The sequence below is a fragment of the Myotis nattereri genome (genome assembly GCF_964212035.1).
Source record: "Myotis nattereri genome assembly, chromosome: 4".
NCBI classification, from domain to species: domain Eukaryota; kingdom Metazoa; phylum Chordata; class Mammalia; order Chiroptera; family Vespertilionidae; genus Myotis; species Myotis nattereri.
This window is the reverse complement of record NC_138079.1, coordinates 106608893-106675550: the sequence shown is the minus strand read 5'-3', so window position 1 is coordinate 106675550 and position 66658 is coordinate 106608893. Positions and strand designations below refer to the sequence as shown.

The window sequence follows — 66658 nt, the reverse complement described above, 5'->3', positions numbered from 1 at the left end:
GCCCTGCACGGGAGAGGCTGCCCCCCGTGCTGTTACAGATTCTTCAATGCCGCGGTCTTCCCTTTCACCGGCCTTCGGGGACGAGCTGAGTCCTGGGACCGAGGGGTGTGGTGTGGTGAGGGGCTGTGGCAGCAGGGAAGGCTGTCCTAGCCCACTCTGGCCGCTCTGCTTCCCAGTCCCCTGACCTGGTCCTTGAGGCAGGTGACCGGGAACTGAAAGAGCATGTGGTTCCTTAAGGCACGTACGGGGGACACCCATACGTGCACGACCAGCCTAACACAGCCCGTGTCCGCAGAAACCACACGTGTGTCCCTGTGAATGGAGAGAGCGCCGTGTGCCGGTGCGACATGCTGGTGGACATCATAGTCAGCGGGGACACCTACCAGCTGGACCTGTGGGCTGGGGAGCAATGGCTGTGGAGTGGCTCCTTCAGGCCCAGCGAGCATGGTGAGTGGGGCGGGGCGGGCAGGTGCTCTAAGCCCCGGCCCTGGGTGGGCCAGGCAGGCTCCAACTGGGGGAGGGGCCCAAGCAGCCTTTCCTTAAACTCAGTGGGGTTCTTGCCCTGTCTGGGCCTTAGCCCTCCCCTCTTTGAAATGGGTTGGGCTCAGCAGCACCAGGCCCCTGCAGCTCAGACATCTCAACCCCCCGAATGTGAGTGCCCTGACTGGGTGTTGAGCAGGCTGCTTGGTGGAAGGCGTGCTTGCTGCGGACCAGAAACTGAGCTGGGAACCGTCCTCCACCCTCCCTTGACTGCTCAGCTGCCCCTGCTTCACACAGTCCGGACCAAGCATGTCAAACTCGCAGCCACGGGCTGCATGCCTCGTTTATTTGGCCCGTGTTAGCCTTTGAGTTTGACATGCTTGGTCTACATGGAAGGCTGATTTTATACTGCTGATTTTATACTGGTGCCTTACAAATGTGTGCGGAGGTGGTGTTGACTGAGAACCTCAATGGCCCGGGTTCCGAGGGCCCACAAGCCCTCACCAGGCCCTGCTTCTCCCCAGTGAAACCCAGGGCCCCCGGAAACCTCACGGTTAACGCCACCGACTCCCACACGTGGCAGCTGACCTGGAGCGACCCGTACCCACCTGAGAGTCTCCTGCACTCTGAACTCTTCTACCTGGTCAACATTTCAAATGAAGACGACCCCACGGAGGTGAGTGGGCACTGTGGGGGTTCTGCACCAGCTCCTGGGACTCGGGGAGCGGAGACCCCGCCCCAGGGTGGGGGACAGAGAGGAGCCTGGCTGGCAGCAGCCCCGGGACCTAGAGTCCCGGCTCTGCCCCTCCACCCCTTCCTGGTGCCCAGCGCGCAGAGAAGGGACGTGATTTGTGGGCCCTGCTCCTCCCGGTAAAGGAGGCTCTGGGCACAGCTGGCTGTCCCAGCGGCCGGGAGGGACACTCTCAGATAACCGAGTCCCACCGCGAGACCCTCACTCAGCATCGTCTCCCTCCCGACGCTGACTGGTCAAGGCAGGCGTGGCCAGGGCTGCGGTCTCGCCTGAGGCTCACAGGGAGGGATGGCTCCCAGGCTCCTGTGATGTTGGCAGCATCCGTGTGCTGTGGGCTGTTGGGCCGAGGGCCTCAGGTCCTTGCTGGCCCTTGGCAGGAGGCCACCCTCCGTTCTTCCCTCATGGCCTTCTCCCAGCCAGCCAGGGGGAGAGAGGGCATCCCAGGGAGTCGGAATGACAGTCTCATAGGATGTAATCACACACGTGCGGTCCCACACACCCATCACCTTTGTACGTCCTGTCGGTGACAAACAAGTCACAGTCCTGCCCACACTCAAGAGGAGGGACCGCCCAGGGCAAGCTACAAGGGGGCGATCCTGGGGCCCTCAGTCTGTCCAACACCATTTTTTTTAACACAACAAGCAGCAGACAACACCTACTAATCTCATCTTACCTTGTCCACTTAGCTACAGATCCTGGAAGTCTTCCCAGTTGGGGCTGGGTGGGCGGGGCTGAGGTTCAGGGCCATGTGACTGGGCTGACAGGTGGGGCTGAGATTCGGGACCATGTGACTGGCCTGGTAGGCGGGGCTGAGATTGGAGCCATGTGACTGGGCTGGACTGCCAGGCTCTAGAGAGCCCATGAGGGAGCGAGGGGCTCCCTGACTCTGTCTGTGCTTCGGAAAGATCATCACGCTCCCTGAGTGCTAGGCCCTGTCCTAAGCGCGTCCCTGCATCAACCCATTTACTCCTCACAGCCACCCTGGGAGGCAGGCACGTTTATTGTCCTCATTGCAGAAGAGGACATCAAGGACCAGAGAGGTTCTGTCACTAACCTAAGGTCACACAGCCCAGAAGTGACAGTAGAGACCCTTGCCCTCAACTTACAGATGAGGAAACTAAAGCTCAGAAAGGTTCATCGACTCGCCCCAGTCATGTCAGAGGGCTAGTCAGTGAGGGTATTGGGGGCCGGCTTCCTGACCCCTCTCCCTTGAGTCCGGTCACAGCTATGGAGGTGCCAAACAATGCCTGGACTGGAGGAATGACCAAACACCAGGCTGCTGGCTCTTACTCACGGTGGGGTCAGCCATGGACAGCAGCCCGAGTGCGAGTGGCCCCGCCGCCCCCAGCTGTGCAGTAATGTCTTCCTTCCCCCCCCCCCCAGTTCCTCATCAGCAATGTGACCTACATGGAGCGCACCCTCCGCGTCCCAGCCAGCACCCTGAGGCCCGGGGCCCTCTACAGTGCGCGGGTGCGGGCCTGGGCTCCGGACTACAACAGCCTGTGGAGCGAGTGGAGCCCCCGCGTCCAGTGGCTTCACGGTGAGTATCCGTGGTGAGTGCTGAGCAGTTAGAATCCCCCCCACTTCACGCTGTGCCCAGACACTGGCCCTGGCCGAGCATCTGGGTCTCCGTCCGAGGACGCCGCCACGGAAGGTAACAGAGGAAGGACGGGCATGGCGCCCTGGCCTGGGCGGGCGAGGCTGCAGTAGCAGGTGCCCACGCGGTCCGAGCTTTCACACGTGGAAACGTGCTTCTTGCTGAGTAACAGTCCAACGTGAGCTGTGCCGGTCTGTGGGCGGTCTTCCTCCCGCGGCTCCATCCCTCTCAGGCTCCATGACACAAAAGATGATTGACCTTTTGTGTCATGGACCCTTTGGCAGTCAGGGAGGCCTGAGGACCCATTCAGAATAATGTTCTTAAAGGTATAAATAAAGTAACAGGATTATAGGGGAACTAATTTTATGCAATTATAAAAAATATCTTAAATATACTTGTGATCTGGGAATATATGCTCCTCTATTAACACATTAGAAACAGGAGCGAGGGCAGTTCTATAAATGCTGTCACTGGAAAGCGGATGAGATAGGTGACATTTTGTGATCTGGCAGCCGCAATGTGTAGGAGAACAGCTGTGGTTTCTGTTGGCAGCTGAGTGACTGGTGATGCTCTCACCGTGGTTTGCTCCCTCCATTCCTAATGGGAGGAAATGCGAGGTGTCAGAAGTGAGTGAAAATAAAGATGTCGTTTCTTTCCCATCCAAGTCCCAGAGCTCCGAATTCTGTCTGCAACCTTGGTGGAGGTCTGGGGACCCCAAGTTAAGGATCTCTGAGGGCCCTGCCATTGTCTGCATCCAACCAAAGGGGAAGGAGAGCAGGGAGACCACACCTGCTTCTTAAAAGCCTTAGCCTGGAAGTGACACATGACTCCCTCTCAAGTTCTATTGGTGAAACTGGCCACTTGGCCACAGATAGCTGCAAGGGATCCTGGGAAATGTAGTCCTTCGCTTGTCGCTGCATCCCCAAAACAACTCTTTGCAACTTTATCACATGGCTTTTGTAATAGAAATGTTGAATTAGCTCACATTCCCAGGTTCATACAGCAGCTCAGTGATGTCGCCCCAGAGCCTTGCCTTCCTTTCCTCTGTCATCCTTAGCATGGCAATATTTTATCCTTAAATTTGCCACCTCATGGCCCCAAGTTGGCTGCTGCACACATCCTCAGGCCCCCAGGACAAAGGGAATGAAAGGCTGCCACGAGCGAATGCACTCCCACATCTCTCTTTTATCAGGAAGCAAAAAATCCTCCCAGGAGCTTCCCTAGCAGACTTCCCCTTGCATCTCATTGGCCAGGACTGTCACATGGCCTCTCTCAACTGCAGTGAGTGCTGGGAACTCAAATGTCTGGAAAGGGGACTAGGATGATCGTGATTGGCCCGAACCTCAGGGTGGGCACATTGCCACTAGGCAAGGAAGAGCGGGAGGTAGGGGAGGGGAGGCTGCCTCAGGCATTGTCTGCACTGGGAGGAGGGGAGGGAGGTGAACACTCACTGAAAGAAGGGTTCTTCCAAGTGCTGGGGACAGTGGGGCTTGGCAGGTACTCCTGCCCCACCCACCACACGTCCCTCTCCATCGCTCACCTGTTCTGTGTGTGTCTCTTCACCCACCTGTCTCCACCTGGGCTCTGAGCTCTGTGGGTAGTATCTACCCTGTGCCTGTGTCTCCAGTGCCCAGAATGGGGCCAGGCACACAGGAAGTCCTTGGGAAAGTTTTGTTGAATTGATTTGATTCTCTCATTGGCCTGGGGAAGGAAAGGGAAGGGAAGGAAAAGGGAGAGAAACGGCTTGCATGGAACATGTACAGTGTGCTGGACACGTTCATTATGGCCACATCTATTTACTGAGCTCCTACTATGCGTGGCCCCATGCTAGACACTGGGAAATCAGTGGTGAACAAAGCAGACCAAAATCCCTGCCTTCTGGAACTGGCACTTGGGGGCGAGGGGACAGAAAATAAACATACAGAAAAGAGGAAATCAGATCGATCTAGACCCAGAGGGCTGTCGGTCTCTGGGAAAGGGGACGGAGTGATGAGAGGGGCAACGGTAGAGAGCGCGTGGGGGTGTTTTTGGAGCTGGCGAGGGTGAAGGGATGAGGAGGGTGAAGGGATGAGGAGAAGGAGCCCGCTGTGCGAAGGTGATAACAGCTGTGGGCCTGCAGGCACTGCTCTGAGTGCGGTGGGTAGTGAGTCGCGTGGCCCTCACATCTCCCCGTGAGGTGAGCACTGTTGTTAACCCCGTTGTGCCGGTGAGGAAACCGAGGCACTGAGAGTGTGGGGGACGTGTCCCGGGCCACCAGTGAGGATACGCCAGAGCCAGGCTTTGAACCCAGGTCATCCAGGGCCAGAGTCACTGCCCTTGACCTCTGTGCTTCAGGAAGAGCAGCAAGTGCAAGATCCTGAGCTGGCACTGAGTGTGGAGGAGCAGGGGGCAGCGAGGGGGCCCGTGTGGCGAGGGCTCAGGGTGCAAGGGGAGGGCAGCAGGGGCTGAGGCGGGAGGGCTTGGGGGTGGCCCGATCATGCGGGGTCTGGGACACACTGTCCTGCGGCTCCGGTCTCCAGCCCTGGGAAATGGGGACCAGGCTGTACTTAGCGCAATGCGGGCTCACGGCGTCCCTCCCACCTCCAGACTACGAGTTGCCCTGGGAGCAGCACCTCCCACTTGCCGTCGGCATCTCCTGCATCGTCATCATGGTCGTCTGCCTGTCCTGCTACTTCAGCATCCTCAAGTGAGTCCTGGGCCGGCCCCCTGGGTGGGAGTGGGCAGGAGTCCCTCCGCTCATCTGTCAGCTTGCAGTCCTCCTTTAACCATAAATGTTTATTGAGCAGCTACTGCGTGCGAGGCACTGAGGCAACAGCTGAAACAAAACCCACAGGGCTCTGTGCTCCTTGTGGGAGACAGCTGTCAGGTCTGCAACAGCCACGGCGCTTTCCACAGCAGCCCAAGCGCTGAGGGAGACACCGGGCGCAGGGCACAGGTGTCCCGGGCGGGCGCTGTGTCCGGTGGGAGGAGGGGATATTTGAGCTGAGGCCTGCCTGGGGAAGGAGCTGGCCAGTGTGGGGCTGGGAAGGGCCTTCCCTTGGGAAAGGGAGGCGGATCCTGCCGGGGTATGGTCCAGACAGTTGGGGGCAGGTGACCATAGACGGCGGAATTCTAGCCGATTCCCCTGACAGAGTCGGGAGACCGGGGCTCGGGTTCTGGCCCTGGCGCTGGTAGCTGTGTGGCTGGCTCCTCCTTTGCAGGCTGAGAGATAGATAGCGAGAATGTATTTTGTCAGTCCCAAGAGTCCTGAGAAAGTCTTGGATCACAGTGGGGTGGAGGTAGAAGGAGCCTGGTTCCCAGGAAACAGGGTGTCTCAGAGCCTCAGTCCTCCCATCTCTGAAATGGGACTAATGAGTCTTACCTCACTATGGGAGGATTAGTGATGGCCGAGGATTGACTGAGCGAGTGTCCCGCACTCTGCTGGGCACACAGTAAGTGTGCAGGGATTGTAAGCTTTCCTCTCCGTGTCTTGTCACCAACACCTCCTAGTCACTGTGGGCTGGTCTTTCCCCCTTTCTGCGCCTCAGTTTCCCCATCGCCTGTCCTCCCAGCCCCACTCACTGTGTCCAGCACTCCAGCCTTCTTGCTGTTCTTTGAACGCACCAAGCAAGTTCCTTCCGAGCCTTTGCACTCGCTGTGCCCCTACCTGGAAAGCCCTTTCCCCTGGCATCGCCATGACTCGCTCCTCTTCCACCTTCAGTCGCCACTCAGAGGCCACCTCCTCAGGGAGGCCTTCCTGGATCACTCCCTCCATTCCTCCCTATTCCTTTATCTTCTTTATTTTCTCTCATGGCACTTGATGCCATAATTAATGTCCTCTAGTTATTTCTGTCTGTCTCCTCTTCTAGAAGGTCAGCTACGTGAGGGCTGGGCTGTTGTCTGTCTTGCTCACTGTTGTGTCCCCGAGGCCTGGCACAGTGAGTGGTGCATAGTAGGTGCTCAGTGCGGACATGCTGACTGGCTGAGTGGAGTCAGCGGAGGCCGATCCAGGGGCAATCTGAGGGCCTTCCGTCAGAGCTGGCACTCCATGGCTCCAGGCCGACCAGGGGAGGGAAGGAGCCTATTTCCCCCAGGGTCTCCTCGGCTTCTCAGGCCTCCCAGGCCTCCCCTGGCCGGACTCTGAGCTGCTCGGTGGGGGACTGCTGATGGGCACACCCCGGATTCTCTGCAGCTTGAGTCCCTCCTTCTTCCCTGGGCTTGTTCCCACTGAGGACAGAGGCGGCGAGTCGGGAGCTCCGTTCTGGGGAGCAGAACGCTGGGGCAGGAACCGGCTCTTCCGCTGCCAGCTGTCCCTTCAGCCCTGTGAGCCTCAGTGTGCTCATCTGTGAATGGGGTTGGCAGTAGGACCTGTTCCATGGGCTTCGGGTGAGACATCCAAAACCAATCAACCTGGTCCTGAGCCCTAGGAAGTACTGGCCATATGATCATTTTTATGGGAAGAGAGACCAAGGCGTTTTCCTTTCCTTTTTCAGGATTAAGAAAGAATGGTGGGACCACATCCCCAGCCCGGCCCACAGCTCTCTCGTGGCTGTCGTCATCCAGGAGCCTCAGGTAGGAGAGGGCTGGTCCGGATGCTGTGGATGCTCCTATCGGGAGCTGGGATTCAGGCGTCTGGGATGTTAAAGATACGCACTGGCTTTTGGATTGGCACCTGAGCCGTCAGGAAGGTCTCAGCGCTGGTCGGTTCTGCAGCCCAGTGTGGTCATCGGGGGCCCAGAGGCTGCCCCCTCCCCTCGGCTTTCAGAGCCACCTTTCAGCCTTGGGTGGGTTCCCCCCCTTGGGAGGAGATGGCCCCTGAGGTCATCTGCATGTCACCTCCTGGGGAGGTACCTGTACCAGGGCAGGAGGCCAAGAGGCCAGGCAGAGGGGGGATACGGCTCCTGTGTGTTCCTCTTACGAGCAGGAAACTGCGCCAAAGCGCCAGCAAATCTCCTCCTTTCTCGTTGGCCTGAGTGGCATCACGTGCTCTTTCCTGAACCTTCACCTGCAAGGAGTGGGGATACCGTGGGCCGGCCAGGTGGCCAGCCCTGAGCGATGGCCACGTGTGGGTTGCCTGAGCTCATCGGGGTTCTCCAGGAAGGAGGCAGGGGGTGCAGGGCCTTCAGGTCTCCAGCGACCCTCAGGCAGGCTCTGGAGTCGGTGGTGCTGACTTTGAACCCCGGCTCTGCCACTCGCCTGCAGAGTGGACTGGGTGTGAGCGAGTGGCTCAACTTCTCCGAGCCTCGGTTTCCTCGTGTGGGTTGTCGTAGTGTTTATATAACAGGCCGCCTTTGGAATTCACCGGGACAGCACATGTAAGGTGTGTGTCACAGGGCCCTGCACAGAGTCAGCGTCGTCCCTGTATCAGTCAGCTTTTGCTGTGTAGCGAATTATCCCGAAGCTTATCTGGCCTGGGCAGGGCAGCTCTCCGGGCTGGCTCGCCCCCAGCGGCTTCACGCACAGGTGCGGAGTGACTCGGCCGTGCGTCCCATCCTCCCGCGGCTGGGCCGTTGGCGCGGTGCCACTTCTACCACCTTCTGTTGCCCAGAGCAAGTGCCAGGGCCAGGCCAGGTCCAAGGGGTGGAGGAGCTGCAGGTGACAGTGGCCATTTTTGCCTTCAGCCACAGCAACTTAATATTAGGGCGGCCTCCCTCATTCCCAGGGGCTGAGGCTCCGGGAGCGGCAGTGGCCTGGTCTGACCTCCGACCCGGGTGACATCAGGGCCTACAGTCCTCCCACGGCGAAACGGAGCTCGCTGTGGCCAGGCTGGCGGGAGGCCTCTCCGCCCTGTTCATTGGCTGTCTCTCTGTTTCAGGTGCCACCGTGGGGGAAGAGGTCTGGGGGCCAGGAACCAGCCAAGTGCCCGTATGTATATGAACTTCGGTCATGGCCTGTGTGGATTTGGAAGGCAGGGGGATTGGCGTGGTGGGCCCCATCTTGAGAGTGGGGTCCCTCGCCCCTCCATGTCTGCCTTCTCTTCCTTGGCATTCAGCCCTGTTCCTTCGAGGCGTAGCAGGAGGAGGAGCGGTCTGGGAAGGTGGCTGCTGGCTGGGCCCCTGAATTTCCCTGGTGGGTCAGGCAGGTGCTGAGCCCCTTGGGGTGCACTCTGGCCTGAGCGAGGCTGTAGAGCCAAGTACCCGGGCAGCTGTGCCCATTGTTAAAGTGCTGATGTAATTGCGTACTGGTTGGCAAGCACCACTATCCCAAACCCTGAGGATGCCACCATCACATTAGCCTCCTAGCGCCCCCTCAGAGCCTCTGGGCCTCCCACAGTGCAGTAGCTAAAGTTTAGACCTGGCACAGCTGGGAGCCCTGGACCTGCAGCCATCCTGAGTGGGCATTCCTTATGCTGTGTGTTAATATGTGTTTTAAATCCTATCATCTGACAAAGACTTTAGTTTATTCAATAGTCTGAGCTTGTAGTGGGTCCCAGGTTATGTGCTGAGCTCCAGACATCCCGAAGGCAGGCAGGGCCCCTGCCTTCCAGGAGCTCCCAGGGCAGGCGTGGGGGAGACTGATAGCAGTGATTGTAAAGCCAGGAGGCACATCTGCAATAGGTAGGCATCAGTCCAGGGTGGCTTCCAGCTGGGTTTTGAGGGATGAATAGGAGTTTTTAAGTGGAGACACTGAGCCCTGACCGCACTTTGCTCTTGCAGATACTGGAAGACGTGTCTGACGAAGCTCCTGCCCTGCTTACTGGAACCTGGCGTGGAAAGGGGTGATGGTTCCTCCCAGGCGGCCAGGAGCGGGCCTGTCCAGGGCCCTGGGAAACCAGCCTGGCGCCCCGTGGAGGTCAGCAGCATGGTCCTCTGGCCGGAGAGCATCAGCGTGGTGAAGTGCGTGGAGCTGCTCGAGGCCCCGGTGCAGAGTGAGGAGGAAGAGCTGGTGGAGGAAGATGGAGGGAGCTTCTGCCCCTCGCCTGAGAGCAGCGGCGGCAGCTTCCAGGAGGGCAGGGCGGGCATCGCGGCCCGGCTGACGGAGAGCCTGCTCCTGGACCTGCTCGGGGGCTCGGAGGGGGGCTTTTGCCCGGCAGGCTCGGGGGAGCCCTGCCTTCTTCCTCCTTCAGCAGGTGTGAGTGCTCAGGTGCCTTGGGCTGAGTTACCAGGTGAGGCGCCTCAGGAGGCCTCACTTCGGGGCAGGGGGCAGCCTTCTGACCCAGAGCCGCCCCCAGCCACTCGGACGCAGAGCCCAGCCTGCCCGGCTGTCGCAGAGCTGCCCGCAGCCACCATCACCGACAACCCTGCGTACCGCAGCTTCAGCAGCTTGCTGCGCCCGCCCTCGGGTCCTGGAGAGCTGGACTCAGACTCACAGCTGGCCGAACGCCGGGAGGACGGGGACCTCAATGTCCTCTATGCTCCCCGGGCCTCTGAGCCACCCGCTGCGCTCCAGCCTGAGCCAGAAACCTGGGAGCAGGGCCTCCGGTGGAGCGTCCTCCAGCACAGGGCGGCCGCCCCCCCCTCGGCCCCCGGGGGCTACCGGCAGTTCGCGCAGGCGGTGAGGCAGGGCTGCGCCCAGGGCGGCGAGGCGGGCAGCCCTTCTGGAGAAGCCGGGTACAAGGCCCTCTCCAGCCTGCTGGCCAGCAGTGCCGTGTGCCCAGCGCCACCTGGGGTGGAGGCCAGCAGCGGGGAGGGGGCCTACAGGCCCTTACAGGGCCTCACTCCTGGCAGCCCTGGGGTGCCTGCCCCTGTCCCCCTGTTCACCTTTGGGCTGGACATGGGGCCACCTCCCAGCCCTCAGAACTCGCTCCTCCCCAGCGGCTCCCCAGAGTGCCCGGGTCTGGAGCCAGTGGCACAGGGAAAGGACAGCCAAAAGCACCTGCTCACCCTGGAGCAGGCCACAGCCCCCCTTGGGGACGACCTGGGCAGCGGCATCGTCTATTCAGCCCTCACCTGCCACCTGTGCGGCCACCTGAAGCAGTGTCACGGCCAGGAGGAGCGAGGGGAGGCCCACGGCGTGGCCCCCCGCTGCTGTGGCTGCCGCTGTGGAGGCAGCTCCGAGCCCCTGGGGAGCCCCCTGCCAGGCGGGGTTCTGCTGGAGGCCAGCCTCCCTCCGGCCTCCCTGGCACCCTTGGGTGTCTCGGAGAAGGGCAAGGCCCCCCTGTTCTTCCAGCCGGGCCCCAGCCATGCTCAGAGCTCAAGCCAGGCCCCCCAAATGGTGGCCATGCTCTCCACGGGGCCCACAGGCATGAGTGCGTCCTAGGTGTGCGCCCCGTTGCTGTGTGTGCCTGGGCCCTGCCTGTGAACCCCCCCCACCCCCACCCCCCGGAGGGCAGCCAGGCTGGCGTGGCCGAGGCTCGGAGAAGCCCGTGAGAAGTGAGGCTGTCGGGCCCCGGGCCACAGAGGCTGGACCCTGTCCTCCACACTGACAGCGCTCAGCGTGTGCCGCGGCCGGAGGCGCGGGAGCGGGGCCTCCGGCACCCGGGCTTGGGAGCGAGCTGTTGGCCTCTTGATCGGTCCACGCTTCCCCGCGCACTGCCCCTGTCACGCTGCCCAAGGCCTGCTTGTCCACCTGGCCACCTGGTTGCCCACGTCTTGCCCGGCCCCGGGACCAGCCGCTGCCATGTCACTGGACTGGACGCCGAGCCTAGAAACTAACGAAGCAGCGGGGCCTGGGGAGCTTTGGGGGACGGAGGGGAAAGCCCGGTCCGGAGGCGTGGTCATCAGCCCAGAGGCGCCGTCCACTCAACAGCCCCATTAGGCGGACAGGAGCAGGATCTGCGCCTGGAGGGCGCTTAGTCAAGCGGGGTGCCAGCAGCTCACGAAAAACGGTGACTCCCACACAGTGACAGTTTGCTGGGGCCCTGGTAGGCGTGGGGTCCCCAGAATAAACACACCCAGCTACCTGGGGCCGGTCTGTGCCTCGCAGACACCTTGGCTGGCAGCCACAGAGACCAGAGGGAGAGCTTCGCGCTGAGATCCGGCTGAGCTGGGCGTTCCTGACGCCGACACCAAGCACCTGTCGCCTGCACGCTGGCCCGGACCGCACGCTGAGTAATGTGTGTGTGTGTGTGCGCGTGTCCCAAAGATTGTTTAAACCTAATATTTGTATTTGCTGAGGAGGCTGGAACAGGAGGGGTGGAGTTTCATATAAGTAAAGGTTCTTTAGCTCCTTTTTTTTTTACTTTTGAAACAAGCCTACTGCCATTGTGAGTGCTTTATTAACTCATTGACTCCGCACAGGGACTCAAGTGCAATGAGTTGATTTAGGGGGGATCCCAGGAAGCCCTGCTTGGGGAGCGGGCAGTGAGGCAGGGCGGGCAGTGAGGCAGGAGGGCAGGAGGCAGCAGAGGGTGTTTTCAAACAGCGCTGGCGCCGGCACCTGCTGCCTGCCCCTGCCAGCAGCTTTGGGAAGCCATGCACCGTGTATGCCTGGAGGGGTCCCTGCAAAGTGGGGGTGGGGGGCTGTGGTGTTCGTCCACCCACTCCCCTCTGCCACTGGCAGGGGCACTGGCAGCAGCTGGCACGCTTTGCCAAGGTACACAGCGAGTTGGCAGCAGGCCCATAGCTGACCCCAGGCATGTCTCACCCAGGCTCTCTAGGTCAGTGATGGCGAACCTCTGATACCCGAACTCATTTTTTTTGGTTGATTTTTCTTTGTTAAATGGCATTTAAATATATAAAATAAATATCAAAAATATGTCTTTGTTTTACTCTGGTTGCAAATATCAAAAAATTTCTCTATGTGACACGGCACCAGAGTTAAGTTAGGGTTTTTCAAAATGCTGACACGCCGGGCTCAAAAGGTTCGCCATCACTGCTCTAGGTGATTGTTCTGGACATCCAGCAGGTGGTGTGATGGACGGAGCCTCAGACGGGCAGGCAGGGGATCGTAAGCTCCTAGGTCTGTGTTACTCTGTGTCTCTTTCAAAATGAGAGTCTTGGCTGTTGGAGGTTCCTTCCTGCTCTGGCATTCTACACAGTGCACTAGAGGTGACGGGGAGCTCACTACCTTACATGCTTCCTGATGTTCGTCAAAGTGTCTCCTTGGTTTTTTTTGTTGTTTTTTTAAAGTGTCTTCTTTGTACTGAGCCCAAAACTATTGCTCTAGCTGCCAGAGTCACCCCACCATCCACCCCTAGACACCCAGTTTAAAAGTGGGGACACAGCTTCAGGGAGGAAAAGGGACTTGCTAAGGTCAGCAGTGAATGGCAGAGCCTGAACTAGCCCTCTGGACTTTGCCTTCAGGAGCCTTCATAACAAAATATAAGAATTAAAAATAGCAACATGCCAAGTGCTGTATATCCACGGTGTCAGTTGGGAAGCAGGCCTACAGCGAGGAAGTCCTGGAGCCAGGTCTGGCTGCAGAGCTCCAGCCCAGGGGATGCCATCTCATGTGCAGCATGGCACCTATTCAAATGTCAGCTCTAATCCACTTTGAGCATCGTCTCAGAAAACCCAATTTAAACATTAAGCAGCAGAGAAAATACATTTGTGTGAGTGGTGGAGGGGCAGTTGGGTTGAAGTACAACAGAATGGAGGCAGGAGTCACTGTTCTTTCCTTGGGATCTTATAAGCAAGAGACCCAGGTTGTCAGCTGAGGTTGTCGTGACAGAAATAACAGCTGCGGGGGGGGGGGGGGGGGGGGCTGGGATGGAGAATTAGATAGAGACACCTCCCGTCTCTTCCCTGCATTTAAACCCATCCTCCCAGGCTCAGGGAAGCTGGAGAAAGGCCACTGTCCTTGCTTCCCCAACCCCCTTCTCCAGCTTAACCCGGGACGGAGGAAGCAGAGCAGAGAAGCAGGTAGCAGGAAAGCCCACACCCCGCCCATATTAACTGGGCACCTACTATGCCAGGTACTGTGCTGGGTGCTGAGGAAACAATGAGATGAGGTTGTTTACCTCCTGGATCTTACAGTTAGTGGGGAAAGACAGACATGAAACAAAAGGAAAAATTGCCAACACTGATGGGTGCTGTGCCCCTGAGAAAGACACCTACTAAGAAGGGCTCCTAGTGGCTAACTGGACTCAAATTTAAAAAATAACAGAACCTAGCAGCAGTTTCTTCACAGGGATCTCTCATGTACACTTCAAGGAGAAGTCTGCATTGGCCTGCCTGCCTGCCTGCCTGCCCTGTGCTGCTGCCATGTGGGACCTGGAATCCCATTTCAACCAATAGGACTGAGGTTTTCCCCACCCAATTGGAGCTGGGCAGCTCCACACAGCTCTATCCTGACCAATCAGGACAGTGCCTTTTTTGGGCCAAACTTTGAGTCCTCATTTGCATGAGGACAGACCAATCAGGGACTAAGGGCAGAAACTTCCGTCCCTATAAGCCAGCTCTGAGAAGGCCTCTGCCTTTCCACTGAGGACTGAGTCTCCCTGGCTGAGCTGAGACCTGAAGATGCCTCACTCACTGGGGTGGAGAGGAGCAGACCAGCACAGGCCAGAGCAGACTGGAGCAAAGTGGAGCCAGCCAGCACCCCAGGGAGCAGAGCATCAAGGAGCAGAGCAGAGCTGTCCAGCCGGGGCGGGGCCTGGCTCCGGGGCTGCCTCACAGTTATGCTGTTTCCACAGCCGTGCTGTATCATAACTCAGCTGTGTGCACTGAATAAAGTCTCCTTCTTCACCACACCCGACACTGGGGGCTCCTGTTGCTGTTGAAATGGTGCCAACAACCATCAATTGACGGTTGACGGTGCTCTGCAGAAAACAGGGTCTGAGACACGGGGGGCTAAAGGGAGGTCTTTAGGAGGTGACCTGAGTTGAGCCCTCGGTGACTAGAAGTCAGGATGGACTAGGTCAGTGGTCAGCAAACTGCAGCCCCTTGAGTGTGGCTCTCCCACAAAATACCACGTGCGGGCAAGCACGTACAGTGCGATTGAAACTTCGTGGCCACACTCAAGGGGCCAAAGAGCCGCATGTGGCTCGCAAGCCGCGGTTTGCCGACCACTGGACTAGGTGAAGAGCAACCTGAGCAGAGCGTAGAGCAGGCACAAAGGCCCTGAGGCACCAGAGGTTGGCGTGTTCACAGAAAGACCGGCCACAGCAGCGAACCAGGGACAGTGGTGGGAGGAAGGCCGGCACAATGGGGGCTGGAGTGAGGAATTTATATTTTGCTTAAATGAACATTAGCCCCACCCCCTGAGAAACATGGCCCATAGACACCCCTCTCTCTTTCATCTCCCCAATCCCAAAAGGTAAGCCGCCCACAAGCAGGAGCCAATGAGAGGGCGGGAGCCCCTGGAAGTCCTCCAATAGGGCCCCCTCTCACCCTGAGGAAGTGGAGGACTGAGGTTCCCCCTGACAGCAGCGCTGGTTAGCGTCCTCTTTGCTGGTACCCTCGCCCAGGAATAAAGGCACTCCCACCAGGAATGAGTTATTTGCACCGAGGAATAGCTCTTGGAGTTTCTTTGACAAAAGACTTTTTAAAAACCCCTTTGAAATCTGGTCCTTGGCCTCCCAAGCCCTGGTCTCCAAATTAGGCAGGACACCCCGAGGCTCTTTGGGGTGTAAAGGCCTAGACCCCCTCCTCTGCTTTCTGTGTCCCCTTTATCCTGCCCGTGCCTTCGTTTTCTCATTTGTAAGCAGAAAGGATAATAAAACCTGCGTCGGGAGTTTTCCCGAAGATAGTCTCCATACCATGATCTTCGCCACGTCTCGGATTTACTCCAGCCTGGCTGGGGCACAGGTGACAAGAATTAAAGGTACAAACAACTGAGAAATCTAGAATTCTCCGCCCTGGCCACTGCTCCAGGCTTTCTCTGAACTTCCCTGTGAGTCTCTGCGGGCTGCCACTGCCATTGGTTAAGCCTGACGGGGGAGCCCCCAGGTTCTGCCCCCCCCCACCCCCCCCTCCACCCCCCCACCCCCGGCTTATGCCGGCCCTTCCTGGGTCAGGACTGCCCCGCACCAGGCCTGGGATTCACTCCTTCATTCAAATGTTACTCCCTGGCAGGCAATTGTTAAACCAAAAATACATGTCTCAAGTTATGAGCACGGATCAAAGTTTTATTTTAAAGTTACAGGAAGGAAATCAGAAAAATAAAAAAAGAGAACTTGGGTTCCATGAACGACCTCAGGAAGCGGTCTTACAGGAAGGCAGCGGAGGGTGTGGACGGCGCTGTCCAGCAGACCTTTCTACGGTGGGAAAGGGCCAACCCGGAGGCCGCTGGCCACGCTGGGCGAGGGGGCGTTCGGACCGTGGCTGTGTGGCTGGGGAGGGAGTTTTAAATGGATTGTATTAACCTGTAAAGTTAAAGAGCCACCTGTGGCTGGCGGGGCCGGTATCGGACAGAGCAGGGCTGGCAGGTCATTTCAGTCCGCGCACAGCTCAGCTGTCTCCGCCGGGAGGGGAGGCACAGACCCAGGGGGACGCAGGGAGAGAGAAGAGGGACAGCCGACGGCACCAGGTGGGACTCAGGAGTCACGAGGGCGGGGTCAGAGGATGGGGTGCGCCCAGCTCAGGCCCTCCCCACCCCCACCCCCACCCCGCCCCGCGGAGCCGGAAGGAGGCGGTGGGTGAGGCCCCAGCGACGCTGGCTGCGGAGTTTCCCAGCGCCCCCTGGAGGCGGGACCGGAGGCGGCGCGGCCCAGGGGGGCGGGGCGGGGCGGGGCGGGGGTAGGGGCGGGGCCTGAGGCTCAAGCTGACCCCGGGAGGCCTCCAGAGCCCTGGATTTCGGGGTCCCCATGGCCCGACTCGCACGCCCTCAGCCTCGATTTTACAAAGATTTTTCCTGGGAGGTGGCGTACTTTGGTTTTGTTTATTTTTTTTTTAATATAAAACCTACTTCTTGCTTTTTTCTCGTTACTAAATTGGCTTAGATTCAGAGAAAACCTGAAGGTATAAATAGGAAAGAGAAAACCACCGGAAATCCCATGCCCGGCCCCAGCACCCGGCACCATGTGGGCGTCACAAATGACTGTTTCTGAAGATGTATCTCTGGGTACATCCGGTAGAGTAGCCTCTGGCACATGATTTTCTTATAAACGGTATTAATTTAAAAAAAAAAAAAAAAAAAAGCAAGGGAGGCGTGACCTCAGCGGCCGCTCACAGCGCGGAGGCCGCGGGTGGGACTTGCCCGTGATGCACCCTGAGTCCTACCCGCCCCTCCCCCCATGGCCTTCACCCCCTTTTTCGATGAGAACAGACACAGAGAAGCAAGGCTCTGCCTCGTCCTGCCTCCGTCTGAGCCTGCCTTTGCCCGCGGGGCGCTGTGGCCATGGCAGGTGGGTGTCCGCTCTGGCCTCCGTTTCTCCCCGTCACACGCAGAGAAGAGACGTCCCTGCAGCCACAGTGGGGGGTGAGGACAGATGCCACGAGGGGCGACGGCCAGGCGGTGCCCGTGCTCCTGTGATTAACGGGCCCGAGGCACCTGACAGCAGCAGGCCCTGCCAGGCTCCCTGAGAACCCCACCCTTTCCCACCGCATCCGTAGGCAGCTGGCCCGGGAGAGAGGCGGCTTGGTGGGCTTGGCGGGCTTGGCTGGAGGCCAGCCCCTTGGCCCCTGCTGCCCCCTCGTGGCCCACTCTGGCCCCAGCGCCTGCCTCTGTTCCAGTAAGTCCAAATCCAGGTCCTGTCCCAGGGCGCCCCAAGCCCAGAAAACTAGGCCTGGCATCCCCACCCATGCGACCCACCCTCTCTTTGGTCTCTGCGTTTTCCCCACCCGCTCCAGCACCTGGCGAAGGGGCTTAGCTGACATGCATTGGGAGCTCCCGGTGTTCCAAGGACCTGCTGTGTGACCAGGGGCCAGTCATCTAACCTCTCTGTGCTTGCTTCCTCATGGTGGTAGAGTAACAAAGCAGGAGAAAGCAAAGCAGGGAAATCTCAGGATTGGATAAAAAGCAAAATTAAGAGACATACTTGTTTTACATTGGTAGGTACAAAATGGTTACATTTAACATTTACAGTAAATGGAGGTGGTATATGCACAACAAGATAAAATGAATGTTGGCTCATGAGGGCAGTTGCGTCTCTGAGACAAAGATTACTACTCTGGCCTATCCCAGGTGTGTTCACCTAGAAAGTGGTCGGCAAACTGCGGTTCGCAAGCCACATGCGGCTCTTTGGCCCCTTGAGTGTGGCTCTTCCTAAGCTTGGCTCTCAAAAGAAATTTCAATCGTTGTACTGTTGATATTTGGCTCTGTTGACTAATGAGTTTGCTGACTACCGACCTAGACACACAAGAACCATGGACAGGGCTTACTTAAGGCAAAGGTGAACCTTTTACTAAGGGTGCCATAGGCCTGGGGTGTCACTATCCACCGTGACCTTCCCAGTTACAGATGTATAATCAGATCACCCCGGGCCTTTAATTTCAGTCACTGAGCTTGTCAGGCCTGCCACGGAGCCCCCTAAGCTTGCCAGGCTTGCTCCACAGCCCCTTTTTCACTCACAGCAGAGACGCGGGGAGGTGCCCAATGCCCCGATGAAAAGCTAAACCCAAGAAGGTAGTTGGGCAGCCTTGCTTGCGTGTCTGTATAATGAACACAGAAAAGCTACAGCAGGATGGTAGGGCCGAAAGCAGTGACCGCCTCGCCATGTCCCAGAGGGGCTCACCACCTCCCCCATTGCCCAGGGGGGCTCACCACCTCCCCCATTGACCAGGGGGGCTCACCACCTCCCCCATTGCCCAGGGGGCTCACCACCTCCCCCATTGCCCAGGGGGGCTCACCACCTCCCCCATTGCCCAGGGGGGCTCACCACCTCCCCCATTGCCCAGGGGGGCTCACCACCTCCCCCATTGACCAGGGGGGCTCACCACCTCCCCCATTGCCCAGGGGGGCTCACCACCTCCCCCATTGACCAGGGGGGCTCACCACCTCCCCCATTGCCCAGGGGGGCTCACCACCTCCCCCATTGACCAGGGGGGCTCACCACCTCCCCAATTGACCAGGGGGGCTCACCACCTCCCCCGTCTCCCAGGGGGGCTCACCATCTCCCCTATCTCAGGGGAGGGCTCACCACCTCCCCCATTGCCCAGGGGGCTCACCACCTCCCCCGTCCCCCAGGGGGCTCACCACCTCCCCCATTGCCCAGGGGGGCTCACCACCTCCTCTGTCTCCCAGGGGGGCTCACCATCTCCCCTATCTCGGGGGAGGGCTCACCACCTCCCCCATCTCCCAGAGGGGGCTCACCACCTCCCCCGTCCCCCAGAGGGGGCTCACCACCTCCCCCGTCCCCCAGAGGGGGCTCACCAACTCCCCCGGCTCCCAGAGGGGGCTCACCAACTCCCCCGGCTCCCAGAGGGGGCTCACCACCTCCCCCGTCCCCCAGAGGGGGCTCACCACCTCCCCCGTCCCCCAGAGGGGGCTCACCAACTCCCTCGGCTCCCAGGGAAGACAAGGCTCTTGATTTCATCAGATTCAAAACACTCCACACCTGACTGCTTTCAAATATCCTTTATCACTCTTACTGTAAACATTAACATGCATTATCATCCCAATATAACCTTGAAAGTTTTCTTTAAATTGCATGGGATTTGGTCACAAACACTGTGGGTGCCAGTTAGCGCTCGTGCAGGCAGGGGGTGCAGCTTCCTGTTGGCTGAACTGCTCTTGAGGACGGAGACAGAGCCGCTGCCTTGCGCGTGTGGACCCTCCGCCTCTAACTGCTCCCGCAGCGTGGACGCCTCAGCGGGCTCCGGAGGAGACCAGGCAGACTGCACTTGCCACCCGATTGTAGAGTTTGAATCTGCAGATGGCAGAGCAGAGCCCAAACCCATCGTCAGATGATACGAGACAGGCTCTGTGCTAGTTTCAGAGGAACCTGAGCCTCCACTGAAGAATGTGCTGGGCCAGCCTCTGTAACAAGCTGTGTTTTGATTAAGTGGTGGCTTGAGAGAGAGAGTAAAGGGGAGAGAGATGGAGATGGAGGTGGAGGTGGAGATAGAGAGAGAGAGAGAGAGAGAGAGAGAGAGAGAGAGAGAGAGAGATGGAGGTAGAGATGGAGATGGGGATGGAGAAAGAGAGAGAGAGAGAGGTGAGCAGCATCAATCCGCTGCCTCCTGCACACCGCCTACCAGGGATCGAACCTGCAACCTGGGCATGTGCCCTGACTGGGAACCCAACAGGTAACCTTTTGATGCAGGGGATGACACTCCAATCTACTGCGCCACCCGGCCAGGACCATCTAGTACTTTTGTTTTTTAATGTTATTCCATCATATTTTCACATTTTTATTTCAGTGACTAACTATTTTTTTAATATATTTTATTGATTTTTTGCAGAGAGGAAGGGAGAGGGATAGAGAGTTAGAAACATCGATGAGAGAGAAACATGGATCAGCTGCCCCTGCATACCCTCTACTGGGGATGTGCCTGCAACCAAGGTACATGCCCTTGACTGGAATCGAACCTGGGACCCTTCAGTCTGCAGGCTGACGCTCTATCCACTGAGCCAAACCGGTTAGGGTGATCTAGTACATTTTACATTAGTTCCTTGTCTCTCTGCTCCACCCATGCACAGTAGTCCAGGCCTTTTTGCAAAGATGTTACTAACTATTGACCCACCTAAGCAGGCCCTGGATCCCCATTAGTGGGCAAGATTACCTGGGGGCGGGCAGGGAGGCCCTGGCCTCCTCCCAAGCCACCGACCAGACTTCAGAGGAGCTTGCTTCCTGCTTCCCTGGAAGGCCGCTGTTCTCCCCTGGGCCTGGGGCCTCCTCACACCCCAAGATTGGAAGGGTGGTTGGGGGCACTGAGCTAGTTCCCTTTGGACCTTGAACCAGGCTACTGAGACCCAAGAGCCAAACGCCAGAGGTGGGAGGGCACAGATCCGGAATGAAGGCTTGCTGTTAGTGGGGATGAGAACAAAGCCCTCAGCTCCAGACCTCTCCGGCTTTGGAGACACGCACAGCATCTGAATGATGCATCCCGCCTCCTGGTCCCGCCCCTCCTGACAGCCGCGCTCCACCCCATCCCCTCCCCGCGGCGCCCCCCCTTAGCCCTCCACGGCGCCAGTGGCTTTCCTTAGACCCTGCACAGCCAGCCGGTCCCTCCTCGTTCTAGCAGCTTCGTTACGGTTTGTAAAACCCGTGAGCCTGGGCTGGCCCTGGTTCCACCCTAGAGCCCTAGAATGAGGAAGCTTAGGGTTTGGGGGTGTCTGGTCCGGGGAATGACCTACCGGGGAAGGGTGGGGCTGCAGGGAAGGGGCGGGAATATCTGCCTCCAATCCCGGGCTGAGGAAGGATGGAGCCAAAGGTTCCCCCTCTGAAAAGCAAGGGGCATATTCAGCACTTCCCAAGATCCCCTCCGACTCTAAGTGACAGCAAGACTCCAGGGAAGGGTTGTGAGGTCTTCAGGGCAGAAGATGCTGGAACTTGGCTCGAGCTGGGAGTAAGGGCAGGAGAATGGGCAGGTGAGGCGGGTGGACTCTTGCTTGATTCCATCTAGCACCGGATGGACTAGACCGGGAGGCCTCCAGCCGCTGTCTCCCAGGCAAGCCCGGCACAGGGCCGCAACTTCCGGAGAATTCCTATCTCCCTCTCTCTCCAACCACCCCTCCCCCAGCACTTGCCCTTGAGAGTCTGTCTCCCTGGCCCCTCTTTTAGGTGATTTTAGTACTTGCGGCAGTGACTTGGTTAAATCGCCAAGAGCATATCTAGGAAGCGGGACTGAAGGAAAAGAGACCACCTGTTTCCACCAGTCAAGGACAGACCACGGAAGGAGACTCGGGGAGACCAGCAAAGCCAGGTCGTCTTTATTGAGGTGTCCAGGTAGAGGAACACCCAGGAGCAGACCTGAGCACTGAAGAGCGCGAGGCAGGAGCAAGGGCTCCCTGGCGACGCGGGCCTCGGTGTCGGGGCTGGGAGGAAGGCAGTGGGTGCCGTGGGTGCTCACAAGGACTTCAGGAAGGCCCTGTATTTGGCCAGGAAAGGGACAGACAGAGTGTTCAGCTCTCGCCGCAGCTCCTCCAGGGCCTGGTCCCGCTCTTGCTGCTCTCCCGTCATCTGCTGCTTATAGTAGTTGATGTAGAAGTTCACCCAGTCGTCCACCATAGTCACCATGGCTTCCTCAGAGACAGGAGGGTCACTGAAGACCTGGGGGTGGGGATGGAGAGAACGGTCAGCGATGGAGTCAGGATCAGCCCTCGAACCCTGATATCCTCTTTTCTGGGATTTGCATTCCCTGTCTCTGGTGGTTTCCACCGACTCCGCTGCTACTCTCCCAGCTCTAAATCATTCTCCTGCCCTGCCCTCCCCCACCCCTCAGCACCCCAGGCCTGTCCTTTGACACAATACTTGGGGGTACCTGCTGATTCAGTAGAGCATTAAATTCCTGCATGCCTGTGGAAATGAGATCTTTATTAGCCTGAAGGAGCGCCATCTGCCTGTTTAGAGAAAGACATTGTAAGTATCCTTTTCCCGCACCCCTGGGCATTTCCCCCAAGCCCCTCGCTTCTCCCAAAGGTTCCTGGTGCCCTGCAGGGTCGCCTCCGCGCCCGTACCTTTCAAATCCTGGCCTGCTCTGAAGTCCCGTTTCTCCCGGGTTGGCTCACTTGAGGTCCAGCCGTGCTCTTATGTGTCAGTCACACTTCCAGGCTACGTGTGTGTCGCTCTGTGCCAAGCTAGGTGCAGGCAAGGAGTCCAATGTCAGCCTAAGAGGGAAACGCCCCGCATCGAGACCCTGAGGGAGGGTGATAGGTCAGCCCGGGGAGGGGAAGGAGGGCGAGGCTCCCCTGAAGTTAGAAAGATAGCAAGGCCACAGAAACAGATAAGGGAGACCCAGAAAACCACGCCAGGGCCAGGGCCTTGCCTGCCGCCCACATCCCAGCATCCAGGCTCCGAATGCTAACAACACTAACAGCCACTGACCGTCAGCCTGTTACAGGCAGGCCTTTCACATCATCGCGGCAACGTGATGGCCGTTTTCTCCTGATTCATAGATGATACGTGAACAGCAGCTCACGTTATATCTCTCCCTGATGCCAGGCACTGTTTCCAGCATCTGCTAAAGGTGTGCCCTGATGCAGGCAGCTATCAGTCATGTCACCGTGGGCAGGTGAGCCACTGGACTCCCCAGGCTGTGCTCTGTGAGAATGCAGACACAGCTGTCTTGTTGTCTAGCATGTCGCTAGGTGCTCAAAGTAGAAGTACTCTTTTCATCTGTTTAGTTTCCTCATGTTTTCCATTTTTACTAGCCCTTTTCAAATGTCCAGCCACCACATACTCCTTGAGATTAAGTGGAACATTACCAGAATTTCCCTGAAAAAGGTGATTATTTTTGCTCCCTCCCTCTACGGAGTATCCAGCATTAAAGACGCGTGTATTTCCTGTGGCGTCTCACTGCCTTCAAAACCCAACGTTCATACTTCCTAGGTACCTACACGCTCAGAGACATTTGTCGATTTTCTTTTTTGTTTACAGCATTTTCTTTTAACATTCAGCAAAATTGACCTCTTTTTGGTGTGCAATTTATGAATTTCAATACATACGTTCATGTCACTACTACCATAGTCAGGACATAGAACATTTCCTTCGCCCCCAAAAACTCCCTCATGACACCCCTCTGTAGTCACCTCCAGGCCCACCCCTAAAGCCTGCCACGCACTGATGTGTGCTCCTGTGTTTTTGAGGTCACCCTATGATGGAATTGCATGGTCTGTGACCTTTAAGCCTGGCTTCTTCCTCTCAGAATAATGCCTTCAAGATTCATCCAAGTCGTTGCAAGTAGCAGGAAGTTGTCCCTTTCCGCTGCGGAGGGTGTCGCCCGGACACACTGCAGTTCCTGTGCACCCGCTGACAGCTGGACAGTGTGCAGCTTGGGGCGAGCATGAGCGCGGCCGCTGTGAATATCTGCGTACAGATGGTTGTGCCAATACGTTTTCCTTTATCTAGGGTACAAACTATTGTTGCCACCAGGAGAAATAGTTGCAATGCAACCTGACAAAGCTTTTTAGAGGAATAATTTGACAACACTTGTTCCAATTAAAATATGCATACCATTCAACCCCATGATTCTGCCTTGGCCTCTATTTTAAAGAAATGTTCATATTCAGTGCACAAAAAAGGCCTGTGCAAGGAATTTACCAGACAAGGAATTCGCCATCTGTGATCATGAGAAGACAGAATCAACCTGAAGGTCCTTTACTATGGGGAATCTAAAGAAATGATGGCACATTCATACTAAGGCATGACATACCGCTATTAAATGAGGTAGATAACTATGTGCTGATATGAAAAGATCTCTAAGGCAATGTTAAGTGAACTATAAATAGTGCAGGCTGTCCCAGGCTCCAAGTATGGGAGTGGGAATGGGATTAAATGTAAAACTCTAACTCTCTCTCTCTCTCTCTCTCTCTCTCTCTCTCCCCCTCTCCCTCTCTCTTTCCCTCCTCTCTCCCTCTCTCTCTCTCTCTCTCTCTCTCTCTCTCTCCCCCTCTCCCTCTCTCTTTCCCTCCTCTCTCCCTCTCTCTCTCTCTCCCTCTCTCTTTCCTTCCTTCTCTCTCTCTCTCTCTCTCTTCCTCCCTTCCTCATTCCCTCCTTCTTTCTCTCTTCCTCTCTCCCCTTCTCTCTCTCTCTCTGCCCCTCCCCGCCGTGTGTGTGTGTGTGTGTGTGTGTGTGTGTGTGTGTAGAATGATAAACAATATCTACTTCTGGGGCTTGATGGGCATTTGTTGGGAAATGTAAAGAGGGATTAATGTCAGGGCAAATTTGACCTTATCCCTCTTCCCTCTATATTGCTGTTTGAATTATTTTACAGCATGAATGTATCCTATTATTTTTTGAAAATTTTAAAAAGAAAAAATAGTGTAGTTCTGAAATCATTAGCCTCATATTTAAATCATACCTCAGTGCCTACAAGAGTCGCAGCTGCTCCCTAAATCTTTGTTGAATGAGTAAATGAATGAATGTGTTGCCATTTTCAGTTCTGTAACTTCAAGTCACTTCATATATGTAAGCCTCCGTTTTGTCTGTAAAGGAGGAATAAAATAATAACTGCCTTACAAAGGCTATTGGGGAAATAAATACTATTCCACCAATAGTATTGGGCACCTACCTTTGTGCCAGGCGCTGGTGCCAGGCCCTGGGAATACACCACTGCCAAACACAGTGCCCTTCCCCCTCTCAACGCCAGGCACACGCTCCTGTCCCCTGGAGCTTATGTCCTGGAGGGGGAGTGAGAGGGTGAGAGGCCAAGTCTGAGAGGGGGGCAGGGCCATCCACAGAGCCTCATGGGCCACAACAAAAAGTTTGTGTTTTATTTCCAAGTGTGAAGAAAAGCCATTGAAAATAATGGCTCCGGCGGGAAGGGGAAGCAGCGGGGTAGGACCGGATTATTCCCATTTCACAGATGAAGAAACTGAAGGACAGAAAGAAATTTGCCCGAGATCTCACCAATATCAAGTGACCAGGGATTCAAACGGAGGCCCTCTGATGGGATTCAGTCACAGAGGTGGGCCTCCGAGTTCCGTACACTCACAGGAGCTAAGTTTTAAAACATTACAGGTTTGTAACCCTTCAATTGCTCACTCCAAGGAGCAATCCAAATTTTACAAAAGGAAAAACGAAGTCCCGGGTCTCTCGGGGCCTCAGAGAGACTCTGTGTAGTTCTGAGAGAAGGTGAGGGGGTGGCAGGCTGGCCAGGATGAGGTCCCAGGGGAAGATGATAGTTTGGGAGAATCAGAAGTTTTAAGCAGGGAGTCCAACTGGGAGCGGGAGGGTGTCCAAGAAGGCCAGCGTGGGGGCGGAACAAACTCTCCTGTATCCTCAAGGTTCTCCTGCTGGTCTAATCACCAAATAGACATGAAACAGGCTAGCAAGAGGAAATAACCAAATCTAATACATTTATAGGAGTGGAAACCCCACATACATGAGAGGTTCAGAGACCCCCACATGCATTAGAAGTTCAGACATAGGAAGAGGGATCATTATATGACATTCTGAGCGAGGGATGAGGAAAGGTGCCTTGGGACTTCATAGGTCATTGCAGGATGATAAGAGCAGATGTTTATTAAGTAACAGTTTTCCCTGCCATATAGTTAGGTCAAAAAGGTTATTGCTAATCACCTCTTATTATGGACAAGGCACCCAATTCAAGATCTAGGTCAGTGATGGCAAACGTATGACACGTGTGTCAGAGGTGACACGTGAACTCATTTTTTTGGTTGATTTTTCTTTGTTAAATGGCATTTAAATATATAAAATAAATATCAAAAATATAAGCCTTTGTTTTACTATGGTTGCAAATATCAAAAAATTTCTATATGTGACACGACACCAGAGTTAAGTTAGGGTTTTTCAAAATGCTGACACACCTAGCTCAAAAGGTTCACCATCACTGGCCTAGGTAGTTAAGGGAGGGGCAGAAGGTCTCTTGAGCCTGAAGCTAAAGTTGCCTTTAGCTCAAAACAATCCACACACCACAGAAGCACATCTTTGGGTGACTCCTTTGGAACCCCCACACCAGGCTAAGGAACCAGGGTACTTTTCTGATAACAATAGGGTGCTTTGGGCACATTTCTATGTTGGAGTCAGTACATTGCACTGAATGGGGAGGAGGAAGAAGGAAGGGAGAAGGGGAAAGAGGGGAAAAGGTGAGTTGGGAGAGAAACACTGTCTTTAGACTCTCCCCCAATAAACACACAAGAACTTTTTTGCCTATTTCTCTTGTTTTCTGATACTATTCTGCAATCCTTTGATTTTCTCATTTCTCAGATGTCCCCGGCGTCCTTCCAGAAACAATACTCTCCCCGCCTTGGGAAGCTGAAGAGCAGAGAATTTCTAGTGGAGGGCCAGAGCAGCGGCAGAAGAAAAACAACAAACAAAAAGGGAAGTTTAACGGGGCCTCCTCGGGATCATCTGGTCCAGCTTCTCACCATGCATGCATTCACTTATAAGTATCTTTTAAGCACCTACTATGCGCTAGTCACTGGGGATCAAACAGGAGTAAAATGTAGCCCCCCTGGCCTCACAACAAAGAAGGCACCTGAGGCCCAGAGGCACTGAGATGCCCAGAGTCACACAGTGAAAAACTCGTGGCTGCCCTGGCTGGTGCGGCTCAGTTGGTTGGGCATCATCCCTTGCACCAAAAGGTTGCTGGTTCTATTACCAGTCAGGGCACACGCCCTGGTTGTGGGCTCCATCAGTTAGGGGTCGTGCAGGAGGTATGTTCCGCTCCCACACGGATGTTTCTCTTTCTCCCTCGCCCTCCTCTCTCTCAATAAAAAGGTATTTTTAAATAATAAAAACTAAAAATTTTGCCCGGCTGGGGTGGCTCAGTGGTTGGGCATGGACCCATGAACCAGGAGGTCAGGGTTGGTTCAGGTCAGGGCACGTGCCCTGGTTGCGGGCTCGATCCCCGGTAGGGGGCGTGCAGTAGGCGGCCGATGGATGGTTCTCATCATGGATGTTTCTCTCTTTCTCCCTCTCCCTTCAACTCTCTGAAAATCAATAAAGACATTTTTATTTTAGAAAATATTCTGTGGCCCTCGCTGGTTTGGCTCAGTGGATAGAGCCTCTGCCTGCGGACTGAAGGGGCCCAGGTTCAATTCCGGCCAAGGGCACATGCCCAGGTTGCTGGCTCGATCCCCAGTGGGGGGTGTGCAGGAGGCAGCCAATTAATGATTCTCTCTCATCATTGATGTTTCTCTCTCTCCCTCTCCCTTCCTTTCCTCTCTGAAATCAATAAAAATATATTTAAAATTAAAAATAAAAATTCTGTGGCCACAGCAGGTCTGGAACGCGGCGGTTCCAGATGTTCTCCCCTCCCACCCCCACCCCCACCCCGTAACTGGAAGTAGCGGGTCTCAGGGATGCGGGTCCCTCCAGGACTCCTCGGGCCGGGGTCCGTCGCTCCCGCGGCCCAGCTGCAGAGAACAGGGCGGCACCAGACCGGGAGGGGCGGCGGGAGGCGGGGCCGCGGGTCCGGCAGGAATCGCCACGTGGCGGGCTCCACCCAGGCGCCCGCGGAGCCCTGCGGCCCCTCGCGGAGGAAGATTGTCCCTCCGCCGCCGCCGTAGCCGACCGGGCGCAGGCTCCGCCCACGTGCCCGTCCCGCGGGGCGGAGGGGCGTGACCGGGATGGCGGGCCGGGCCGGTGTTGGGGCTGCGCTGTGCTCCGAGCGGTTCGGCTCCCAGGCGGCCCGGGGCTGCAGCGCCGCCGCCGACGGGAGCCTGCGGTGGGAGGCCTGGGGGCGGCGCTGGTGGGGGGGCGCGGGGGGAGCTCCGGGGTCCGCCGCACCCCCTCTCCCGCGCCTGCTGAACGTGTTCCTGCCGCACGGCTTCCCCGACAGCGTCAGCCCGGACTACCTGCCCTACCAGCTGTGGGACTCCGTGCAGGTCAGCGCCGGGCAGCGGCGGGCTGGGGCCGGCTCGGCGGAGCTGTGACAGGTCCCAGGTGCGCCCCAAGGAGAGCTGCTCGCCCTCCCGCCCCCGAGCCCACGCCTCGCCCTCTCCTCCATTCTCCAGGCCTTTGCTTCCAGCCTCTCGGGCTCCCTGGCGACCCACGCCGTCCTGCTGGGCATAGGGGTGGGAAATGCCAGCGCCTCCGTGTCGGCCGCCACGGCCACTTGGCTGCTGAAAGGTAAGCTGGCCCCTGGAGCCTGACCCGCCGCTGCCCTCAGCCCCGCCGCCTGTGGCCTCTTTTTCCTCCACCGAGAAGCCCAGCTCCCTCTCCCCCTCGCCCACGTTCTGGCCTCCAGCCCCGGGCTGTGCTGGGTGTATTTCTAGAGCCATGCCTGAGTAGGTCCGGGAGCCATGTCTCCCCGGTGCCTAGAACAGGGCCTTGCGTCCTGCTAAAGAAAGAACAAAATTCAGCTGAGTAAATGTTATAGATCTTCATCGGCTTTATTCAGTGACTAGTGGTCCAGTGCACAAAATCTGTGCATTGCACAGGGTCGGTGTTCCTCAGCCTGGCCTGCACCCTCTCCAATCTGGGAACACTCGGGGGATGTCTGACTGCCGGTTTAGGCCTGATCCCTCTTGCAATCCAGGACCACTGGCTCCTAACTGCTTGCCTGCCTGCCTGCCTGATCACCCCTAACCACTCTACCTGCTGGCCTGCTTACTCCTAACTACCTCTGCCTCCGTCCCACCACTATGGCTTTGTCTGGAAGGTCTAATTAGCATGTTACCCTTTTAGATGATCTGGGTGGCCGCCCACTGCTGGAATACCCTCATCCCCATCAACCGCAGACACTACCCTGTTCAGAGTCCCTAAGTCACCGGGAGCCCAGATCCCCAACTAACAGCCCCCCCCTCCCCCCCCCCCCCACTTTACTCCCAGGCTCCTGTGGAGGATTGCTGAGGTGACTGAAAGCGCCATCTGCCTGCCCCGTGGGGAATTGGGTGGTACCAGAAAAAAATGTGTAGTTGGTTCTGAGTAGGAGACAGGAGGTTCTGAGAAGAATGAAAGGCATTTTAGATTTTCTGGGGTGCTAGATGGTGCTATAAATAGTAAATGTAGTAATCGTCTGTTAAGTGTGCACAGCCTTTTGGAAAACCACGAAGAAATAAAAGATGCAGGCTGGTTCCCTGCCACCCGGAGAGAGGAGGAGAGAAGAAAAGGGAGACTGCCCCTGCTCCACACCAGGACCCTGGCGCTCTGCGCTGTCCTTGGGGTTGCACTGCCGTTCCCAGGGAGGATTTATCTTTATTTTTAAATATATTGATTTCAGAGAGGAAGGGGAAGGAAGAGAGAGAATCATTGATCAGCTGCCTCCTGCACACCCCACACTGGGGATCGAGCTTACAACCCAGGCATGTGCCCTGACCAGGTATCAAACCATCCTGATTCATAGGTCGATGCTTAACCCACTGAGCCACGTTGGCCAGGATTTAAAACTGGGAATTCGGGTGTTCTGTAAAATGTCCCATTTTTGTTCAAGCTCCAGTTGCTTCATCTGTGAAAGGAAATGATTCCCTCAAACTCAGGACTGTTGTGAAGAGTGGAAGGCATATATATCTCAGGAGCCTGCCAGGGTGCTTAGCAGTCTCCCTCAAGTGCAGGAGTAGGTAAAAGGCCTCAGTCTGGGGGTACCGCTGGCTAAGAACCAGCATACTAGTATACTCCCCAAACACCTGCCTATGACCTCAGGAAATACAAATCTGGGACTTGAGCAGTGGCCCCATGGCCGACTGCACCTTTAATCTCTCACTAGGCATGCCGCCCAGTTAGAAGGCCTCCGTGCCTAAAGAGCAAGGCTGCAGGAGGAGGGCATGTGGTTCCAGTGGAGAGTGGGGAAGGCTGATACAGTATATCACCACCTTATGTGTTGTGAGAAGCTCCCAACCCTCCTTTCCACAGCCAGCTCCCTTCTTGCCGCTCCCACCTAAGAATCCATGTCCTTCAGCTCAAACAAGTGGGGAATCCTCTACCTGCTGTATCTGTCCCCTCCGCCGCCTGCTGTATGAGGCCTTTCCGGTTGTGGGTTCTCAGATGGTCCTTGAACGTAATGAGTGCCACTTTCAGTGGAAGGTGTAGTGTAAACCGATAGGCACACCTTCTGTGCAGGACCAGATGGTAGATATTGTACACTCTGGATGCTGTATAGTTTCAGCCACAACAACCGGATTCCGCCATTGTGTCACAAAAACGTCCATGGACAAGCTGTTGCTAACCTAAAAGTAAAGGGCCTTCCAAAGTTAGAGGCAACAAGCATTTATTTGGGATTCCTGCCTCCCTCCCTGACCTTGGCGGTCGAGCCTGCGAGGTGGGGAGCAGCTGGTGGCTCCCGCTCGGCCTTGGGCTGGCTGCAGTCTCCGTCTGAGTGTGGTGGAAGTGCTGGCTCCAATAAGATGAGACTTTTGCTGCTGCTCCAGGTGGTGGCTTGGCGTTTGGTCCAGAGCGATGCCTCAGCCAACCTGGGCGGCATGCCTAGCGCGAGATTAAAGGTGCAGGTGGCCTCCGGGCCGCTGCTCAAGTTCCAGATTTGTACCTCCTGAGGTCATAGGCAGGTGTTTGGGGTGTATCTGCTGGTTATTAGCCAGCGGTACTCCCAGACATCCACACTGAGGTAGAGAATTACCTCCCTCAACCAATATATAGACACATAGCGTCTTTCCTGTCCTCTTCAAACTAGTATCAATAGGCTGAATAGTTGTTGGCGAGGATCCTTTTGCTTTCTTTGGCAAGCAAGCTCCTAGTATCTGGCAGTGGGACTCAGAAAATAAGGTCTGTGCACGTATGATGGTTTTTCTTCTTGAGCAACATGATTGAGAAACAGTGTATGTCAACTGTGCATTTGAGATAACTTTCAGTGATGGCCTGTGTGGTCTAAGCTGGAGTCTGGTCACCTTCCATCCATGCGGCAGTGCACTCAAATTCTTGACAGTGAAATGAAGCCCGGCCCTGGCTGGTGTGGCTCAGTGGATAGAGCGTCGGCCTGCGGACTGAAGGCTCCCGGGTTCAGATCCATTCAAGGGCACATGCCCAGGTTGCAGGCTTGATCCCCAGTGGGGGGTGTGCAGGAGGCAGCCAATCAGTGATTCTCTCATCATTGATGTTTCTATCTCTCTCTCCCTCTCCCTTCCTCTCTGCATAAAAAAATAGATTTTAAAAAAATGTGCAAGCAGCACTCTGTGGCAGATGATCGACACTGTCTGACACAATTTGAGCTTGCTACAGCAACGAAGTCTAACCTATTCCGGTGCTCTCCTCTGTGAGACAAGCCGTTATATAGACTTAGACAGTGTTAAATTAAGTGAAATTTTTTTAAAAAAAAGGAAGCCCAGTGTGCATATGGATTCAATCCCTTATCATCGATCATAGCCCACCTGTCAGCACTGAAAACTCTTTTACATTAAGGGATTTTGCAAGAGCAATGTGACTGACATTATGAAGACCTGTATTGAAGACAGTAAGCTGTTACTACAGACCAGATGCTTTCGTAGAGAGAGAGAGAAATGTCGACTGGTTGCCTCCTGCACTACTAGGGATCGAGCCCACAACCTGGGCATATGCCCTGATGGACTCAAACTGGCAACCTTTCAATGCACAGAATGGTGCCCAACCAACTGAGCCACACCAGGGCAGACCAGATGGTAGACTCGGTGTACCTCTTGGAAAACCTCAATGCAAGACAGGCTTTTAGTGCTGGCACATTTTGGAATTCTGCACATTGGTGGAGTGCCATAATAACTGTATGGTTATTACCGCCCCCCCCCCCCCATCCACTCAGTTAATTTTTTTTAAATGCAAGCATTACTACTTGTACCTTTTTTCCTTAGTCATATTAGAAATAGTAGCAAAATGAGTTAGAATTTGATTTTTTTTCAAAGATACCTGTTATGATTTTTGTATGAATTTTCCTTTTTTATAGCTTACATTGATCTTTTTGGGAATACAGCTGAAGTTCTCAAATACTTCCCTGATTGGGAATTGAACCTGCAACCTTTTGGTGCACAGTTTGATGCTCAACCAATTGAGCCACACGGGCCAGGGCCCAGCTGCTTTTTGAGTCCTGTTATAGTTCAAGTGTGTTGCCTTGACCAATCTATTGAGTTGATTAACTGGGCCTTTATCCTTAACTCAGTAAAAAACTAAGCAGATATAAGTTAAATAAAACGTAGAATTATTGTCCAGCATACCTGTTAGCAATGTATTTAACAGTCATCTGCTTACATTTTTATTTTTGACTGACAGATTTCAAAAGGCATATACTTTAGATTCACACACAAATAATAGATCATTTACCATTTTAGGATAATTGAAACTGACCTCACCAGAAAATTTAGGTGAATTTCTTTACAACATTAATATTAGATGACCCAAGATCACTTGTCTAATTTAACTTGCCTAACATATATCAGAATGTTATTATATTTGAGGAACAAAATTGAAATATTTTATTCAGTGAATTTAATATCTTTTCAGCATTCTAAAAAGACTCTAAGCCCCAGCCGGTTTGGCTCAGTGGATAGAGCATCTGCCTGCAAACTGAAAGGTCCCAGGTTCGATTCCGGTCAAGGGCACATGCCTGGGTGGTGGGCTCGATCCCCAGGGGGGACTTGCAGGAAGCAGCCGATCCATGATTCTCTCTCATCATGGATGTTTCTATCTCTCTCTCCCTCTTCCTTCCTCTCTGAAATCAATAAAATATATATTTTAAAAAATACTCTAAGGCCGAAACCGGTTTGGCTCAGTGGATAGAGTGTCGGCCTGCGGACTGAGAGGTCCCAGGTTCGATTCCGGTCAAGGGCACGTACCTGGGTTGCGGGCACATCCCCAGTGGGAGGTGTGCAGGAGGCAGCTGATAGATGTTTCTAACTATCTCTCTCCCTTCCTCTCTGTAAAAGAGCAATAAAATATATTTTAAAAAAAATACTCTAAGAATAAGTTAGCAGAAATATGACCATAATGTAGAAAAATATTCACTTAGCAATAGTCTTAACATACTTCGGCCTCCATATAGGAGTAGAAGTGATAGGTCCAGATTTGTTAGTGGCCCTAACAAATTTTCAGTCACAGACACAGTATCTGCTTTCTTGTTTTCTTTGCAAACAGTTCCTTAGGCACAAGGTTGCTTTAGTTCCAGTCTAACGATTATTTTCCTTTGCTTTAACTTTCTAAAGGTTTGAGGCTTAAGACATGCCAGGCAGTTCCTCTGGGATGGCAGCTCCAGGTCCATTTTTTTTTTTCTGTTTGTTTGTGTGTTTTTTTTTTCGTTTGTTTGTTTTACACTGTAAATGAATGGGCACAGCTGTGTTCCAGTAAAATTTTATTTACAAAGACAGGGATTGAAAGCCCACACGCTTAGGCTAAATCTGTTTTTCATACTGACTACTGTTTTTTTGCTCTTACACTGGTTTTGGAACCTGGAGCCATCATTTTCTGGGTCACTGTGGTATCCCCCTGTCTCTGTGCCTGGCACAGAGTAGGTAGCCAGTAAGCATCTGTTGTGCAAATGAAGGTTGGCTGATTCCAGAGACTTCTCTGACTCTTTCTAGCCTGAGGAGGCCTCTCCCTCTGCCCCACACCCCCAGTTCTCTGTCACCAACCTGCAGCTCACATCCTTTTTATTTATTTGCATAATACTGACCACCTGTGAACCTACTGCCCAGCCTGAGAGCCAGAGTATCAGCAGTCACCTCTGAACTTTCCACACAGCATCCTGCTTTTTGTAGTGGTTTTACCATATAGATAGAAACCTAACACCACATTGTTTAGTTTCCTTTGTTTTAGAGCTTTATGAAAAGTACTAGTGGCCCGGTGCATGAAATTCATGTTGGGGGTGGGGGAGGAGTCCCTCAGCCCAGCCTGCACCCTCTCCAATCGGGGACTCCTTGGGGGATGTCCAACTGCCCTCTCACAATCTGGGACCGCTGGCTCCTAACCGCTCACCTGCCTGCCTGCCTGATCTCACCCCTAACTGCTCTCCCCTGCCAACCTGATCGCCCCTAACTGCTTCTGCCTGCCTGATCATCCCTAACTGCCCTCCCCTGCTGGCCTGATCTCGTCCACAACTGCCCTCCCCTGCCGGCCTGATTGCCCCTAACTGCCTCTGCCTCAGCTCCCCCCCCCCCCCCCCACCATGGCTTTGTCCGGAAGGAAGTCGGACGTCCGGAAGATGGCCGGGCGACGAGGTCTAATTAGCATATTACCCTTTTATTAGTATAGATACTGTGCTGTATACAGTCTTCATGGCTGATTTTCATGTCAGGTTTTACCAGGAGTCAGCCGTGTTGATGTGAGTAGCTGCAGTCCATCGGCTTTTCACGAAAAGCTGTCTGATGTGCCACTCAGTGAATGTACCAGAACTCACCTGTGCATTCCGCCAATGAGCATTTGTGTTTTCTCGGCTTTTGTTGTTATGAACACTGCCGCAAAGACTCTTCCTGGCCCATGGTGCACATGGTACAGCGTTCTCTGGGTGTGACTGAGAACTGCTAAGTCCAGGCGCTTCTGCCCGTCCTGCAGCTATGTCTGTCTAGAACTTACCGTGCCAGGCTACACGTCCAAGGACAGTGACGCAAGGCGCCAGGGTCTGCCAGGCCCCACGGGCTCCAGGCTTTTCTCATTCCTCACCAATGCCTCTCTCCCCCAGATTCAACTGGCATGCTGGGCCGCATCATCTTTGCCTGGTGGAAGGGGTGAGTTTGTCTTCCAGGTCAGAGACTTCTGGCCACTCTCCCCACAGTGGTCATATCTGTCTTAGCCCTGGCTGTATTTTCAGCTCCACCTCTCTCCTACCAGTTTCCAGTCATCAGGATCCCTGTCTGACATGAGATCCATGTCACCATTTATCTAGAAGGGATTAAAGGTTTTGTGCCGCCTGCTTCCTCCTTAGGTCAGTACTGGGCAACCTCAGTGATTGAGTGTCTTCTGTTAATTGTGATTGTGGGGTGCAGTGAGATAGTTTATGCCCAGTGCTTAGCACATTGCGTGGCACATAATATGTGCCAGTGAACACGGGCTGCTATTAACTAACTGTGCCTCACAGGCTCCTGTATGTCATCTCTAATCCTCATAACTTTTTAGAGGAGGGCTGAATGTGTACATTTCACAGGTGTGAAGCAAACCTAGAGAGGGAAGTTACCCATGTCACACAGCTCGTAACAGTGAGGTGGGACTTGAACCTAGAGCTGTACTCTTTCTGTGGCAGCCGCAGGCTGCTTCTGGGCAGAGCCCTAGGCCAGGCCCATGTGTTCCGTCAGGGGTTCCCCATGTGTGTCCATCCCCCACCCAGGAGGCTCCCTCTCCCTCTGGGAGATTTCAAGTTAAGGGTCAGGGCTAATGCTGCAGATTCTAAGCTGTGCTGGGGCTGCAACATCTCCTGCACTGGGGAGTGGTCCCAGGGGTGTGTGCATGGGCCAGGGATCACTGCCCGGCAGCAGAGGTGGGCACTGTGGTGCTGTGTAGCTGAAATACCCTGGCCTGGATGTCAGAACCTGGCTCTCTCCTGGCCTGTCCCCCGCTCTCCATGTGATCCCAGGGGAGTCATCTCCCTTCTCTGGGCTGATGAGCTGTCAAATGCAGGGCTACACTAAATATAGTGTTTACCAGTCCAAAATATGGGGACTTCTTGCTGGGTCTCCTCAAAGCAGGAGGAAGGGGGAGGAGATGGCAGAGGGGCCCAGGGCGAGCCTCTCTCAGCAGGGGCCCAGAGGGTGGGGCGCAGGGTTAGTAAGGGGGAGCACTAAGTGACCCCCGGGACCCTCCCAGCTAATGGTGGCGTTCCGGGCAGCAGTGACAGGGTGTTGGGACAGATGTCTGCCGAGCCCTTCAGACCGTACCGTGGCCTGAGGAGGGCCAGCACTGCCCACAGGACGTGTTTTCGTCTGGAATCCAAATTGCAAACCAACCTCTCCTCCCCAACAGGAGCAAACTGGACTGTAATGCCAAGCAGTGGAGGTGAGGAGCTGGGACTAAGGGAAGGGGAGTGTTCTATTGTGAAGATCTCTCACCTCTGACCTCTAACCTCTGACCCTTTCCCCAGGCTTTTTGCTGACATCCTCAACGATATAGCCATGTTCCTCGAGATTATGGCTCCCATATTACCAATCTGTTTCACCATGACCATCTGCATCAGCAATCTGGCCAAGGTACTCACCTAGGGCATCCCTCTACCCAAGACACCTGCCTTAGTGGTGCCATGTGGGCTCACTTGGGGCCCACAGTGAGCCCAGCCTGGGCCCTTTGTTCCGGACACTTCTAGAAAAGTGAAAAGGTTCAGATGCTCCTACCCAGACCCAGCCGTACTCTGATCCTTCTTCAGCCACAGCCTCTGGTGGCTCCCAGTCTGCAGTGGTACCTGGAGCCGCGGTACCGGTGAGGGAGCTCTGAGCTGGGAGAGGAAGGGCGCTCCTGTGCCAGCATCTTCGGACCAGCTCCCTGGCTGCCTTTCATTCTCTCAGGAACATATTTATTGAATACCAGCTGCATGTTTGGCACGGAATGTGGGTCCTCCTGTCTTTGGACAAAAGCCACGAAATTAAATAAGTTTATAGAATTATAGCTCCAGATCAGGGGTCCTCAAACTATGGCCCGCGGGCCACATGCAAATACAAATATTGTATTTGTTCCCATTTTGTTTTTTTACTTCAAAATAAGATATGTGCAGTGTGCATAGGAATTTGTTCTTAGTTTTTTTTAAACTATAGTCCCGCCCTCCAGCGGGCTGAGGGACAGTGAACTGGCCCCTGTTTAAAAAGTTTGAGGACCCCCCTGCTCCAGATAGTCCAGATGAGAAGTGGAGGGGCAAGAGGGCTCAGCAGTGAATGGGGCCCAGTGAGGGATGGAGGAGGTCCCCAGGGACTGGGCCTGAAGAATGAGTGGAGGGTGCAGGGTGGCAGGTCTGAGCGGAAGGAAGTGTGGGTCACGGTCCAGCGGTAGGGCAGACAGCGCAGACGGGTGGTGAGGCGAGGGCCAGTGGGGCGAATGCGAGCTCTTGGTCCCGCCTGGCCGCTCCCCTCACAGGTCCTTTAGGCCGCCCCATCCAGATGAGGAGGCGGAAGCCCAGCAAGATTCCGGAAGAGCTTGGCCAGTCTTCACTCAGGACAAAGCTCCAGGCCCAGAACAAAGATTCCTAAGAAGCCTGAGACCCATCTCAAAGCCCCTCCCTCATTCAGTCGCTCTGGAGCCCTGCCGCTCCGCACTGCTGCCAGGTGCAGACACGCACTCAGGGTGGGGACTCCGCCTCCCTGGCCCATGCACCCAGTGCCTGGAGCATCCCCTCAGCCCCGGGGAGACCCCAGAGAGCATCGCTGGTGGCTGTGGACCCTGCTTCAGGTTCCGCCCTGAGCTCCGCCTGTGGGGCCTGGGTCTCTGTGTAAGGGACTAGAACAGGGCCCTGAACTCCCCCGCCCTCCTCTGCCTCCCTCCACCCCTCTCAGTGACCAGCACCCCGTCCCCAGGGACACTAAATAGAAGCCTGGCTGTCATCCATGCCCTCTCCTCCCCTCCCCGTCACCCTCAGCTAAATCTCCATTCACTTCTGTTCTTTCCCCCCCTGAACCTCTCCATCCATTCACTCCATCTCCACGCCACCCGGGGGCTCCTCGCTGCTGAAAAGCACAGTTGCTTCCTAGGTGGTCTCTCCATTTCTGTTCTCACCCTCTTCGTCCTCAGAGCAGCCCAGTCATCCTTCTAAGAGTGGAAACCAAATCAGCTCACTGCCCGCCCATTGCCTTTAGGATAAAGACTTGTACAGGGTTGCGAGGTTCCGCGTGATTGGGACCCCGCCAGTCACTCCAGCTCGTTTTGCTCTGCGTTCCTCTTACCTTTGACCAATTGATTTCCTCTGCCCACATCACAGCGTGTTTGTTTGCCATCTCCTGATGCATAAGCTTCCTGAGGCAGGGGCTGAGCCTGGATTGTACCACACCATTCCGTCTCGCCTGACAGCTAACAGGGGTTTGATCAGTAGGGGCGGAATGAAGGTGATCACTGACTCTCATCAGCTCATTAGCTTTAGATCTCAGAAGGAGAGCTCCAGGTCCCCTTTGGAGGTCAGGGCCACCTGCGTGGCCTCTGGACTGGTCTGGAAGTTGGCTGGGCCTGCACTGGGGCAGGGAGAGAGTGGAGTTGGTTCCAGGCAGGCAGGATGCAGGCATGAAGTTGGACAGCAGATGGCCTGGGTGCTCGGCCAGGGCAGGGTGCAGCCAGAGCAGAAGCTGGAGGGCAGAAGCTCTGAGCTAAGGACGATTTGGGGCCTCTGCCTTGGAGAGAGAAACTAAGTTCCCCTGGGGTGGGGCCCGCAGGGTGGTATGGCAGGAGAACGTGAGTTTTCTCCTGGAACAAGACGGGAGGTGGGCCTGGTGGAGGTGCAGAGAGAGAACCAATACACGGCAGCATTCAGGGTTTGGCTCTAGGGCAGCGGTTCTCAACCTGTGGGTCGCAACACCTTTGGCGGTTGAACGACCCTTTCACAGGGATCGCCTAAGATCATCCTGCAGATCAGATATTTACATGACGATTCATAACAGTAGCAACATTACAGTTATGAAGTAGCAACGAAAATAATTTTATGGCTGGGTCACAACATGAGGAACCGTATTTAAAGGGCCAGAAGATTGAGAACCACTGCTCTAGGGTCACCAGAGCCTGGTTTTCTCAAGCTGGTTTGAGCCATTTACTTGGCTCACCCACAGAAGTGTCTGTGTTCACAGCTAGGGCCACTCTGACCTTCACCCCTCCCTGTCCCCACCAGTGCATCGTGAGCGTGGCTGGCGGGGCCACTCGGGCTGCACTGACCATGCACCAGGCCCGGAGAAACAACATGGCCGACGTGTCAGCCAAGGACGGCAGCCAGGTGAGCGGCCGGGCTGGAGGGACGGCGTGAGGGACGGGGGGGGCGGGGCGCAGACCAGGTCACAGTTTGGGAGTGTGGAGAGAAGCACCTGAGCGCTCCTGGGGGAGGGGTGGGAGACCGGCCGGAAGAAATTGGGTGCTCCCTGCTCTGACTTTCAGGACGGGTGGTCCGGTGTGAGGGCCCGGGCTCTGGGGGCAGTAAGTCCAAGCTGGTCACCCCAGCCTCTGCCCATCGCCCCTGTGGCAAGAATGAGCCCTGGCCCTGGCCCTCTTTAGGCCATGCCCCCACTCTGGGAGGAGGACCTTCTGATCATGTGAGGCCCACAGGTTAAAGCTCATGGCAACTCAAAAAGTGCTCAGCATGCGAGGTGGCTGGGGTCACTGACTGGCCACAGGCACCCACTCAGCAGTTTAGAGGCCTCTGGCCCAGCCCCTCAGCTGACCAGGGGAGCCTGGAGTGGGGGTGTCGCCACCCCCACAGGCTGAACACTACCGTCCCCCTTGGTCCTCATGCTAAGTGCTTAAGTATATTGCATCATGTAACTCACACCGACCCTAGAAGGTCCATGTTGTTACTCCCCCGACCACGTCCCAGGTCGCCCTGTGCTGTCACTGCCTCTGCGGACGGAGGAGGCCGGGAGCCTTGGGAAATACGCTTGGGGTGGGGGAGGCTGAGGGGGGAGGAGGAGAGTCGATGAGAGAGAAAAGTGCGGGCCAGGGATGTCAGAAGTGTGGCAGGTTTTCTTTGACACTGAAGCAATCTAGAAGCCTCTCTCCTCTCCAGTTCCACTTTCTGGCCTTCTCTTAAATTGTTTTGTTCAGTTTCTAAATAGAGCCTTTTTTAATACATTTTTATTGATTTCAGGGAGGAAAGTAGTGGGAGAGAGAAACATCAGTGATTAGAGAGAATCATTGATCAGCTGCCTCTTGCACGCCCCCTACTGGGGATCGAGCCCACAACCCGCACATGTGCGCTGACCGTGAGGTCGATACTCAACCACTGAGCCACACCAGCTGGGCAAATTTGCCCTTTTGTAACCACCAAGAAAGCACTTCCCCCACACTGTGGACATTTACTTGCCTAAGCATAGAACTACTCAGCTGACTCCTGCAAAACAAAGAAAATGTTTCAAGGGCATTGTATCTGCCAGAGCAGCAGCTGGCATCTTTTTTTGATTGTTTGTTAATCTGCACCTGAGGATATTTTTTTCATTGAATTTTAGAGAGAGTGGAAAGGAGAGAGGGAGGGGGGCATTGGTGAGAGAGACACATCCATGGATTGCCTCCCATACACCGACCAGGGCTGGGGATTGAACCTGGAACCCAGGTACTGAACCCAGGTACGTGATTGACCAAGAATCAAACCAGTGACCCGACACTCTAACCACTGAGCACACTGGCCAGGGTGCAGCTGGTGTCTTTTAAATGACGGTGCACTCACTAATGATGTTGAAAATTTACCAGGCACCCTCCGTGTGTGGAGCCCTGGGTGGTTCTGGGACTGGAAGGGATGTTGTGAAAGGCACTCAGGGACACTCAGTCTGGCCTGCAGGGGAGCCGAGCCCTCCAACTCCCACCCGTCTGCCATTTTCCAGGAGACACTGGTAAACCTGGCAGGGCTCCTGGTCAGCCTCCTGATGCTTCCCCTGGTGTCAGATTGCCCTAGGTAAGCGAGGGCAGGCGAGGGACGGAGGTGCCCGGCTGGGCCTCTGTCCCTGCCGACTGCCTCACGCTCTCGTTCCAGCTTCAGCCTTGGCTGTTTCTTCCTCCTCACTGCCCTCCACGTCTACGCCAACTACCGGGCCGTCCGAGCCCTTGTCATAGAGACCTTGAACGAAGGCCGGCTCTCGCTGGTCCTGAAGCACTTCCTTCAGCGGGGGGAGGTGCTTGACCCCACCTCAGCCAATCAGATGGAGCCGCTGTGGACAGGTGACCCACCCTTGGCCTGAAGTTTTATGTCTCTCAGTCTGTCCTCCTGCCTGGGACTCCTGACTCCAACTTCCCACAGGTTTCTGGCCGTCTCTGTCTCTGTCCTTGGGGGTCCCCCTACATCGCTTGGTTTCCAGGTAAGTAGCCCAGTGTCCCACTCATCACTACTAGCCCCCCACTCCCCACACATTCGCCTCATTCCAGTTACACACTGGCCTTCCTTGACCAGACCCCCCTCTGCTCGGGGTCCTTATTTCCACTGAACAGACTTGGGGTCAGCATGGGTGCTTGAGTGCAGTGGGTGTGTAACGGAGAGGAGATACAAAGGGTATATTTGAGCCCTAGCAGGTTGTTCAGTGGTCAAGTGGTCAGAGCATCGGCCCTTGGACCGAGGGTCACTGGTTCGATTCCAGTCAAGGGCTTATACCTCCATTGCAGGCTCGATCCCTGGCCCCAGTTGGGCATGTGCCAGGCAACCAATCAATATAGCTCTCTCACATCGATGTTTTTCTCTCTGTCTCTTCCCCTCCCTTCCACTCTCCCTAAAAAATCAATGAAAAAAAAACTCTTGGGTAAGGATTAACCAAAAAAAAAGGTTATATTTGTTGGATAAAGGAGTAATGGGTGGATGGGGCAAATGGATGGCTAGATGCAGAAAGGAGGGTGGCTGTGGGGTGTGTGAAGAATGGCTAAGGGATGGTGGGAAGTGGGTGAAGGACATGAATAGGCAGTTATGGCTCACAGGTGGCTGTTCATTTGACTGGGTGGTTACCCTGCCTTTGCTTTCTCCTCCCCACTGCACTCCCTTTCCTTCAGTGTCGTTGAGCTGCAGCAACTGGCTGAGGGACACCAAGAACCTTACCTCCTTCGCTGGGACCAGTCTCAAAGTAAGTGTCTCCCGCCTTAGACTCACCGCCTGGGGTCGGCTCCCATTCCTCCAGCTCCAGGCCCGCAGCCCTGCACAGTTCGGAGCCCACCTGGTGCCCTGAGCCAGCTCTTGACTAAGACTCCAGTGTTCAGTTATAGCCGCATGCCCCAGGGCGTTCCCTTTGCGCTCTGTAAAACGGAGCCAGCAGTGCCTGCCTTTTTCCTGCAGTGTGTTTGGAGGATCGGATAAGATGATACGTAAGAGCACTGTGTACATTGCAGCACACTTACTCAGATAAGGCAGTTCCCTTTAGATGTCTCAGGGGGACCACTTTTCTCTCATCCCAAGTCACTCCTTGAGGAAAAAAGTCCTAAAGTTTACTGTTCTGCTGGTCGTATGTTAAAAGGTGCTTATTCTCATGAGCCATTAAAAGCATGCGAAATAAACCCACCTCCCTGAGCCGCAGTGACGTTGCGTTTGGAAAGTGGGCATTTCAGTCGGGCCAGAGCATTGGGGGCAGCAGGAGGTGACGTTGTGGAGGAAAGGGGAGACGGCCTTTCACGCCAGCCAAGGCCTCGGGCAGACAGGGATGAAGCGAGGTCATGGGATCAAGAGTGTTTGGGGAGGTGGCCTTCCCTGGTACCAGTCTGTCCCTGGGTCTCCAGATCAGGTACAGGTCGTGCTGAGCCAGGAGGCAGGCCCTGAGACCGTCCTAAGGGCCGCCACACACGGGCTGGTGCTCGGCGCCCTGCGGGAAGACGGGCCCCTCCCAAGAGAGCTGGGCAAGCTGAGGAGCCAGGTGCGGGCAGGTAAGAGCCTCTAGGCTGCTGATGACTCCGGGGGAGGGGGGGGGGGGAGAGGCTGTTCAGCCTGGGGACCCAAGAACTCTTCTGCGTCCCCATCCAGGCCCTAACACAGAGAGCTGGGTCATCGTCAAGGAGACACACCAGGTGCTGGACGAGCTTTTCCCAGAGTTCTTGAGAGGTAACATCCCGCAGGCTCTCAGCCCCTGAGCCTTCTCCCCAGGGCCCTGCCTGCCCCGCCCCCGCCACCTGGGACGAGGCAGATCTGGTTCTCTGTGAGCGGAAGTGTGGCCTCAGTTTCTGCAGGATGGAGATTAGGATGGTCCCTGAGGCTGTCAGTGCTGTCTCTGTATGTAGTCCCAGTTGGCATTGAAGAACCAGGGTGAGAGGGGGCTCACAGATGACTGGTGCCGATCTTTTATTAGCCGCTGTTCCATCCCACCCCTTCTCCATGGCTAGCTCAGTGAGTTCCCGCTGCACCAGATGAGGTGTTAGCCTCATTTTTAGCCAGAAGTCACCCAGCAGAGGCCAGGGAAGCCAGAGCAGGGCATAAGGCCTGCACCCAACCTGTGCCACTCCTTACCAGGGTCAGCCCAGCCTCCTCCCCAGCGGCCCCCTAGTACCAATACCCCCATGACCTCTCCCCAGGGCTGCAGGATGCGGGCTGGGAGACTGAGAAGCACCAGCTGGAGGTGGATGAGTGGAGGGCCACATGGCTCCTGTCTCCAGAAAAGAAGGTCTTGTGAGCAGCCCAGATGGAGGCCAGACGGAGCCTGAAGCAAGAGCATTGGCTGCAGCAGGATGTGGGAAAGGCAGCTTTATTTTTCACGGGGGAACGGCTGAAGCAGGTTGGCCGGGGCCTCAGGAGGTAACTGCCTGCCAGATGGCTTGGGCCCCAGACAGGGACAAGGTAGAGAGAAGGGGAATCACGGCCTTCCTCCTGCCCTGCCTGTGGCTCAGGGTGCCCAGCACAGTCAGCCTCAGGCATAAAAGCCCCAGAGGAAGGTGGCCACGGCCATCATGAGCAGGGCGTTGAGGTTGACCACACGGGCCCAGTGCGGGTCCTCACTGATGTCCTCCAGCCGCCTGGCTGCCGCATCCACCTCCTCCTGTGTGGGGGGCGGGGGACTGCCTGCCCCGCCCCTGCCCATTCCACAGAACCAGAGCAGGCACTGGCGGAGCGGGCCTGGTGCCGGGCGCGGGGGCTCTGGGAGAAATTGAAGCCCGACAGTTAGAGTGAGGGAGCTTGCCGCCCTCCGCTCTGCAGCCCCACCTCCTGGGCGGTGCCTCACCCTCCATCTCCACGGCGTGCTCCAGACGCCCGTTCTGCACAGGGACTGAGGCCGGACCTTCCAGCTCCTCAGCGTCCAGGTCCTCCCGCTCCTCCTTGCTGTGCCGGAGACTGAATACCAGGCGGTGGAGCTGGGGAGAGTGGGAGCAGGGACCAAATGGGAGTTCTGTTTCCCGCCTCAGGCCCAGGTGTCTCCCGTCCACACTGGCACGCCCTATCCTCCCTCTGTCCTGCGGGACGCAGCCCAGGCTCAGTCACTCAAACATGGCCTCTTGGCTGCCCTTGCCCCTCGGGCTAAACCAAGCTCCTCAGCTGGGTGTTTAAAGCTCTTGGCCCTCCTTCACCCAGAGGCTCCTGTCCGCTCCAAATTGTAGTACTTAGTCTCCAGGCTCAGTCCTGGCTGTCCCTTCCTGCGGGCATTTGCTCGGATTTCCTCCTGTGGCCTTCCCCCTACTTCTCTGCCCATGGAATCCCGTCCATCCTCTGGCCCCCAACCAGCCCTGCCCTGGGCACTTGCCCTGCAGCACAAGACTAAGCCCTGTTGTGGGCTTTCAGGAAAGTGTCCTGTCCCTCAGCCACCATCAGCCTGTTTTGAGTCCCAAAGGCCAGGCCAAGGACTTTGGGAGCTTGAATCACTTCCCCTACAATCTTCAAGCCATCTCCCCCAAACCACCTCAAATAAATGTCATTAAATGAAAACATTGTGATGGCTTTGCAAATGCGACTTCAAACTGGACTCCCCGCCTGCCCTCACCAGCCCTCAGTATAGGAAACCGGGTCCTCTCCACTGGGTGGTCCTGGGAGCTACTGGCGAACAGCGGACAGGGCCACGCCGGCCCACGTGGCACATGCTTGGTGGCCGCCCGGAGGCGACACCTACGTGCTTGCGCGGGATGGGCGCTGTGCACAGTGAGATGACGATGGTGAGGAGGCCCGAGCAGACGAAGAGCACGATGGCGAAGTAGAGGTAGTGCACCCCGCAGAGGAGTGCCGGGCATGCGGAGGGTCGGACGCAGCTGCCGGAGCCAAAGGAAAACTCGGGAATAAGGCGCGCCAGGCCCATCAGCAGGCCCCCGATCAGTCCCCAGAAGGCACCCTGCGGGGGAGACAAGCGTCAGCCTTCTCCGAGGTGAGGTCGGCCCTGCGCCAAGCGGACAGCTCCGCGCGTGCGCACCTTCTCGTTGACGCGGGGCACGAAGAGCGCCAGCACGAAGACCGCGGACACGGGCGGCGCCAGGTAGCTGGAGACGGCCTGGATGTAGTCGAAGAGCTGCCCGCCCTGGGCCGCCTGCACCACGGGCAGCCAGGCCACCGACACCGCCACGATGAACACCACCCAGAGCCTGCGGCGGGCGGCCATCAGACTTCCCCGGGCCCCTCTCCCCAGCCCCGCCAGTGCGCCGTCCCCTTCCCGGGGTGACTCGGGCCGCACCGTCCTACTAGCAGCAGCTCGCGGTCCCCCGCGCGAGGCCGCAGGCGCGTGTAGATGTCCATGGTGAACAGGGTGCTGCTGCTGTTGAAGATGGAGGCCAGCGAGGACATGAGCGCGGCCAGCATGACCGCCAGCATGAGTCCTCGCAGACCTGCGGGCCGACGGGAGCAGTGAGTCCCGGAAACCGGGGCGGGGGGCGGGGCGGAGGGGGGCTGGGCAGCCGGTGACCCCTCCCCCGTCAGGCTCCAGAGCCGCCCACGCTGTGGGCTGGGGCCACCTGCGTGCTCGCCCTCACCGTTGGGCATGAGCTTGACGACGAGCCGCGGGTAGGCGATGTTGGAGCAGCCCACCTCGGTGCCGCACACGCGCTTGCACACCTCGGGCACCACGCACGCCACTTCGTCTGGGGGAGAGGGCACGACACACCTAGGACAGGGCCTGGTCCGGGAACGCGGATCCCTGCAGTGGGGGCTGGGAATCTAACGGAGCGGAGGTGGGAGCCCTGGAGGGAGGCGGGACTGGATGGCCAGGGCCCCACATCTTAGGGGAAGCGGACGCCCAGTCCTTCTGCAGGAAGGGGCCTGGGTGGGGCACACATTACCCGGGTAAAGAATGCGGCTGATCATGCCGGGCATGACCATCAGGAACATGGGCATCAGCTTCAAGTAGCCGCACAGGATGCAGCCCGCCTTGATGTGGGTCAGGTTCTTCCCCGCCAGGCAGCGCTGCACGATGACCTGTGACCTGGGGCGTTCAGCGCCTGTGGCCAGTGCCAGACACCCCGCCTCCTAGGCCTCGCCTCAGGCCTCGCCTCAACTCTGGGCGCTAACTCAGGCCCTGCCTGGCTCCTGGCTCAGCGCGGCAGCAATTCCGCTCCATGCACAGCCCCTGCGGGTTGGACCCGGCTTCCTCGGGTTTAGCTCCACCCGGCAGGGTTCCCACGCCCTCAGCCCAGCCCCACTGGATGGTTTCAGGCTCCACCCATCTCAGCCCCGCTCACACTAGTTCTGGCTCTGCCCCAGCCTTGCTCCCCACCCAACCCCTGACCTCGCACCTGGTCGCTGCACCAGTACCAGCCGGAGACGATGGTCAGCCCCAGGAGCAGCGCAGGCCACGGCAGGTCCCCCGTGACAGGGTCCCGGAGCAGGTGGTAGGAGTCGGCCCGGGGTTGGTAGCAGGAGCTGGAGATGTTGCCCACGGCCGGATCCTCCGACACCGTCAGCGACGTCATTGCCCCCAAGTATTTGTCGAAAAGCCCAGAGTACCCGCCCACCTCATGGAAGGCTGTGTGGGCAAAACCGTCAGGGGACCGGGCCCCCGCGCCAAGGCCCTCCCTAGAACCCACGCCTGGGACTCGTGGTGTCCCAGCTTCCAGCGCGAGCCCTGCCCTCGGCCTCCGCCCCCTCCCCACGGGGCGTACCGTAACCCATGAGGATGCAGGCGCCCCCGAGAATGACGAAGGTCTGCACGGTGTCCGTGTACATCAGCGCCGCCAGCCCTCCTGCAAGGGGCCTGGTCAGTGGGGGCAGCCCGGACAGGCTGCTGCTCGGGCAGACCGCGTGGTTGTTGGCATATGAAAAGGTGCCCCTTCCCGGAGAACACGTTTCAAAGCCACGGCCCACTCACTGGCTCAAGCGCTCGTGAGGTGGAGGCGGGACTGCGAGCAGAGCCGGGCTGCGTGGCTCCCATCACACCCCGAGCCCCTCCCTTCCCTACGCCCCCCACGGCCACCTGTCACAGTGTAGACCATGGTGATGCCCAGGAGCGCGATGACGGAGGCGTAGATGTTCCAGCCGAGAGCCTGTTGAATGAATACCGCCCCCGAGAACATGTCCACCTGGGGGAGGAGCGAGCAGGCAGGTCAGGCCCAGAGGCCGGGGCAGGGGCGCAGTTCCACCTCCTGCCCAGACCACAGCGCTGGGTGGTCACGCCTCCAAGGCGCGCTCATTTTTCCATACCCTGACCTCCCCAGGTCTCACCCACGGTGGCCGTGGCCCCAGAAATGCGTGACTCCCAACCCCCATCGGGACCTCACGTCCACTTCTCCTTGGTCCCGCCCCCTCCAGGACTTTCCAAAGCGCTTCCATCCGCGACCCCGCCCTTCCGGGGCCCTGTCCCGCCCGCCCGCCCGCCCGCCTCGCGCGCGCACCGAAATCTTGGTGAAGATGTACAGAAAGAGCGAGAGCACGGACAGGTAGAGGCGGATGCGATGGCCGCCGAAGCGCTTGCGCAGGTACTGCGGCATGGTGATGACGCCCGCGGTCAGGTACACCGGCACGAAGAGCCAGCCGAGCAGCAGCACCACAAACAGCGCCTGCGGGCACAGGGCAGCTGGGCGACTCCCAGTCCCAGACCCCGCCTGCAGCGCCTCCTACCCCTGAGGGTATGAGACCCCTCTCTCCTTCTTGGGCTTTTCACTAGAGCCCTCCTTGCCTCCCAGGCCACCACCCCTGGCCAGTCCTTCCCAAGAGGTCCCTGCCCCTAACCCCCAAGCACTGGAGTCCAAGCACAGACCCCTCAGCCTGACCCCAGCTCCGCCAGGAAGGGCTGCTTCCCCTCTCCTCCCAACCCAGGAAACCAGGGAGGCTCAGCTCAGAGGCCTCCTCCTCCAGGAAGCCCTGAGCGCAAAGCCCTGACCGCCCCAGCTTTCCAAGGCGCGCCTCAGTCCCAGAGCCTTGTCTCCCACTTCTGCAAGGGCTTTAACTCGGCCCAGGGGCCTCATAGGCCACACTTCCGAGAGCATCGGAACAAGCACTTCACTGTCGCTGAGGCTGTGCACCCCACTTCCGAGAGGAGTACGTAGGCCACGGAGGTAGGGGCTGGTCCCGGCTCACATGGCAGGTCAGCAGCAGGACCTACCCCTACCCTGAAAATGGTCATTTCCTACATCCCTCTGCTTCCAAGCTGTACCTGTGACCCTCACCTGAAGCAAACCGCACCCACAATCAGTCTCACACCCGCCCTGCCCGAGCCTCCCTAGGCGTACCCTTCCAGGGGTTCCCACTGAGGGTGGGGGTTACTGGCAAAAAGGGGGCTCACATTCCACTCAAATCCAGCCACAGCCAAGCCGCTGGCAGCACCAGTCCCCGCCAGACCCACAAAGTGGCCACTGCCGATGTTGCTGGCAAAGAGAGAGGCCCCGACCTGGGCGGCCGGGGGCACGGTGAGCAGGATGCTTCTCTAGCCCCCTCCGCCCCCACAGCCCGCTCTCTCACCGGCCACCACACCATGCTCCGTCCGGCCAGGAAGTAGCCGCCCACGGTGCCTCTGTTGGTTCTGCACATGGACTGGGGGACAGGAGTTGGGGGAGACCTGGGCTCAGGGCGCGTCTTTGGACCTCATTAGCCTTCTCAACACATTCCTCAGCCTTGTTTCAGGCTGAAGATTAACCCGCGCTCTGCTCCCCAATGGTTCACACCCCACCCCCACAACCTCTTCCCAGGCCCCCAGAGCCACCCAAGCCCTAAGCTGTTGTCCAGCTACCCAAGCCTGACTTTTCCGGGGCCCTGGTTCAGGCCATGGGCTTCTGTCAGCCATGACATAGATGGCGAACAGAGGCCTCACTTAGAATGCTGTCCCCAAGAACAGCCAACCAAGGATGGGAAGCAAAGAATGAGTGGTGATTAGGCCTCTTACGGCTATCAAAAGATTTATTTGGGGGGACAAGTCTCCCCCCTCCTTTCCCAAGCACCTGGTTTCTCCCTCAAGGATCTAGGCATTCTGCCCCTACTGCCACCTGCAGTTTCCCTGCGCCAGGCCCCAGAAACCTGGCCCCAGCAGCACCCCCCCAACTTCTCACCCACAAGCCGACACCAATGACCAGCAGGAAGTAAGCAGCAATGACCACGATGTCAGCAGGGTTGTCGATTAAGACCCTCTGCTCCTCCAGCTCTGGCGCCAAGCTTGCCTCTGTGTAGTCCTCCATTCTGTCCAGGATCTGCCCCTCAAGGGACCAGCCCCGGGGTTCTCTCAGGGGAGGGGTTAATGGTTACCTCAGGTGCAGTGAGCTGACAAATCACCCAGGCCTTGTCCCCCCTCCCCGCCTTTGTTTAGCTGAATCAGGTCACATCAAGACCGAAGGCTGGTCCTGGGGAGGTGGACCCTTTCAAGTCCAGGAACACTCCTTCCTGGGCCTCAGTCCCTACCTCTTCCCTAGTGCCTCAGGCTCAAAATCACCCCCTAAAACACGCCAACTTTTCAGCCTTGACCTAGGGAGTCTGGCTGAGTCAGCCCCTGGTTCTGACCAATCCAGAGGGATCATCTTCAAACCCTCGCCTGACATTGTGAGTCCCCTGCTCAGAAGCACTCCATAGCTCTCCATCACAGTCAGGGCCCGCCAGGCCCCAACTCCACCCACCCTTGCCCTTTCCCCCAACCAAATCTAGTTTCCTTCCTACTCCTTTGCCCTGCCCAACTCGTGTACGTTCATACCCCCAAACCTCTGCTTAGAATGCCTCCCTGTCTCCCAAACAGCCAACTCCTACCCAGCCTTCAGTACCCAGCCCTGTTACTGCTTAGCAAAGACTTGCTTGACTTTTCTGACACAGTTCCCAGCACACTGAGTGGCCCTCATCTGGGCCCATCTCTGTCTCCCCAACAGGCCGGAGCCTCCCCAAGAGCGGGCGTGATGTGGTTCGTCCCCAGAGCTGGTGAAGAGCCGTGTCTCTGCCTTTCTTCTAGAATGGACCAGCCTTGGACGTCTGACCATGGCAGTTGGGTGCATGCTTGAGATGGGGCATTTTAGGGGAATTTAATGAATTATGTTTAGGGAATGCCTTAAAAGCAGACCCCCAAAATGAGAACTGAAGTGCAAGGACTTCACTGGCGAGGTGATCTCAATAGGAACTGTGAAGGAGTGAGAAGGAAGACGGAGAAAGGCGAAAAGCCAATGAAGGGTGTGTCCACAGACAGGTTACCGCTGTGCACAATTGGAATCCAACCCCAGCGGGGAGGGGACCCTCTGAGACGGTGGAGAACAACCTCAGAACTGACCCTCAAGCAGCCAGGAAGCTCGGGTGTCTCTTCGCCAACTCCTGTCTCCAACTAGTTAGAGGTTACAGAACCCCCTCCCCCACTTCAGCCCTGTGGGGTGCAAGAGCACACTCCTGCCCCAGAGAGCACCCTCCAGATACCCAGGAAGAGCTGGGGAGGCTAGGCATAGGGGCAGTGTCTACATGACTTCCGGTGGGCCGAGCACTGTGGGTAGGGCAGCCACAGGTCTGCTTGGGGTGATGAATGTGAAGTGCCCGAGAGAATGCAGGCCAGTGTCAGAGGGCGCACTGGGGCTACTGACCCCACTGCCGCCTTCAAAGCACCTCAGGATGTGGCACCTGTTTCCTCTTTGACCTCATCGCCTGCGACTCTCCCCTTCCCTCGCTCTAATCCAGCCACACTGGCCTTCCCTTCCTCCCAGTGTGCCAAGCGCTCTCGACCTCCTGGCCTTGGCACCTGCTGCTTCCTGCGCCCGGAATGCCCTCCTCATTCCTTCGCCTGGTTGGCTCTTTCTCAACCGCGTTGCAGCTTAGACATGACATTTTCACAGAGGTCTTCTCCGCCCAGCTGGGTAAAGTACTCCCTCCCCGCCTTCGCCGACTTCTCTATTTTCTCCTTCTCATTTCCCCACCTTTCCTTCATTCACAAACATTTCCTGAGCTCTTCCCACGTACCCGATACCATTCAGTGACCCGATACCATGGTCACTGGAGAGGCCATGCCATCCGACAAGTAAATGTGCCGTCTGACAGGCTCTCAGGAGCTTGCATTCCAGTTGCAGAAACAGATACAAACAAGCAACTCATAGACACGTATTTGTGATGGCGATATGAAGGCCTAGGGGGCTGCTGTGGGTAGGAACAAGGTGGGTGAACCAACTTTGGTTCACCACACTTGTCACTTGTCATCTCTCCCCCTATGGATCTCAGCTCCGTGAGGGCAAGGAGCATGTGTGCTCAGTTCCCTATGGTCTCCCCAGCACCTGGTGTGGACCTGACGCAGCCAGTGTTCAGTAAACGCTTGGCAAATGAATGAGTCGAGACTGGAGATGGCCCATTCGAGCATCCTCAGTCCAGGAGGTGGTCACCCGCCAGGGGGTGGACAGCGCTGTCCAGGGAGAATATGCGGAAGGGGAAGAGCAGGAGGCCTGGGAAGCGCAGGGCGAGGAGCCCCAGAGAGGAAGCTGGCGGCTGCAAGCGGCCAGGGCAGATAACCCCTCACCTGTCTCTTCCCACACATGCTCTCTTTGGCTGCGAGCTCCTCCTTGAGCTGGAAGGGGCTCTGAGGGTCCACCTTTTCCATCCTCAAAGTTCCCTATAAGGTGGACCCAGGAGTCCGTGCCCCCTCCCTAGGGAACTGCAGGGTCCAAGGTAAAGGGTCTGGGGCTCAGAAAGGCCCCTGGGGCTTGGGGATTCAGATGGAGCCTGAGCCTCTCCTCACCTACAACCCGGCCCACCGTCCTCTGCCGGGCTTAGTTCAGGGTCACCTCCTCCAGGACGCCTCTCCGACTCCCCGTTAGAAGCCTCCCCCTGGCTCCTCCAGCCCCAGCGCTTCCCTCAGCCACTGCCCCGACCACACCAAGTGTCGCCCGCTGCCCAGGGGAGTCCACACCAGTGACACGGAAGCTGAGCTTTAGTGCCCAGACCCAAAGGGTGGGCGTACGCTGATGCTTCGGGAGGAGGGGGAACATCTGGAAACCAGACAAGACGGCGGGGGTCGGGAGAATTGGGAAGGGAACAGACTAAGTGCTTATTTCAAAAATATAGAAGGCGTTGGGGAGGGTGGGGGGGGGGGGGGGCGTCGGAAAGGTTCTCCGGCCCGGCTTGCGCTGTGCAGGCTCTGCCTGTCCGTGCAATCCCGCCTGGTGGCCTTCCTCTCCGGTAGGCGCCGCGGATACGCGGCCAGGGCGGCGCCTGGAACCGGCTGCGGAAAGAACCGGCCCGAAGGGCGGGGCCGCGACGCGGCTCCACTGCAGACACAGCACCAGCGCGACGTGGACCGTGGACCGTGTGTTTATGTAGAAAAAGTGCACAGAGCAGTGAGGGGGCGGGGAGGGGAGCGCCCGGCCTGGAGCCCCCTGCAGCGGGGCTCCCTGGGGTGGGAGCCAGTGAAGGGCTGGGAGGGAAGCTGGTCGGTGCACGTCCCACGCCGGGGGCGCGTGGCTGTGGGATCGGCCGGGCCTTTCCTGAACTTGCCCTCGGAGGACGCGGAGTCAGGTACCTGGGGGCGTCTCTCCTGCGGGCGGTGCTCACAGGGTGGGGTGGGGGGAGCCCCAAGCTCCGAGAGCGCGGCCTTGGGGCGGGCACAGCACCGGTGGGGGGCGGGCGCGTTTGGGGAGGGGTCAGCCGAAGAGCTTGAGGAAGCAGGGCTGGCAGTAGGGCTTGCCGGCGCGCTCCTGGAAGGAGCCCTTGGTGAGCGCGCGCAGGCAGAAGGTGCAGGTGAAGTGGTCCGGGTGGAAGCGCCGGCCCAGGGCCGACACGCAGCGGCCGGTCACCGGGAGGCCACACGTGGCGCACAGCGAGCCGCGCCGCGCGTGGAAATGGTTCTCGCACAGCGGGCGGCCCTCGTGCTCGAAGAAGCTGCCCGCAGAGAAGGGCGCGAAGCACTCCTGGGGAAGGGGCAGGGGCAGGCAGAACCTCGCACCGGACGCCTCGCTCGAGGAACCGAACCACCCCGCTCAGCCCGGGACCCCTCAGCCCCGCCGCCCCGCCGAGGGGAACCCCGCCCCGCTGCCCGTGGCCCCGCCCCGCTGCCCAGGCCCCGCCCCCAGCGCGCACCCTGCAGACGAAGCAGTCGGGGTGCCAGAGCGCGCTGAGCGCCGAGATGTAGTTGTCCAGGATGGGGCCCTGGCAGCCCTGGCAGCGCGGGGCGAACAGCTGCAGGAAGTCCCGGCGGCAGTAGGGGCGGCCCTCGCGCTCGTGGAAACCTGGGGGCGGGACGGAGCGGGCTGGAGGAAAGCGGTGCGGGCGCCCCAAGCCCTACGAGGCGTGAAACGGCGGGGCCCTTGGAAGGGCAGTCCGTCCGAGCGAGCAGGAGAGAGAGGGGGACAAGGTCTGGGGCGCGGCAGAGCGGAAGGGCATGGATGGGGTGGGGACCCGACGAGAGCAGGAAAAAACTCATGGCCCAAAGACTAAGGAGGACTTAGTGGCTGGAAAGGCTGCGAGGCGGGATGTCCAGCAGACCCATGGCTTCCAGGTGGGAGGCACGCTCACCCTCCTCTCCGAAGGGCTCCCCGCAGCTGACGCAGCAGAAATGCTCTGGGTGCCAGTGGGTGCCCAGGGCAGTAACCATCTTCTGTAGGAAATGAAAGTGGACACTCGTATGACCCTCCATCCCTTCTCCCCGCCCCCTCCCACCCTGAACCTCGGTGAGTGGGTTGAAGTATGAGTTAAGGCCAGGGAGACCTAAGGAGGAACTTGTGGTCAAAGGGAGAGGGGAAGAGGCCAAGGGGCAGGGCTAGGGAGTGGGGGTGTAGGGGGTGGGAGTAGGGGTGGGGCTGGAGGGAGGGGACAGGAGTGGATGAAGTCCATCTCCGACCCCTTGGGTGAGAAGCGCCTAGCTTGTGGGTCAGGCAGGGCTCACATGTCGAATGGGTTGATTGCAGAGGCCGCATCGTGGGGAGAAGCGCTCGAAGTAGCACTCGGGGCAGAAGGGGGCTCCATCCTTTTCGAAAAAGCTGCTGCCTCCCAGGGCGGTGGAGCAGCCGCTACAAACGAAGTGCTCAGGGTGCCAAGCGCGCCCCAGCGCAGTCACCACCTGCGAGTCGGGGTCGAGGCCAGGGTCAGAGTGGCCCTTCGGCCACCGTGTCCCCCGTGAGCCAAGGTTCACATTGCACTTTCCAAGTCACTCCGGCTGTAGGTGATGGAGATGCAGCCAGGTCCGCCAGCACAGGGCCTGCGGCCCACAGTACTCTAGGAGCCCACGCAAATGTTGTAATTTCTTTTAAAATCAGAAGGGGAAAAAACGAGCTACAAGAAAACTGTTTCATAGAAAATATTAACATAGTCACCTTTATACTAACACAGTCATAAATTACAATTTTTACTATTTTTTAATGGAGGAAGAGACCTATGAAGGCAAACCTGGGTAAGGCCCACGGAAGTCAGAATGCCACCTGCTCTGCTCGGGTCGGGAATTCTGGGATGCAAGCAGGGCCCTTTATCTGTCAGGAGGATCTACGTCAGTGGCTCTCAACCTTCTGGCCCTTTAAATACAGTTCCTCATGTTGTGATCAACCATAAAATTATTTTCGCTGCTACTTCATAACTGTCATGTTGCTACTGTTATGAATCGTCATGTAAATATCTGATCTGCAGGATGGACTTAGGCGACCCCTGTGAAAGGGTCGTTCGACCGCCAAAGGGGTCGCGACCCACAGGTTGAGAACCGCTGACATAGGAGGCGACAGTAAGTGGTAGCTGGGTTGGAATTCTCACCCTGCCACTTACTTGCTGTGTGAGTCTGAGCTTCAGTTTCCTCATTCATAAAATATGCGTAACAATAACACCCAGTTTCCGGCGTTATTGATTTAAAGGGGACAGCACAGAGTCTGGTGCTCAGTGAAGACGGGTCTGTGGGTCTCCACCTCGCAGAGCTGCACTTACTTGCCCAGCGATGGGTTTGCTGCAGGAGCCACAGAGGCCCTTGGCCTGGGTGGGAATACCACGGCGGCTGAGGTCGGACTGCAGCAGCCCCAGCATGGTGTCTAGGCTGCCCTTGCTGGCAGGCCCCGGCGGGGATGGGGAGCCCTCGTTCACGGAGCTTGGCACCGGTGTCTGGGTTGGCCCAGGAGCTGGAAGCTACAACACGGAGGATGTGAGTTGAGTCAGCAAGGCAACAGATGTGGGAAGGTCTAGAATGGGTTAGGGAGCCACAAAACCACATTGGCCCACCCTGCTGCCTGACTCACATGGTTCTGGACTCGGAAGTCGGAGAGTGAGGCCATCAGTCTGTCCAGCTCCAGGGTGGCCGAGGTGGCCGAAGGCTTTGGGAGAACAGGGGCTGGGCTGGGAGGTCTATGAAGAACAACGTGTGTCAGCTCAGAGCCTCCCAGAGCAACGTTCCCTCCAGTAACTCAGGCATCCAAGAGCAGTCGCCTCTCTCAGACCTGGCAACTGTGCCAAACTCACAGGCTGGGCCTTTTCTTGTCCTCAGACTGGTCCTCCTTCTGCTCCCCGGCGGTCTCCTTGCTAGATGGGAACTGAGACATTATTTCATCTGCAGAGAGGAGAGAAGGGCAGTGGACACAGGTCTGCTCTCCACACCCTCCCATGTAAGGCTTTGTGTCCTTTTAGCTGCTACTCTGGGAAATCTATGCCCCTTCATCTCTGCCCTGCCCTGCCCTGTCCCAGCCCCTCAAGGCCTGTTTCAGTGACCATGGTACCTGTGATGTTGAACTGAGTAGCATTAAGTTCCTGAAGCAACCGGTCTAGCTCACACAGTCCCGTGCCCAGGACACCGCTGGAAGAGGAGAATGGAGGAGCCGCAGGGGCCGCAGGCTTTGGGGACTGAGGCTTGCATACCGTACTGGGGAACAGGGCGGGAGCTTGGGTTCAGGGTGGGGAATCGAAGACTCCTCACCTGAGTCTCAATTGGCTTCCCCACCCCCCAGTTCTCAGGCCTCTTACCTGTATAGATGGTCCTTGTCCCCAGAGGCTCCAGAAGACTCCCCAGTCCCCATCTACAGAGAGACGGACACATGCGTGGGGTGATCGACCAGTAGCTTGCCTCACTCAGGCCCAGACTCCCCCAGCCTTGGCCAGACTGGCTCTAGTGGTTGCCCTGGTCCACAGCATCTGATCTCACCTGTGGCTGGTGGCCGTAGGGCAGGGGAGACGCGAGGGGCTCCGAGGGTCGCTCTTTTGGAGCCCCTGACCGTGGCATGTGTGAGGTGGTGGTCTCCAGGTCAGAGAGCAGGGCATCTGCAGGGAGGCCGTCAAGGTGAGAAGTTGAGAGGTCAAGGTTAGGGCCGAGACAGGGCCTTAAGATATCAAAGGATAAGGCTTCCAGTGGGCAGTCTTTGAGGACAGAAGCCAGTATTAAGAAGGAAACACAAGGCCAGACCAAGGCAGAGAAGTGGAAGGGTAGTAAGGAATATATTTGACCAGAATATCCCAATGGCTCATCCTGGGAGCCATGCACAAACCCAGCCGTCTGATTTTTTTTTTCCTTAAAATCTTCCCTAATGCAGTCAAAATTGGCTCTTTACTGAAGCCAAAGTTGACTCCACCCCAAATTGCTCAATTGGCTACATGCCTGGCACCCAGCCTTCTGATTGGACGCTCTTTGCCACGCCCACTAATTCCTCCCCGGACCTAGCCCCGCCCACTCAGCGCTGGCTCACCTCCAGGCGCCACTGGGTCCCACCCTCTGCACCTCATTGGTGAGTCTGCAGGGACCTGCTTTCTGATTGGCTTATTCTCCACAGTACCAGTGCCCGCTACCCCTACTGAACAGCACCCCCTATTGCAGGGTGCTGGAACCCCTTCTGTCTCACAGTCGGAGGGCACAGCCTTCCAGCCCCAGTTCCGACAGATAGGGAGTACAAAATGCCTCCTCCTTCCACCCGGACACCACTACCACCCCACCCCACCCCCATCCCCTTCCCCTTCCAGAGCCCAGCAGTCCCTGCCCGCTCAGTCCTCATCTAGAGCACCACGGCGGGACCCTGACCCTCTCCCGGGCACCTACCAAACTTAGGGACCCTTAACTCTTTCCTCCCCCAAACCCGGGGCAGGCCCCGTTCTTTTCCAGAACTTGATGTCAAAGCCTCCCTTTCCTGTCTACTTTCCCAGTCCCGGACCCAAGACCCCTCCAACCCCTCCCATCCCAAAGACCCTGAGCCCCGGCGCCCGCGGGCAGGCACACACCACCGGCGCGTCCGCAGCTGGGGATGGAGGGGCAGGGAGAGGAGGGAGGGAGGGAGCGGCCGGCCCGGGAAAGGCAGGAAGGGAGAGGCAGGAAGGGGGACGTGGAGTCGGAAAGGAGGCGCGGGCTGAGAGCAGAAGCGAGAAGACAGGAGGCAGGATGAGGAGATGCCGGGAGGGCCGGGGGGCTCCAGGATGGGGAAGCGGGTCCAGAGGTCGATGCAGGGCTGGGCACAAGGGGACCCGGACCCCACTCACCCAGGTCCTCCATGGTGGGGCACGGGCGGACCACGCTGGGCTTGCAGGGCGGGGGCCGTGTCCGGTGGGGGCGGAGGGCGGTGGGGGGGTGGGGAGGACGTCCGGGAGCTGGAGGCCCAGCCGTGACCATGTAAGGAAGCCGGGATCCGTTGGGATGGGGCTGGAGGGAAAGGTGGGGGGCAATGAAGGGGAGAATCCTGGGTGGGGGCGTGTAAGGGAGGGAGGGCTGCGGTCCACGCAGGCCCAGCCCGCCTGCCTGCTTGCGGGGAGGCAGCCACACCCCAGCCTTGGCCTCAGCTGCAGGGAGCCCCAGGCGGCCACAGCCAGAGTCTGAGAAGTGGCTCTTGCAGACCATGCCCGGGATCGGCCGCCCAGCGCGACTCTCAGACACAAACCGAGGCCCCCAGGCAGACGCCTCTCAAAGTTAGCACCCCGAGTCTCAGACAGAGCCCCTGCCACCCAGGCCTTTCCTGAGAGACATGCTCCAGGCAGAATTTTGGGACTGGAGCAGAAATGATGTTCTAAAGCTCAGGCAGATCCCAGGTTCAGAGACTTTCCCTTAGAGACCCAGACAAACAATGACATAAACAGAGACCCCAAAAGGCACAACACTAAACACAAAGAAATCTCTCAGACACAGAGACAGACACGATGAACCCTCCTCAGACGGTAAAGCAGGCCCTTTCCTCCAAGACTTGAAAACAGACATACAGTTGAACTGAAACCCAGGCCCATGCAGACTGGGAAAACACTCCCAGGGAGCCGGACCCCAGCCAGCCTTCAAGACAAAGCCCTTCCCCACCAGGGCGGCGGCCCAGCCCTGTCCCAAAAGAAGTCCTTCCCAAGATTCCGATGAACACAGTGAAGAAAGCAAGATGCAAACTCCAGCCAGCCACAAAGGAACAAGAAGCCTTCCTTGGACTGAGACCCTGAGAAATCAAGATTGAAACGAGCCCAGCCAGCATGGCTCAGTGGTTGAGCATTGATTTATGAACCAGGAGATCACAGTTCAATTTTGGTCAGGGCATATGCCTGGGTTGTGGGCTCGATCTCCAGTAGGGGGCATTCAGGAGGCAGCTGACCAATGATTCTCTCTCATCGTTGATGTTTCTCTCCCTCTCCCTTCCTCTCTAAAATCAATAAAAATTTTTTTGGAAAGATGGAAATGAGACACTCTATAGTTGGTATAGACAGACACAATGGTGCTGCAGCCACAGGACTGTGGGTCTCAATCCAGACCTGAGCACTTCAGTCTTCAAGGCCTTTAGCAGGCCACATGAGCTGCTGTGCCCACCACCATGCCACGAAAGAATGGGTTTCCTCTCATTGCATTTATAAGATATATTGATAGCATCATTGCAAATTATTCCATACAAAATGGTTGTTTGGTTGGGTGGAGAGAGTATTTAATATTTCACGTAGGCTTTGATTTTTTCTTTTTAGGCTTTGATTTATATGTGTAGTTTTAATTATTATTTTTTAAAAATTTTATTTTTATTGATTTCAGAGAAGAAGGGAGAGGGCGAGAGAAACATCAATGATGATAATCATTGATCGGCTGCCCCCTGCATATCCCCTACTGGGGATCAAGCCCACAACGTGGGCATATGGCCTGACTGGGAATCGAACCATGACATCCTGGTCCATAGATCACCGCTCAACCACTGAGCCACACCAGCCGGCCTATTATTTATTTACTAGGGGCCTGGTGCACGATGATTCGTGCATTGGGGTGGGTCCCTCAGCCCGACCTGCACCCTCTCCAATCTGGGAGCCTTCACGGGAACCCTCTCCAACCCTGGAGTTTCTGTCTTTGCAATCATATGAGCAAATTGTCTGAGACCCCAACCCAGCTTGGTTTGTTGCTCACAGAATAATAGAGGCATTTTTTTTTCTTTGCTTCGTTGGTGGAGATTTCCTGGAAGTTTTAGGATATCTTCCCTTTAATTTTTCCTAGACACTCTGATTTTACTTATGTCTCTCACCTTTGCTTTCCCTCCATCCCCCACCGCAACAGTAACTTGCTCCAGGCTCTTTGCTTTAGATCTGTCTGCCACCAGAACTACAATTCCCAGCATTCCTGGTGCTCCCCGCACTCTAGGTTTTCCCTTCCTGCTCTGTCTCCATCCCATGGCCTCCCACATTGCCATGTTCCCCCAAACTGCCATCTCTCCTGCTCTGCTCTCCACTGGGTGCCTGTGTATGCAAATGAACCCACCATCTTTGCTGGGTTAATTTGCATATTCACTCCTGATTGGCTGGTGAGCATAGCAAAGGGATGGTTAATTTACATGTTTCTCTTTTATTATACAGGAGTGAGTGAGTTAGTTAATCTTCACCTGAAGATATTTTTTCCATTGATTTATTTAGAGAGAGTGGAAGAGAGAGAGGGAGGGAAGGGAAGAGAGAGAAACATTGATGTGAGAGAGACACGTTGATTTGCTGTCTCCTTGCATGTGCTCCAACCAGGGCCAGGTATCAAACCTGCTACCCTTCAATGTGTGGGCTAATGCTCTAACCACTGATCACACCAGACAGGGCTGTCATTTTTATTTAAAATGTTAACTTCTTACAGTGCACACCTCTTTGGATGTGGAATGGCGGTATACAATGCTGTTGTAGATGGAGTAAATGCTTAAAACAAGACTAACAAGGGTAGAATAGGGTACAATCCTTGTTTTAAACTGTAATTCAGAAAAAATATAATAAGAATCATGGTGCCATAGATAGTTCTCGATGGTGCAGTTGAATATCCAACTGCAAAGTTTTAATCCCAACCCCAGAAGGCTGGGCTCTTCTCCATCTCACAGGCCCCTCGGTCTCAGCTTCTCACTCCTGAGTCTGCAGCCCATCGTCCTGGGGCCCATCCTCTCGTCGGTCCTCAGTGGTTACTCCTGCTTAGCCTCCTGCCCGTGCCACTCCGAGGGACGCCTTCTTCTTGCCAATTCGTTCCTGGGTCCCCTCCGAGGGGATATCAAGAGTCTAGGCTGGGACCCCTGTTCCCCACTTCAACTCCCATCACCACAGCCAGAAAAGCCTCAGTCAGGGGACCTGCTTCTTCGCCTGCTGCCTCCACCAGCTCCACTAAGGCCAGAGCCCGCTTCCGTGTGCACTGCCCTGGCTCCAGGACCCAGCGGGCACAGTGGACAGCCATCCGGGGCCGGCCCAGGCGGAGTATCTCACCCATTGACTCTAGGCTACCTTGGGATCCCAGGTGGATACGGCCCAGAGCCTCTTCCAGTTCCTCCTCCAGCCCAGGCAGCAGGAAACGGCCAGCAGCCTCCAGTGCCTCCTCAGCCTCTGAGCCCAGCAGGGGCTGGCCTGGCGGGGGAATGGGCCCCAGGGCTGCCCCACAGCCCCGGCAGCCATGCAGGTGATGCATGACCGGCCAGGCTGCGCTGGGTGATAGGTCTCGAAGAGGTACCAGGTCCATCTGGGCTTCAGCAAAGCTGCCAGCTAGCAGGGCCCGGAAGAAAGGGGAGGCAGCAGATGAGGCAGCTCGCTGGGCGGGGAGCCGGAGGCCTGAGTCCAGGAGGAAGTGCAGATCCGGGGCTGGGATGGGAGCTGGGCCCAGCAGAGGTTCATAGTGGCAAGGGGAGGGCGGGTCTAGGTCCAAGGGGGTTGCAGGTGGCGGGGCTGGGCTCACAGTGGGAGACACCAGGCTGTGGAGGCAGAAGAGGGAGTCTGCAGCAAAGAAGAGGAAGAGCGGGTGCGGGGCGGGCCGCGTCAGCGCCGAGAGGAGGAGCCGGAGGCCGCCCTGGTCCAGAAGGAGCCGGCGCCACAGAGAGGGCTTCCTGTGGGGAGAAAGAGAATCTTTCAGAAGGGGGAAAGGTGCGACTGGGCAAGAGCAACCTCGCTCCCCTGACCCCTGCAAGGCACCCCCATCCTCCTCACCGACAGATGAAGGGCAAGGTCAGCGCGCAGGCCACGCGGTCCTCAGGACTCCCGGAGAGCAGCAGGTGGGTGAGGGCCCCCACTCCGAAGGGCGACTCCGCCTGCACCGTCAGGTTCTGCAGAAGCATTTCACCTGCAGCGATGGGCAGAGTGGGTCAGGGTGGGGCGGGAAGGGTAACACAGGCTTCAGGGCCCCAGAAAGGAAGGTGGGTAACACCTCAGGGCAAGAAGCCAGGGCACGGGAAAGGAGGCTGCCGCAGGCCCTGGAGGGATGGGGCCCAGAGACTGGGAAGTGGAAGTGAGGGCAGGAACAGGAAGTGGGAGGGCAGGGAGCAAGCCGGGGCCCTCAGGGCTGAGACTGGACCAGGAGACAGGGCAGGCCCTGGTAGTGCGGGATATGGGGGTTGGGCCTGAAAGGACATGGCGCCTGAGCCTGGGCTCACAAGTCAGTGACACCGCCGAACTGAGAGTAGATTAGGGAAGGAAATGCCATCAGGTACAGTTCGAAATTGTGGGGCCCCAAAGCCTGGGCCAGGTATGGAGCAGGACTCTGCAGGCTGGGATGGTGGAGCAGGATGGGGCGGACGGTGGGCTGAGGGCAGCGAGGGACCGAGGGGTGGTAAGGCGAGGTTCGGGGCTCACTGAAGGGTAAGTGGAAAACAGAGCGGAAAGGGGCAGGGACATACCTAGCTCCCGGTGCTGGCTGCGCAGACTGGGGGGCCGGGCACGCAGCGTGGGCCAGTCGTCCGGGGCGACACCCAGCACCAGCCAGGCTCGCAGCAGCGCGGCACCATAGCTGCACACGAAGGCCTCGAGGCAGGCAGGGTTGCAGGTGAGGCGCGCCAGGATGCGCAGTGCGCGTGGGCTCGGGGGGCCCGGCGCCCTCGTCACGTAGGCCAGCAGGCCGCACAGGGCCGGGCCCGTCACCAGCGCCCCGCTTGGGTCTGGCGCCTGGGAAAAGCGTGAAAGCAGCAGCAGCGCTGGCCCCTCCCGGCCCCAAGACTCCTCGGTGGCAGGGCTGCGGCCTCGAGGCGTCCGCACCAAGGCTGGGCCCCGGGCGGGACTGGCTGCCTGGGCCTGCTCAGGGGGCGCAGGCGGTGGAGGAGGCCGGGGACAGCGTTCTGGAGACCGGTCCGGAGAGATGTCTTCCGGGCCTGCGGCGTAGCCCTCAGATATCAGCCACGACCTGCGGAGGAGAGAAGGAGGAGGCTGAACTCAGAGCCGAGGCGAGGGAGCAGGTCCAAAAGGAGGTGACAGAAGCCCGGAAGAGGAGGTGGCCAGAGAGGAGATAGGGGAGGAAGAGAGGGAAAACCCCAAATCATTCAGCAATGACTGCTGCCTGTCTGCGACAAGCCCCATTTCAGGTGTGGAGTTTGAGAAGCGACGCATACAGATGAAAGGAATAGAAAAGAGCCGAGGGAGGGAAAAGTTGACATTGGAAACCAGTGGTGATGGTAGCCCCCACTGAGAAGGTGGGACCTGATCAAGGAGTCCAGGAGGAAGAGTGTTCGAGGCCGACAGAACCGCAGCCAAAGAGGCCCCGAGAGTCCTGCCGGTCACGTGGAGGAACCAGCCAGGAGGCCAGTGTGCGAGTGGAGTGGACACAGGGGAAGCCACAGGAGACGAAGTCAGAGAGTTCACAAGACAGCTGACGGCTGCACAGGACCCTCACTTATTCTTCACAACTGCATGGCGAAGGCATGCCTGCTACCCTCCATTTTGCATGCAAAGAAGTTAACTTTCCCGTGATAACTGGTGGCACCAAAATAAGAATGTGGGCTCCAGAGCACACCATCACAGCCAGAGCACCTTCCACCTTCCAGGGGCCCTCTCTGGGCCCCAGAGTTCAGAGGGCCTGGGGTGGAGCCAGGTCAAGGGGGGACGCAGGGGCGAGAAGGTGCATTTAATGGGCACTAGAAAGTGGTCATCGCTGGGGAAAACAAGGGATCAGGAGTGAACAAAAGTCTTACTGAGACAGAGGGGGTGAGGGTGGTGGAGAGAGCCAGAGCAGACACAAACCCCATCCCAAAGCTCAGGGAGGGGCTCACCTGAGGCTTCGGAAGCTTCCGGCTTCTACCCGCTCAGGGGTCCGCTCCTCAGGAAAGTCCCAGGAAGCAGCTTCCTTTCCCTCTTCTTCCTCATCACCAAGCTCGCCACACAGCTGCCCGGCCAAGAGAGGGACAAGTCCCAGAGCCTGCAGCCGGCCCAGGGCCCCTGTATCATAGAGGAAGCCCACAAGGGCAGCCACGACACGAGGGTGCCAGGCGCTGGCATGAGGATCCCGCAAGAGTTCCATCAGCAGCTCCAAACCACCAGCATCCCGCAGCCGGGCTCGGTTGATGGCCTCCCGGCAAAGTAGGCACACAGCTCGCACCAGGGGCTGCTGGGAGGCTGGGCCAGCCCCATTGGGACCTCGGCGTTGCTGGAGCTCACCCAGTAGCACCTCCACACCACCAGCATTGCCCAGGGCAGGCCGTACCAGGCCCTGGGCACACAGGTTGGCAAGGATCAGGATAGCTGACTCACGGACTGTCCTTTTGGGATGGGAGGCTAGACTGACCAGTGGGCCTAGTCCTCCACCCAGACTTAGCTGCTCAGCACAGGCACGGGAGCAGCCTCGACTCAGCTCCAGGAGGGCACGGACGAGGGCCAAGGTCAGTGCAGGGTCTGGGGGAGCAGCCAGAAGCTCAGCCAGTGGGCGCACTGCTCCCTGCTGTGCCAGGGCCAGGCGGTGCTGGGGGGAGTCCGCCAGGTTGCGGAGGGCGCGAATCACGCTCTGCAAGCAATGTGAGTCCTGGTAGGCCGTCAGGCTCTCAATGAGTAGGGGCACAGCACCTGGAGAGGGAAGGGGAGGACACAGAGTGAGCAAAGACAGAAACCCAAGCCCCTGTCCCACCCCAAGCTAACGCCACCCCCACAGCCTTCTCACCAGCAGAATGAATGTCCGCACAGCTCTCAGCTTCCATGGCTAAGTTGCCCAGAGCACGGGCTGCTCGGTTCTGGACGCTGTCTGTCTTCACACACTGAAGAATAGTCACTGCAAGAGAATTTGGCCTCTTGAGGGTTCTATCCCTTCTTGTCTCTCTCATTAACTGCCTCAAGAACGTGATCTGAGAGGGTCAGGAAAGGCCTCCAGGAGAAACTAACATGGGGTTTAGAAGGTTAAATAGGTAGGGATTTAGTAGAAGGATGATGGATGGGGCTGTAACAGGGCATTTCAGGTTTGGAACCAGCCTTTGCAAGGGTCCAGAGGGGAGACCCAGTGTCTGCCATGACCTCATGAAGGGCTTGAATGCCAGGCCAAAGAATCAGGGTTTGAATGTGAGGGCACTGGGAGCCACATCAGGCTTTAAGAACCGGAATGGCGTGACAGAATCTGGCAGCCAGGAGAGAGAATGGATCATAGGAGGGAGGGGGGAGAATAAGGCAGGGGAGCATCAAGGAAGTTGGTGCAATAGTCCAGGTGAGAAAGGACAGCGGCTTAAACCAAATCAGTTACCAGCGCAGCCCAGGACATGGGCACAGGGCTCTGGGCACACGATGGAAGAGGGAGAAAAGTGGATGGATTCAGCAGATATTTAAAAGGCAGAATAGTGACCGAATGATGGGGGTTATACACTAATAATAACATATTTAATTTATTGAAGACTAATTAATGTGCCATACCTCCTGTCAAACATATTCTGGTCCAGATGCATTTTATGCACATTTAAAATATATTGATGTTTCATTACCCCCAAATTTTAAGATTTTGTCGAAATTGGCATAATATTGCCTGGCTGGTGTTAATCAATGGTTGTTCAATTTCCTGTCACGGCACATGGGTTGTGGGCTCAAGCCCCAGTAGGGGGCATGTAGGAGGCAACTGATCGATGATTCTCTGTCATCATTGATGTTTCTATCTCTCTTGAAATCAATAAAACACTTTTTTAACCCGTAAAATTTCATACAGGCTATTAAGTAAACTGTATTCACAACGTTGCCACTAGGGGGCGCCAACGTAGCTGGGAAACAGAAAAGCTTGCAGTCTTGTTGGGATTTGTTAACTGCTTGTTTTTAGCTCGAAGCACCCAGTTCATGTTTAGAGTATCTGTGTTCTATATCTGTGTTTCATGTTCTCCCATCTCCAGTTATGCGAGGTAGCTATTATCATCCCATTATGCAACAGGAATCCTAGCCTCTAGGGGTCTGGCTGACTGCGGAGCCCACTTTCCTGACCACTGCATCTTCTGAGCTCTAGCTCATCAAATGACAGCCCTGCACAGGGCCGGACGTTCAGGAGACACAATCTGCCATGAATCTCATAAATGCAGGGTAAAAATCATCTCAAAGTCACCAAATAATCCCTTTAGCCTCACCAGCCCAGATGCGAGGGAGACATGGCTGTAATTATTGATCTGAGAGGGCTCGAGTATAATCTAAAATCTAACGAGGCGTGAAAGTTTGAGCAGTGTGGGCACCGCGCTGTCATGACGCACGCTCTTCCAGGATACAACACAAAGAACTCAAGACGCCGCCAAAGCCCGACAAGGAGGGGGAGTGCCTGGAAGCCTTCTAGGACGTGGGGGCGGAGCACTTACCCAAAGACAGAATGCCTCCGAGTCTGCGCACTTCAGTCCGGCACGCCCCTTCCGTACAGCAGTCAGCTAGGATGCTCAGCGCCAAGTCCAGGGTCTTGCGCAGGCGCGCAGGCGGCGAGGGCGTCGACAAGGACGCTGAGGAGGGGGCGGGGCCAGCCGAAGGGGCGGGGCCATCCGTAGCCGCCGACTCGATCGACGAAGGGGAGGAGCCGGGGCCAGCCAGGGACGGGGCGGGACCCGCTGCCGACGCTCGCCGTAGCAGCGCCAGAAGGGGGAGGAGCCCGCCGCGTGCCCGGAAGCGCTCGATTCCCCCCGCTGCCTTGACGTGGCGCGTGCGGAGAGCTAAGAGCGCACGGCCCAGGGGTGTCTCGTTGGTAGCTGTGTCCTTTGTCCCACCTAGACCCTCCCCGGCCGCCGCTGTGAGCTGCGCGAGGCAGAAAGAGAGCGAGTCCGTAGGGGTTGGTTTCGCAGCCGCCATCTTGGCTCGGGCCTAAGGCTCCGCCCCCGTCCAGCCTCTGATCTGAGGGAGCGGAACTGGAAGAGAGGTACGTGGCCAAGCACCTCCTCTCTGACGCTTTTTAAATAGCGCCACCGCAGTTATTAAGCAAGTCGGAAGTTGTAGTTCTCGGTCCCGGTACTCTGACTCTTGCATAGTCGCAGAAAGCACTTCCAGGGCAGGAGTTACCTAATGGTTGCGCGAGCCCAAGCGGCGCGTGGGGTGCATGCTGGGATATGTAGTCCACGCCAGGCTTACACGCCCGGTCTTGCAGGTGCGTCTGGAGTTAGACAGGCGGCCGTGGAGTCTCAGTATCGT

General features: G+C 57.0%; 6 protein-coding genes and 1 pseudogene across 9 annotated transcripts in view; 3 read left to right on the top strand and 4 right to left on the bottom strand.

The window, feature by feature from the left end:
• IL4R (interleukin 4 receptor) overlaps positions 1–11955 on the top strand; it is a 47531-nt gene extending 35576 nt beyond the window's left edge. The window contains exons 4-10 of the mRNA XM_081090245.1: positions 296–447; positions 1005–1156; positions 2615–2771; positions 5415–5514; positions 7301–7379; positions 8623–8672; positions 9464–11955. Of these exons, the coding sequence (XP_080946371.1) occupies positions 296–447; positions 1005–1156; positions 2615–2771; positions 5415–5514; positions 7301–7379; positions 8623–8672; positions 9464–11006 (2233 nt within the window). The 3' untranslated portion in view covers positions 11007–11955. The remainder of the gene's footprint in view (positions 1–295; positions 448–1004; positions 1157–2614; positions 2772–5414; positions 5515–7300; positions 7380–8622; positions 8673–9463) is intronic.
• A 9450-nt stretch (positions 11956–21405) lies between these two features.
• On the bottom strand, positions 21406–23527 carry AHSP (alpha hemoglobin stabilizing protein). 2 transcript variants are annotated; one of them, XM_081088852.1, is made up of 4 exons: positions 22558–23527; positions 22191–22310; positions 21995–22073; positions 21406–21783 (listed from the first exon to the last, which is right to left on the bottom strand). In XM_081088852.1, exons 3-4 carry the CDS (start codon positions 22067–22069, stop codon positions 21580–21582), a joined length of 279 nt encoding a protein of 92 aa, XP_080944978.1. In that variant the 5' UTR covers positions 22070–22073; positions 22191–22310; positions 22558–23527; the 3' UTR covers positions 21406–21579. The 2 variants fall into 2 exon arrangements, with proteins under 2 accessions (XP_080944978.1, XP_080944979.1); XM_081088853.1 differs by lacking the exon at positions 22558–23527 and having other exon boundaries at positions 21416–21783; positions 21995–22029; positions 22242–22295.
• A 4237-nt stretch (positions 23528–27764) lies between these two features.
• RUSF1 (RUS family member 1) lies at positions 27765–44517 on the top strand (the record flags this gene model as incomplete). Of its 2 annotated transcripts, XR_013995830.1 has the most annotated exons (14): positions 27765–28022; positions 28152–28266; positions 34727–34772; positions 36001–36033; positions 36119–36224; positions 38831–38932; positions 40527–40597; positions 40676–40860; positions 40940–40997; positions 41677–41747; positions 42394–42537; positions 42635–42712; positions 43180–43379; positions 43799–44517. XR_013995830.1 is itself a non-coding variant. In XM_081088603.1 (13 exons), the coding sequence occupies 13 exons, from the start codon at positions 27765–27767 to the stop codon at positions 43275–43277; spliced, it is 1365 nt and encodes a 454-aa protein (XP_080944729.1). In that variant the 3' UTR covers positions 43278–44517. The 2 variants fall into 2 exon arrangements, 1 of the variants encoding a protein (XP_080944729.1); XM_081088603.1 differs by having other exon boundaries at positions 43180–44517.
• Positions 30480–31321, top strand: LOC308518086 (thioredoxin reductase-like selenoprotein T; annotated as a pseudogene). Its single transcript has 2 exons — positions 30480–31039; positions 31309–31321. The product of its transcript is annotated as a thioredoxin reductase-like selenoprotein T (transcript).
• SLC5A2 (solute carrier family 5 member 2) lies at positions 43335–49179 on the bottom strand (the record flags this gene model as incomplete). The annotated part of the gene is made up of 14 exons (XM_081089809.1): positions 43335–43738; positions 43824–43953; positions 44703–44918; positions 44997–45165; positions 45255–45405; positions 45550–45657; positions 45856–45991; positions 46309–46538; positions 46675–46755; positions 46986–47091; positions 47404–47568; positions 48294–48398; positions 48470–48541; positions 49054–49179. The coding sequence occupies 14 exons, from the start codon at positions 49177–49179 to the stop codon at positions 43512–43514; spliced, it is 2022 nt and encodes a 673-aa protein (XP_080945935.1). The 3' UTR covers positions 43335–43511.
• Positions 49180–52242: 3063 nt separating this feature from the next.
• Positions 52243–56693, bottom strand: TGFB1I1 (transforming growth factor beta 1 induced transcript 1). Its single transcript, XM_081090511.1, has 10 exons — positions 56052–56693; positions 55874–55926; positions 55630–55772; positions 55376–55463; positions 55156–55261; positions 54851–55045; positions 53829–54002; positions 53459–53540; positions 53024–53172; positions 52243–52854 (listed from the first exon to the last, which is right to left on the bottom strand). The coding sequence occupies exons 1-10, from the start codon at positions 56127–56129 to the stop codon at positions 52588–52590; spliced, it is 1335 nt and encodes a 444-aa protein (XP_080946637.1). The 5' UTR covers positions 56130–56693; the 3' UTR covers positions 52243–52587.
• Positions 56694–59905: 3212 nt separating this feature from the next.
• Positions 59906–66337, bottom strand: ARMC5 (armadillo repeat containing 5). The gene is made up of 6 exons (XM_081090361.1): positions 65845–66337; positions 64194–64301; positions 63313–64099; positions 61951–62450; positions 61265–61397; positions 59906–61164 (listed from the first exon to the last, which is right to left on the bottom strand). The coding sequence occupies exons 1-6, from the start codon at positions 66320–66322 to the stop codon at positions 60345–60347; spliced, it is 2826 nt and encodes a 941-aa protein (XP_080946487.1). The 5' UTR covers positions 66323–66337; the 3' UTR covers positions 59906–60344.
• Positions 66338–66658: the final 321 nt, after the last annotated feature.

What these genes read in the sequence shown, in the direction of transcription:
- AHSP (XM_081088852.1), bottom strand. Translation starts at nt 22,069, where the DNA reads ATGGCGCTCCTTCAGGCTAATAAAGATCTCATTTCCACAGGCATGCAG. An exon ending in ATGCTCTACTGAATCAGCAG is followed by an intron (nt 21,784 to 21,994) that starts GTACCCCCAAGT and finishes CCCCACCCCCAG; the next exon opens with GTCTTCAGTGACCCTCCTGT.
- TGFB1I1 (XM_081090511.1), bottom strand. Translation starts at nt 56,129, where the DNA reads ATGCCACGGTCAGGGGCTCCAAAAGAGCGACCCTCGGAGCCCCTCGCG. An exon ending in GCAATCAACCCATTCGACAT is followed by an intron (nt 53,541 to 53,828) that starts GTGAGCCCTGCC and finishes CATTTCCTACAG; the next exon opens with AAGATGGTTACTGCCCTGGG. An exon ending in CCGACTGCTTCGTCTGCAGG is followed by an intron (nt 52,855 to 53,023) that starts GTGCGCGCTGGG and finishes CCCCTTCCCCAG; the next exon opens with GAGTGCTTCGCGCCCTTCTC.
- ARMC5 (XM_081090361.1), bottom strand. Translation starts at nt 66,322, where the DNA reads ATGGCGGCTGCGAAACCAACCCCTACGGACTCGCTCTCTTTCTGCCTC. An exon ending in CGGAGGCATTCTGTCTTTGG is followed by an intron (nt 64,302 to 65,844) that starts GTAAGTGCTCCG and finishes ATTCTCTTGCAG; the next exon opens with TGACTATTCTTCAGTGTGTG. An exon ending in GGAAGCTTCCGAAGCCTCAG is followed by an intron (nt 62,451 to 63,312) that starts GTGAGCCCCTCC and finishes TCTCCTCCGCAG; the next exon opens with GTCGTGGCTGATATCTGAGG.